Source organism: Phascolarctos cinereus, unplaced genomic scaffold, assembly GCF_003287225.1.
Source record: "Phascolarctos cinereus isolate Bilbo 61053 unplaced genomic scaffold, phaCin_HiC Scaffold_4;HRSCAF=312, whole genome shotgun sequence".
In the NCBI taxonomy this organism is placed as follows: Eukaryota; Metazoa; Chordata; class Mammalia; order Diprotodontia; family Phascolarctidae; genus Phascolarctos; species Phascolarctos cinereus.
Window position 1 is genome coordinate 612,521,856 of NW_027555847.1, and position 72,089 is coordinate 612,593,944.

The 72,089-nt window shown below is 36.3% G+C and overlaps 1 pseudogene; it reads left to right on the forward strand.

The window, feature by feature from the left end:
• The first annotated feature begins 9,282 nt into the window (after positions 1 to 9,282).
• Positions 9,283 to 35,875, forward strand: LOC110193553 (hepatoma-derived growth factor-related protein 2-like; annotated as a pseudogene).
• Positions 35,876 to 72,089: the final 36,214 nt, after the last annotated feature.

The window sequence follows — 72,089 nt, forward strand, 5'->3', positions numbered from 1 at the left end:
TGACTAATATGGAAACAGAATTTACATGATAGAATATGTGTAACCTGTATCAAATTGCCTACTATTTTCTGGAGAGGGGAAAGAAGAGAGGGAGAAAAATTTGGAACTCAAAATCTTGTAAAATGAATGTTAAAATTGTGTTGACATATAACTGAGAAAAAATTTCATATATATATATATATATATATATATATATATATATACATATGTGTGTGTGTATATATATATATTAAAGTGAATTCATTTCATGGGTGCATAGAACTCAGGAATACCTATAGCTGCAGATAATAGGCTTGGTTAGGTCTCTAGTTACTAAAAGTATGTAACTGAGGTTATTTGCATGTTTTCATTCCTAAATTCACATCCCTTAGATGAGTATCCTGATCATTGAATTCCTGAACTAATTCCCCCTACTTAAATCTACAACTTCAACCCATTATTTTGACCTAGACTCTAGGATTTGATGTGCCAGTGCTAATGAAACATGTCAGGGACTTTGAGAATGTATTGGGAATCAGAATATGCAAAATGAGATTCCTTCTTTATGTTTCACATATATTCTTTTAAACCACATGCACATAAGATATGTCTATCTATATCTAGATCTATACCTGTAGTTATCTAGATATATGTAAAAGCTCTTACTTTTCTTAAGGTCCTTTATGTTACCTCAAAGAAAGCAATTTCAATAGAGGAGCAATGGCAGGAATCAGGCTAGTTTAACATCTAACCTATTGAAATTCATAGACTTTCATTGACAGAGTATTAGTCCCATACCTTGTGACCATGTTTCTTCTGTTAAGCTCTTCTGTGGTTAAAATCTGCATCAGTGAAGGTAGTACCTACATGGATGAATTCACTGATCTTAATGTTTTGATTTACTGTGATATAGAGAACACATTTTAACTTAGACCCAACCTTATAGGGGGCAGCTAGGTGTCACAGTGGATAGAGCATTGAGGTTGGAATTAAGAACACCTGAGTTCAAATCTTACCTCAGATAACTTATTAGTTTTTTGACCCTGAGCAAGTCATGTAACCTCAGTTTGCCTTGGTGTCCTCATCTGTAAAATGGGGATAATAATAACACTTATCTCCCAGTATTATTGTAAGCATCAACTGAGATAATTTTAAAACATTTGGCACAGTGTCTGGCACATAGTAAGTACCATATAAATGTTAGCTAGTATTATTGTTGTTATTAGGGGTGATTGTAGCTCTAACTAGCTATGTGGCACAGTAAATACAGCACTGTACCTGGAGTCAGGAAGACATGAGTTCAAATGTAATACTTAAACTAGCTGTGTGTCTTGGCAAAAGTAATTTAACATCTTCTTTTTTCAGCTTCCCCAACTGTACAATGGGGATAAAAATGGTACCTACCTCACAGGGTTGTTGTGAAGATCAAATGAAATAATAATTGTAAAACACTTAGTCCATTTGTTATTGTTCAGTCGTTTCAGTTGTGTCCAACTCTTTGTGACTGCATCTGGGGGTTCCTGGCAAAGATACTGGAGTGATTTGCCATTTCCTTCTCCAGTTCATTTTAGGAACTAAGGCAAACAGGATCAAGTGACTTGTCCAGGGTCACACAGCTGGTAAGTGTCTGAGGCCAGATTTCAGCTCAGAAAGATGAGTCTTCCTGACTCCAGAGCTGGCACTCTATCCACTGTACCACCTAGCTGCCCACTGGCCCATAGTAGTCACTTAACAAATGCCTTTTTACCTTCCCTCAATACACATGAAACTTAATATTTTAAATATGAATCACTCTGATCTCTTCATAATGTAGTATTCCTAGGATGACTTTAAAAAAATTAGACAAGATCTATAAATTCATTTTATGTAGAGAAGTACCCATGAGGAAACATTCTCTCAGTGAAGATTAATACCTTATTTTCAGTTTGCAATCAATCAACAAGGATTTATTGAGTGTTTACTATGTGTCAGTCACTGTGATTATCATTGGGGATATAAAGAAAAAAATGAAATAATCCCTGCTTTCAAGAACCTTGCATTTTATCAGAGAGAGATAGAACTAGTATAAAAAGTCAGCAACAGAGATTTATATGTACGTTCATGTGTAAGTTTAAGGCATTTGATTACAGGTTCCTTTTTTACTGATAGGACGATCCTCTACAAGAATAAAGGACAAACAGCGACCTCTGTGAGTAGAAAAGGAGCTGCCCAATGGGGGCCAGGCTTCCTGTTGGACATCGTGGCTTTCTTTCTTTCTTTCTTTCTTTCTTTCTTTCTTTCTTTCTTTCTTTCTTTCTTTCTTTCTTTCTTTCTTTCTTTCTTTCTTTCCTTCTTTCTTTCTTTCTTTCTTTCTTTCTTTCTTTCTTTCTTTTCTTTCTTTCTTTCTTTCTTTCTTTCTTTCTTTCTTTCTTTCTTTCTTTCTTTCTTTCTTTCTTTCTTTCTTTCTTTCTTTCTTTCTTTCTTTCTTTCTTTCTCCTTCCCTCCCTTCTTCTCTCTCTTCCTTCCTTCCTGTCTCTCTCTCCCTCTCCCTCCCTCCCTCCCTCCCTCCCTCCCTCTCTCTCTCTCTCTCTCTCTCTCTCTCTCTCTCTCTCTCTCTATTCTTTCTTTCTTCTCTCTCCATAGCGGGTAACACACCCTTACCTAAGGGTGCCCTGCCCAAAAGGAATGTAAATTTTAATCTCTAAAACTTTGGTTTTTTGTTTTAGTTTCTTTTTTTAAAGACCACCCTTAACCCTAAATCACTCTGGCTCTCATAGATTGGCCAACAATAGGTCCCAGGCCAAGCCCTACTTGGTCATTTATTGGGCTCTGATTGACTCAGAATGAATGTAAATAACAATTATTTCTGTTTTGGCCAGAAACCCTAAGGGTTTTCCCCTTCTAGATCTATTTGTTTAAAGAGACCATTATTTGTCTCATTTCTTATTAAGCCTTGATCACAGAATGGGTACCCTGCCTTAGTCAACTCTTAAAGACCTTAGCTTAAAAAGGCCAAGGTCCCCACCCTGGGACATCTTCAGTTTTCCTAATCCACATCTGGCCACTAGACCCAAATGGCTCCAGAGGAGAAAGTGAGGCTGATTACTTTGCCCAGCCCTCCCTCACTTAAATCCAATTCACTTCATTTCATGGCATCACCTCCCTGATGTCATAGTCCTCTTCAAGAATGAAGGACAAACAGCAGCAACAGATGGAACCTTATAGAATACATAGTAATGTACATTTTACAAGTTGATTGATCTTTTGTCAGGAAAGGTGAATGTACAGCAAGCCACACCTAAAAACAGTTTAATAACCAAAAACAGATTTATGAGGTGGACTTGAAGTCATCAGAAAGTTTTCTTTCACTGTCGTCTTGTGGTCACATCTATAATTTTTCAGATACCTATTGGCATAAATATGGAAAAATCACTACGAAATTTGAAGATGGCTCAGATTCTTAAGATCTGGCTCACTTGCATTAGCGATACAAATGCTTAGATTCCTTAAGAGTCTGGCCAATATGGCAGATTCTTTAAATCCCACCCATCCCAAATCAATATTTTAATAAACCTTGTCTTTGGCTGAAAAAAAAACTTTTTGACGACAAAGATGTTCATTCTTAATTCCCTGTGTTCATTTAATTTGAAATTTTAAAAATTCGTTACACATAAACTTAACACTGTTAAATGTGATAACTGGCCTATTTTATCTGATTGTTGGATATATTTGATATGTGTCCCTACTGTCATTTTAATCATCTTATCCTCTTTCCCCCTATTCCTCCCACTCAGGAAAATCACTGATTCTGGAGTCAGGAAGCCCTGAATTCAAATCCAAATTAAGATAATTACTAGATATGTGACTGGACAAATTAGTTAACCTCTGTCTCTTAGTTTTCTCAGCTCTAAAATGAAGGTGATAATAGCACCTACCTCCCAAGGTTATTGTAAAGATCAAATCAGATAATTGTAAAGTGCTTAGCACACGTACTCACATATAGTACACACTTAATAAACACTTGTTTCCTTCCCTTCCACCATTCCTGCAATATTACCTCCCCCCCCCAGTTCTCTGATTCTGAGTGTGTTTGAGGAGAAAAACAATGAATTCTGCTTTAAAACTGCTGAGTCTGAGATACCCATGGGACATGCGTTTCAAGATGTTCAAAAGGCAGTTTGTGGTCAGGGACTGGAGCTATACAGAGGCACTAAATACCTCTGGACATCATCTTCATTGAGATGATAATTGATGTAATAAATAATGATGAAATCAAATGTGATAAGAGAAAATAAGATGGCCCCAGATTGATCCATGTGGGGCAGCCACAATTAGCAGGTTAGCTTCACTTAGATGAACATCCAATCAAAAAAACTGAGGAGGAGGTGAGACACATAGAAGAGAAAGTCAATGTGAGAAAAATAAAAAGAGGAGAGAGTATCCCTGATCAACAATCTCAAAACCTGGAGAGAGGGCAAGTAGGATAGGACTGATAAAAATTCATTAGATTTGACAACCTAAAAATCATTGGTAACTTTGGCCAGCGCAGTTTCAATTGAATGATTAGTATAGAAGCCAAATTGCAGAGGATTTAGAAGCAAGATAATGGGAGGAAATGTAGATTGCATTTTCAAGGAGTTTAGCTGAGAAGGTGAGGGGAGATATGAGATGTTTGGATCAAGAAATATTTGTTTGCTTTTTTTTTAAGTTTGGGAGACATGGGATATTTGTAAGCTTCAAGAAGGGGGTTAATAATCACTTATTAAACTCCCACTTATTAAGCCCTTACCTAGGCACTAAGGCAGGACTGGGAATTAAAAAAAAAGGCAAAAGATAAAAGGGGAGACAACATGCAAAAAGAAACAATGTACAAATAAGCTGTATACGGGATAGATAGAAAATAATAGACAGAGGGAATTCACTAGAATTAAAAGGGATTGGGAAAGGCTGCATGTAGAAGGTAGGATTTTATCTGGAATCTGGAAGATAAGTAATGGGAACAGTAGAAGCAGATAATTCCAGACATAGGGAACAGCTAAGGAGAATGCCCAGAGCCAAGAGAGGGAGTTTCTTGTTCAAGAGACAGCAGCAAGGCCAGTGTCCACCCTGTATAGAAGAATGAGTGGTGGTATGTATGTGGTAAGAACTCTAAAAGGGGTGTGTGTGTGTGTGTGTGTGTGTGTGTGTGTGTGTGTGTGTGGAGGGGGAGATTATGAAGGTCTTTAAACACTACACAAAGGATTTTATATTTGATCCTAGAGTTAATAAGGAACTGCTAGAATTTATTGAGAAGTCTGTGCAATAGTCTAGGCTAGAGGAGATGGAGAAAACAAGTTCCTGTACCAGAATGGTGGCAGCATCAAAGTCTAGAAGGAGATATATTCAAGAATTCTTTCAAAATTGAATTCTTTAGGCCTTGGCATCTGATTTGATATGGGGGATGAGTGATAATGAAGATTCAAGGACAACACAGACTGTGAGTCTGGTGGACTGGAAAAATGGTGGCGGCCTCAACAGCAATTAGGAAGTTTAGAAGTGAAGAGCTTTTCAGGGGAAAGATAATCAGTTCATTTTTGGACATGTTGAGGGGTTTTTTTTTGGGGGGGTGTTATTTTATAGTTTAATAATTTTTCCCAATTACATGTAAAAAGAATTTTTCATATTATTTCTTTAAATTTTAAGTTTCAAATTACCTCCTTCCTTCTTTTATTTTCTTTTTTTTTGGTGAGGCAATTGGGGTTAAGTGACTTGCCCAAGGTCACACAGCTAGTATGTTGTTAAGTGTTTGGTCTGAGATCAGATTTGAACTCAGGTCCTTCCGACTTCAGGGCCAGTGCTCTATCCACTGCACCACCTATCTACCTCATCCATCTTTCCTTCCTTCTGCTCCCCCCTCCAGACAATAAGCAATTTGATATAGGTTATAGGTGTGCAATCATGAAAAACATCATGTTGTGAAAGAAAACATAGACGCTCCCCCCCCAAAAAAATACAAACAAGTGAAAAATATTAAGCTTTGATTTGCATTCAGACTCCATCAGTTCTTTCTCAGGAGATAGATAGCATTTTTCATCATGATGGATAAATTGAGTTTGAGATGTATTCAGGACATCAAGCTCAAAACAGTAAATGGTTAGATGTTGAAGGTCAAAGAAAATAGGGATGATAGAGGGAGCACTTTACTGATGGATTTTTATCAGTGGTACATATAGTGGAGTTTGTATTGGCAAAAAGGAGGAAACATGAGTGATGGAGAAGATAGTGGGGGGATATGTCTGAGTAGTGTGAGAGGAAGAAGAAGAAGAAAGATGGAGCTCTCAGTGAAGGTCCTCCATTTTTAAAGTGAAGTATGTGATGAAGTACCCAGCTGAAAGAATGGAGGAGAGAGTGTGTTAAGAAGCTTAATGAGGAACAAAAGATAATAATGAAGCTTCTGTGAATAAGGGAGTGGACTGTTTGGGGATATGTGGAAATATATTTCTACAGTGAGGGACCAGTTGATATTTTATAACATACATTAGCAGTTGATCCAGTCAAAATGCATTTTTGGTTTTCTACAGCTCTGTTCAGCATCTTGTGAATTGGAAAGAAGGAGGGAGATGGTCAGAGTAATCCATACCTATGATAGTAAGTACTTAATAAATATGTATTGAATGAAATAAACTTGAAATTGAAGTATAGATCATTAGAAGCCCATGATAGAGATTAGTTTGATTTTTAGAGAGATAAATATGCTAAGATAGAAGCAAGGAGGAGCTAGGTTCTTGGTGCCTGGAACAGAGGAGAGGTGAGATCAAGGAAATTCTCCAATCAGTCCAATTACTTCACTTGGTTGGCATTTGAGTGGCTTTGAAGAAAGTTTGAATAGCAAAGGAAGGAAAGATTTAGGGCTGAGTCAAAGAGTACAGGGTATGAGAAAGAATACTTATTCAGGTACAGGTTGGACTAGATGGACTCAGTGATTCCTCCTAACCCTGACATTTTGTTATTCTGTGACAATTACTAAAGAGGATTTCAGGAAGAGTCAAAAGACAGAGGTTCAGAATTAGAGGAGTAGAATCTGGAAGAAACATGAGCAATATTTAAATCCAGCCAAATAGACAAATATCAGAATATGCATCTAAAAATTAATTTATAAATAGCCTGCAGCCTCACTGGTGTGGAAAAAATCTCAAACCAACACATATCACAACCCATCTATAACATCACCAATAGGAATACCTAAGGCTCCCACGGTCACCAAAGCTAGAGTCAGGGGGAGGACTTGAATCCAGTCCTTCCCGATCACAATTTTAGTTTTCTTTTCACTATACATAGTGTCTCTCTCCCACACTAGAAAATTTCTTTATTATAAAGAGCTAAATGTAAATATATTATACAATGGTCAGTATGAGGTAGGGGAGAGAAGGGAACAAGTGGATAATTGGAAAGGTGAAAGTTAATTTCAGAGTTATGGTCACTGTAGGAGAAGTTCACCTTAATCTTTTGGGTTCATGGAGGTGGAAATTTACCCAAGCACTGATGGAAATTTACTCAGTATTTCTCTGGTTGGGATGGGGTGTGCTACGCTGAAATGCATTTTGTATAATTAGCAGTATGTTGTTCAGTCATTTCAGTCAAACTCTTCACGACCCTATTTGGGGTTTTCTTGGCAAAGATAACGGAATGGTTTGCCATTTCCTTCTCCAGCTCATTTTACAGATGAGGAAACTAAGGGAAATAGGGTTAAATGACTTGCCCAGTGTCACACAGCTAGCAAATTTCTGAGGCCAGATTTGAACTCAGGACTTCCTGATTCCAGGTCTGGCACTTTATCCACTGTGCCACTTAGCTGCCCCAAGGAAGTTGGAGTACATTTCAAGGTGTCCAAAAGGCATTTGGTAGTGTGGAACCAGAACTACGTAGAGGCAAGACATAGCTTTGAACTTTTTCTGCATAGAGATGATAATTGAAGTAATGAAAGCTGATCATACCAAATGTGATAGGAGAAAATAAGATGACCTGAGACTAATCAATGAAGGACAGCCATAGTTAGCAGGTTAGTGGGCATCATTTGAAAGCACATTCAACCAAGATGACTGAGAAGCAAAGATCAGGCACATAGAATGGAAAACTACTCGGAGCAAAAATTTTATTTTGAACTCTAGTCAGTTGCCCCTAGAATGGGAATTTAAAGACGCAGGATGGTAAAGAGGAAAGAACCCTGAATTTGGAATCAGGAAACAGATTCCACTGGTACTCCCCAAACTTGAAATCTCTTGTCGTACCAAAACCCCACCTTATTTGCACCATCTGTGTCCTCCTTCCTTGACCTCATGCTCATTGATTAGAATGTGTTCCTTCCTCATTTAGGCCTCTTAGAATTCTGCACTTATCTCATAGCTCAATTCAAATGGCACTTTCTCTGGGGAGCCTTTTCTGATTCTCCACATGGGAGGATTTCTCTGTCTTTAAGTTGTTTTGTACATACTTATTATTTTATAAGTTGTATCTATCTAACAAAATGGCAAACTACTTGACCCCAGGGATTGTTTTCCATTTGTTTTAGTCACTTTCTGGTGTAGTAGTTATTTGGTAAATGATTGATGTTGAATGAATGAATCTGAAAATTACTTGCTGTGTGATCATGAATAAATCACTTAACATCTCTGAGCATCTATTCCCTTACCTGCAAAATAAAGATAACATACTTTACTTCTCACTTTAGAGGGCTTTTGTGGAGAACCTGCTGTTTAAAACTTATCATAACTAAGTAAATGTGAGTTGTTGTAAAGTCTGAAAAAGCTGGTGTTCCGAATTACCTCTCAGGTTGCTAATTTCTTGTCCTGAGACTTATACTAGTTAAGTAGAACCAGAAATTTAGATGGGTGATAGAGAGATGGATAGATAGACAGACAGACAGATATGGATGTGGATATATAGAGAAATTAGGGAAGATATCTATCTATCTATCATCTATCTATCTGTCTATATGTATGTATGTATTCCTTTATTCTGCCTTTTGTGAACTTGTTTCCCCCAGGAAAGTTGTCATTGATGTTCTGTTTTAACCCATTACAGTGTTTGTTGTTTTGTTTTGTTTTGTTTCTATTTCTTAATGACAGGAAAAAAAAAATAAAAACAAGCCCTTTGTAATAAATTTCAATATGTTTGAATAACAGCTTATCAGTATATTGACTGCCAAACCAAGTAGGAAAAAAGGATAAATTAAATAAAAAGAATGGTCCATTTATCTTTCTTCCCTTGCTCCTATTGACCTTGAATAAACTAATGGAATCAAACCATAAAAAAGACAAATTAACAAAACATGAATAAATGGAAAACATGAACTGGAATGTTTGCAGAACACTGACAAGATTGCACATGATGACATGTGAGAATGTCTATTTCCAGCCAAAAATAGCTATTGTGGCCTTTAAGGAAAGGAAACAGAACCCAACGGTGGTTGGTTCAGAGATGGTGAACAAAATGAAGCAAGAAATAACTTCTTTCCAAGGTATGGAGAGGAAAGGAAAAAATAGCCACTATCAAAAATGGAAATCAGAAAATGATTTTGGCAAAGTCATTTTAAAATTTTCCATTTCCACAAAGTTCATTAGAGATTCCTGAAAGAGTATGCCCCTCCCTTAGGACTCATTACAATCTAACCAGAAATAGCTAAAAATGCTAAAACTAAAAATGTTTCCTTATGCATATGATGACTGTTTTTTCCCTCAATTTTTATTAAAAGTATTTTTATAAATAATTTTGCAAATATCTATATATTTATATCTATAGGTTCTTCTCTCTCTTCTTCTCTTTTTTCCCTTGATATCAAATAAACCTTCAGGACCATAAAAACAAACCAACAATAACAACTGATATATATGAATAGGGGTGACAATTCCATAAGTATAGAATCATGTTGAAATATTTCATCAAATGCTTATCTCAAAGCCTATGGTATGTGATTGGGAGAAATTTTAAGTCAAAATATTAAATTAGGAATTAATTGAGATCCTCTAATTCTCTCTAAATGGGTCAAATGTTAATGAATAAGAGAGTCATATGTTGAATACAAATGCCCTTAACTGGGCAACATTTGATCACCACAAAGGAGGCAGTTGTAATCTTGTAAGTGTCGTCATAATAGCAGTAATATTAGTAGCACTACTGGTAGTGGGGGTGGTGGTGAGAGTAGCTATGGTAGTAGACTAGTAGCAGTGGTGGTTGTGGTGGTATTAGATGTAGTAATAGTGATAGTGGTAACAACAATAACAATATTAGCACCATTAATAACAATAGGTTTGGCCAGGTCTGTACAACCTGTGGCTAGCCAAAGGATTTCTGGTGATTGGCAAAAAACATAGAGGGTCCTACATTTTTCATGGGCCACCCAGAATTCTTTGACAGGCCGCAGGTTGTGCAGGCCTGGTTAGGTTTACATTTAGGTTTACAAAGTGCCCTTATTTGACCATCATAACAACCCAAAGAGGTAGGTACAGATGAAAATATTGAGGCACAGAAAACCTTAATTGACTTAGTTACACAGGAAGAAAGTGACTAATGCATAATGTGAACTCAGGTCTCTATGACTCCAAATTGAGCACTCAATTCACTGCTCTACCTCTCTAAAAAAGAAAGGTGGTCTGGAGTACCTGCATTCTAATCACAGCTCTGACAATTGCCACTTAAGTAAGTGACCTTGGGAAAGTGAACTTCAGTTGACTTGTTTGAAAGATGAGATCATTGAGATGACTTCTATTGTCCCTTTAAATTTATACTCCCAAATATATTTTTAAAAGAGGTTGTTACCAATAAGACCACATGTTTGTTAATTTGTGTCTAAAGTATAAAAATTTTTTGTTAAAAAACATATTAGTAAATTATTGGCTTTGCTATGAAGAAGCTATTTCTTCCTTAAAAAAAAAATCCTCTTAAGTACAGTATTGAAAGGTAGAAATATAAGGGTTTCTTCTCATTTTTCCCCCAGTAAAGCCATTTTATCAGCTTGTGTCTAGGAAAAGGACTACTTTTTAAAGATTCCACTCCACTTAGGAGTTCTGGTTGTGACAAAGGTTATAGAAACTTTCAAAAGTCAATCATTAGCTTCATAGGCTGGATGGGACTTAGCTCAAAATTGGGACCTATGGGAATTAGAGTTTGTTTGCAATTTGAGAAGCAGCAACCATTTCTATTAAATTTAGAGTATAAAGACAAGAGGAAAATCACTGCAATGTGTTTTATGCTAACCCACCCTCTGTTTTGCTTCTGGAAGAGTAAGGCTTACTTGCTATCATGACTATTAATAGAAAGGTAAAGTTTCCATACATTCCAATCAGATCACCTATTTTTCATCCGATATCTCTTCATAGTTTTTTCTCATTTAATTTTAGTATATATCAGACATGATATTTTGTGCTGTAAGGTTCAAATTTTGGTTTACATGGAACACTTTTATCATTGTTTATTTAATAGGCTTTAGATTATCTCTGAATGTCAGTGTTTCTGTGTATTGTATTTCATTCTGAATTCTGCTCACGGACCTAATTTTCTGTAATAAATTATTGACTGCCTCCAACATTCTTGGGACTATGGCTACAGAGATAAAAATGGAAGTCAAACAGTCCTTGCTTTCAAGTAGCTTACATTCTATAAGAGAAGACAACATGTATACATGAAGGCATATACAAAATAAGAGTTACAATAAAGAATTCTAAAAGTGACTGTGAAGAATTAAAATAAAATAACAACATTATATAATACATAAATATTATGTGATTTGACTCTTTTATTGGATATGCCTTCTTGATTTAAATTTTTTTTTTGTTGCTTCTTTGCTGATGGTGGTTTTTATTTTTCATTTACTATCAATCCAAAAGATGGTCTCTGAAAAATAAAAGAAACAGAAATAACATATTTCTACAGTTTAAGCTGTACTGTAATTTGTTTTCAAGAGTCTTGACTTACAAGAATATCAAGGGAATTAAAGAAAAGAATTTCAAGGGAAGGTGGCCTAACTATTGCTGTATTATAAAGCAGCAATCAAAACTACTTGGTAGTGGCTAAGAAATAGAGTGGTGGATCAATGGAATAGGTTAGGTACAACAGTGGTCAATGACTTCATAATCTACTATTTGCTAAACCCAAAGACTCCAGCTTCTGGGATGAGAACTCACTATTTGACAAAAACTACTGGGAAAACCAGAAAATAGTATGGCAGAAACTAGGCATATACCAACATCTTACACCATATGCCAAGATAAGGTCAAAATGAGTACATAATTTAGACACAATTTAGGGTGATACTATAAGCAAATTAGGAGAGCAAGAAATAGATTACCTGTCAGATTTATGGAGAATATAAGAAGTTATGACCAAACAAAAAATAGAGAATATTATGAAATACAAAATGGATAATTTTGATTACATTAAATTAAAAAGATTTTGCACAAAGCCAATAAAACTAAGATTAGAAGGGAAGCAGAGAGCTGGGAAATAATTTTTCCAGCCAGTGTCTTTGACAAAAGCTCATTTCTAAAATAGAGAACTGAGTCAAATAAGAATATAAGCCACTCCTTAGTTGATAAATGGTCAAAGGATATGAACAGGCAGTTTTCAGATGAAAAAATTAAAGCTATCTATACTCATCTGAAAAAATGGTCTAAATCACTATTGATTAGATAAATGCAAATTAAAACAGCTCTGAGGTACCACATCACACATATCAGATTGGCTAACATGACAAACAGGAAAATAATAAATGTTGGAAAAGACGTGGGAAAATTGGAATGCTAATGCATTACAGGTTGAGTTGTGAACTGATCCAACCATTCTGGGGATCAATTTTCATCTATACCCAAAGGGCTATACAACTACTAAGGCTGCATCCCAAAGAATCATAAAAATGGTAAAAGGGCCTACATGTACAAAAAATTTTACAGCAGCTCTTTTTATGATGGCAAAAAAATGAAAATTGAGGGGATGACCATCAATTAGGAAATGTCTAAACAAGTTGTAGTATATGAATATGATGGACTGCTATTGTTTCACAGGAAATGATGAGCAGGTAGATTTCAGAAAAACCCTGAAAAGACTTACATGAGCTGAAGCTGAGGGAAGTGAGCAGAACCAGGAGAACATTGCTCACAGTAACAGCAACATTGTGAGATGACCAACTTTGATACATTTAGCTCTTCTCAGCAATGCAATGATCTAAGACAATTCCAAAGGGCTCATGATAGAAAATGCTATCCACATTCAGAGAAAAAACTATGGTGTCTGAATGAAGATCAAAACATAATCTTTTCTCTCTTTTTTTTCTTTCTCATTTTTCCATTTTGTTCTGATTCTTTTTTCACAATACAACCAATGTGGAAATATGTCTAATATGATTGTACATGAATAACCTATATCAGATTGCATGCCATCTTGGTGGGGAACAGAAAGGTGGGGAGGAAATTTAGAACTCAAAATCTTATAAAAGTGAATGTTAAAAACTAAAAAGAAAGAGAAGAAAGAGTCTTGACTTAGTTATTTTCATTTCCTTTTTTTCCTTTAGCCATAGAAATACAAGAAACGAACCATGTAGTTGAGTTTCAGGACATAAGATCTATTCCCAGTCATGTGCTGAACTTGTAACATGGGCTTTTGAGTTGATGCTTTTTTCATCTATGACATGGAAAGTGATATAATAGCATGAGATGATTGACCTGGATATTTCAACCAAAAGAAAATAATAACAACCTTTACACAGCATTTTAAGTTTTACAAAGCACCTTTACCATTCATAATAACCCTGTGGGGTACTAATTAATGGTTTGATTTTTTTCCCCCATTTTACAAATGAGAGAACTGAGGCCCAGAGAAGTAGAATCATTTATAAAAGATATACTGATAGGAAGCCAGGTTTTTATCTCAGAATTCCTGATTGAAGCCAAGTCTAGTATTGGTTCTATTATGTCATACTGTTGCTTTTTGAGAGATTGAGAGGTTGTGACCCCTCAAAGACTGGAGTACACAATGGGGTCTTCTGGAATGAATTCACAGACTCAAGCATTCTTTAAGTCAAGGTGGCAAAAATTTATTGTTACACTTTTCAGAAAGCAAGGATTCTTAAGGATCCTGCAATCTTAGAGTGGTACAGTTAAAGTTTATATAGGATAAAATACAATAAAACATGTGCCAAATATATTAACTAGATGATTCAGGGTGGGATTAGGGAGTGTTTAAGGAGTGGTCAGTTCTTAAAAGAACATGCACTTCTTGTACCTACTGCACAGGCGTTTTACCCAGAATTCACTAGGAAAAGCCCACAAGGGGGGCCACATGGAGGTGTGGTTTTAGGCCTGCTATGTCAGTAAGTTAACTAGAGTTCAGGGTAATGGAGAGTTGTCCAGTCTGACACCAATCAGGGTCTTGTTGGACAAGATAGATGTAGGGAGTATACATATGTCTTAAGTCTAGAATACAATTAATGAGGAGTCCAGGATGTAGATAATGAGGTAGGGTGGTAGTATGTCTTTATGACCTAGTGAAACGCCAGTTCAAACTAATAATTCCTTCAGGTGTTGTTTGTAACTGCACCAAAGAGAGAGATAAGGGTCTTGCTGGGGCCCACTCATGAGTAATTGCTAAGCGTGGTATCCTTGGGCTGGGGAGAAACTGTCAGGGATAGCATTTCTGAGGCTAGGGAGAAATTGGGGTCCAAGCACAAGCACCCAAACACAAACACCCAATCACCCCATCAATACCACTTAAAAATTAGAAAACTTTCTTTCTTCTTGGAGTTTCATCATTTTTTAAAAGAATTTCAAAGAATAATTACAACAAATGGTATAAGGGATCTGAGATTTATTTGATAATGTGACTATGCTTTCTGAGTTATTGAAACCATACCATCCAAAGATAAGTTGGAGGAACTGGTGTTGTTCAACCTTGAGAACAAATGGTATACAAGGATAAGATTATTCAACAACCAAATATTTGAAAAATTGATTTGTTGGAGGGTGACTCTAGCTGTTCATTTTTTTCTCAAAGGGAAAAACTAGAATTAATTGGTAGAAATTGCATAGAGGCATTTCTAGGCCTAATGTAAGGGACATAAAATCCTAAAAAGTCCAAAAGTGAAATGGGTTGTCTCATAGGTAGAGGGTTCCCTACCATTGATCATTTTCAAGTAAAGGCTGAAAGATGACCTATCAGGCATTTTATAAAAAGCATTCTCTCTCAGGTGTAGACTAGACTGGGTCATCTCTGAGGTCCCTCAAATCTAGGTTTTTATTTTTTTGTGTATATATTCCCAGTGCATCAAAAAATAACAACAGCAACAACAACAACAACACTATCCTTAACAGTAGTGAATGCTCTTCCTATAGGTTGAGAAATTTATTTTTGTTTACTTATAGGATCAATTAATAGCTGTCATATGTTGAAAAATATATACACATCATATAGATAGATAGATATGTAGATAGATATGCTGTTTCTCTTCCGTTTATGTATCTCTATCTATCTATATTCAGTAAACATACTGTTTCTCAAACTGGAAAATACATTTCAGGTCAAGAATCATGCTTCTGGAGAAATTAAAACTTAAAAGAATAGATTGAAAAATTTAAATCCAAATTAAAGAAATAAACCTTAATTTTAACCAATTATTGCTGTACAATAAATATTTGAAAGGATTTCTAATATAAAAGATGGAACCAAACCATACAGAAAATAGAATATAGTGCTAAAGTCCATTTAGTAACAAATTCAATTCTCCAATGTGAAAGGTCACAAGTTAAGGTATATGATGTTATATTGAACAAATTAACTCTAAATTGGGTTGTAATCATGATGTATGATTCCACATACAACTCCATTGAGATGAAATTAAGTATATGATGAGAATTAATTGCTAGAATTAATAACTCAGATAGATAGATATGAGAAAAATAAAAGATAGCTATAGCATCATCCTTTTAAAAAAAGATTTATTACAAACTTAATGTTAAACATTAATTTAACTGATTAAATGTGGTTTTCAAAGTATTTACATTTCATGAAATTCAAGAAATAAAATATTATGCCTTTTTCATCTGTCTCTTTTAGTATTATTTTTCTGTCCATTTATTCACATTCACTTTTCCTTTTAAGATAGTTATAGTGAGATGTAGTATGGCATTATGGATAGAGTACAGGCCTCAAAGATCAGAAGATCTTATTGTCTGACATCAGTTTTGACATACATTGACTATGTAACCCGGGCAATTTTGGCACCTCTCAGAGGCCCCCACAATAAAACTATAAACTTAAAAATAGTTGCCAGTCTACATTTTGTTAGAGAAACCATCAGGAACTTCTTACACCAATTAAACCACAAGTCTGGATATGTATTTTTTTAATTCTATTTCTTCTTGGTCTTTTTCACTTTGCATGATTTTGCAGGTTCTTTTGACAATTGGTTTATGTTCATCATACCTGTCAACCTTAATTGCATTAGACTTCTGTGGGACTGTGGCATAATGAATCAGGAAGGGCTGGGTTCACATCCCACCTCTGCCACAAATTGGCTTTGCATCCTAGACAGGTCACAAAACTTCTCAATATTCCAAACCAACTCCCTAAGACTGTAGAATAATTGTTGATCTTAATGGGCTGACAGACTCTCCTTATGAAACTCCCCACACTGATGAATACACTCATGAAATCACAGGTCCAAGTGAAAAAAAATGCATTAATACACCACAATGTAGTTAATCACTTCCTATTGCTTTGTATTTCAGTTTCCTCAAGGTTTCTGTTACTTCGCAATTGCAAATGACACTGCTGTCAAAACTGGTAATTTGTTTGTTTCTAAGAGTGCTTTCAAAATGTGTTAACAATAATGGAATTGTCAGATTGAATGTTATGATTATTTTTATAACTTTTACCATGTACATCTAGATTGTTTAAAAAAAAGTTCTATTAATTTGTAATTCAACCAATGATGAGATGAATGAATGTACCTGTTTCTCTCCAATCTTATCAGCATTGCTTTATTACTTTTGTTCATACATGTGAGATCATAATTCAGAGGGTTTTTTAAGCTGTATGTGTTTTATATTCAATAATCAATCAGTAAGGACTGATAAAGTACCTTCCTTTTGTCAAGGCACTATGTTAGGCACTGGGATGCAAATAATAAGAATGAAATAATACTCACAAGGTTACATTCTTATATCAATGAGATATAGAAACATTCTTTCTTATCTTTTTTTTCTATATAGAACATCTGAAAACATCAATAGCTTTTAAGAATCAACAGATATTTCCATAAAGCAAAATATTTTTTCTAAACCTTATTCAGTTTGAAATGTGTCTTATGTATAAGCAAATTCTAACAGAATACAACTGAAGCATAGAGCCAGACAGGAAGTTTTCCTTTAGTTGGCTTGCTCAAGATTGATCCCCAGAGCCAAGTGCTATGGTTAGAGTCTTGATTGCAGGCAAAGTAAAAAGGAAGTAGAATTGCAAAAACTGGCAAAAAAAATGTGATGACCAAAAAAAAAAATTTGTAAAAGGCCACAATGTTTCTTCTGGGGTCATACACGTAGCATATTGAGTTCTGCTGGATTGTTACTAAAATGTTTCAAAGCTCAATATTTATTATTATGGCATTGCAATTTGTTAATTGAAGAAAAAGTTGACAAATTGCATGCAAGAATTTTATCATGGCATTTTAAATATTTTAATGATTTTTATAATGTCCATGAAAGTAGTGTGAACTTTGTTTTATTAGGTTAATTCTCCAAATAGATTCCAATTTTGATGTGTGACTTGATGAGAAACAAAGTTAAATAAATAGCTGAAACTGGGCTTTAGTTCCCTGAGTTTATGTTTTAAAATAATATTTTATTTTTCCCCAGTTATATGTAAATACAATTTTTAAAATTCATTAAAAATTTTTGAGTTCCAAAGTTTTTCTCTCCCTCCCTCAACTCCCTTCTCCCTGAGATGTAAGCGAATTGATATAGGTTAGACATGTTCAATCATGTGAAACATATTACCATATTAGTCATGCTATGAAAGAAGACATAGAGCCAAAGACCAGGGCAGGAAGTGAGAATTGAGAGGGGGGAACCATAAAAAATATAGAAAGTGAAAAAGAGTGTGCTTTGATTTGAATTTATATTCCATCTGTTCTTTCTCTTGAGGTAGATAGCATTTTTCATCACGAATCCTTTGGAATTTCCTTGGATCATTGTTTTACTGAGAAGAGTCAAGTCTATGAAAGTTGATCATCGCACAATGTTGCTGTTACTGTGTATAATGTTCTCCCAGTTCTGCTCACTTCACTTTGTATCAGTTCATTTAAGTATTTCCAGATTTCTTCTGAAATCAGCCTTCCCATCATTTCTTATAGCACAGTAAAATGCCATCATAATCATATACTACATGTTGTTCAGCCATTACCCGATTCAGCCATATCTTATCAATTTCCAATTCTTTGTCACTACAAAAACGACCTGCTATAAATATTTTTGCAGAAATAGATTCTCTCCCCTTCCTTCTTTCTAATCACTTTGGGATACAGACCTAGTAGTAGTATTGCTGGGTCAAAAGCTATGCACATTTTTATAGCCCTTTGGACATAGTTCCAATTTCTCTCTAGAATGGTTGGATCAGTTCACAACTCCACTGAAAGTGCATTAGTGTCCCACTTTCTCCACATCCCCTCCAACATTTACCATTTTCCTTTTCTGTCATATTAGCTGATCTGATAAGTGTGAAGTGGTATCTCAGACTTATTTTATGTGTATTTCTCTAATCAATAGTGATTTAGAGCATTTTTTTCATATGACTAAAGATAGCTTTGATTATTTTATTTGAAAATTGCCTGTTCATATCCTTTGACCATTTATCAACTGGGGATGATTTGTATTCTTATAAATTTGAATCTGTTCTTTATGTATGTGAGAAATGAGGCCTTTATCAGAGACACTTGTTGTAAAATTTTTCCCCTAATTTTCTGCTTTCCTTCTAATCTTGGTTGCATTGGTTTTGTTTGTACAAAAACTTTTTTAACTCAATATAATCAAAATTGTCCATTTTACATCTACTAATGCTTTCTATCTCTTATTTGTTCATAAATTCTTCCCTTTTCCACTGATCTGACAGCTAAACTATTTCTTGCTCTCATGATTTGCTTATTGTATCACTGTTTATATTTAAATCATGTACCCATTTCCCTGAGATTTTCACTAAAATTTATCATAAATGTGAGAAAAGTTACCATTCTGATTCCTGCCATGTACATAATAAGAGCTCATGTTTTTAATAATGTCCTATTACCATTTCCCTTGAAGGTAACACTAAGTTGACAGGAGTATAGCTGTCTTAAAAGCAGCTAGCAGCAAGGTCTTAGCACAAAAAAAAAAAACAACTGAATTTAAAAGTACCTGTCTATTTGATGTTATTTCACAGCATGTTTAGTTTTAAACTTTTTACAAATCCAAGAGACTGCATTTTCTCTTAACTCTGCAAATTCTCTTAACATTGACTGACACTAGAAATGAAGCACATGAATTAAGTTTTAAATAATTATGTTAATCTTTCTCTTTAGTCTCTCAAAATTCCAAATATCTTCTTTCTTACTCTGAAAGCTTTAAATTAATACTTTAATGCTACAACCATGTTTTTAAAGATTTAGAACAAACATTACATTTATACTGTGAACTCCATGAGAGCACAAACTACCATTTGCATTTCTTTGTGTCCCCATAATTTAGCACAGTTCCCAGCACATAGTTGGTATTTAATAAATGTTTGTTGACTGACTAATCTAGCTTTTAAAAAATGCTAAACTAGGGATGTAAAATTCAGTTGTTGCTTCTAATTTTTACATGATCTTGATTTATCAGTTTCCATGTTTTAAAGGAGAATAATAATGTACTAGTAGAAAAAAAGTTCAAAGGCACTTAGAGGCTACCTAGTTCTATAACAGATCAAAGGTTTCTTCTACATTATTCACATGTCTTTTTTTGAAGACTCTCCATGGAGAGAGAACTCACTCCTACCTGAGGCAACCCATTATACTATTGGATAGCTGGCATTATTGGGAAGTTTCCCTCCCCCCACATCCCCAAATTAAGCTAACATCTGTGTCTCTGAAACTGTTTCCCATACTGTCACATGTGGTAATGAAGAATGCTAGTGATTTATCCATATGAAAGTTCTTTACATACTTAAAGATAATTTCAATATTTTCCCTAAGTCATCTCTTATTCAAGCTAAACAATCCCAGTTCCTTTAACTAATTTTTGAATGGGATAAACTTAACAGCCTTCTTCACTGTGGATGCCATCTTTTTGACTGGCTAACTACCTATACCAAGCAGCATCACGTAATGGAAAGAGCGCTGAATTACAATTTAGAAGTCCCTGCTCCACTGACTATTAGTTCTATGTCCTTATGAAAGGTACTACATAAAAGCCATTCTTCATACAAATGGAAGAATTCTACAGCTAGAAAGAACCACAGAAATCTCCTAGTCTAACTACTTAATGTTATGAAGGAGAATATTGAAGGAGAGGTTAAGTTACTTCCCCCAAGATTATAAGGCTTCTATTGGGTGGAACTTCCAGCATCCTAACTTGTAGCATAGAATTCTTTCTACTTTATGTTGTTTCATTCTTTGCATATATAAAATGGGGATCATACTTATTGCCCTACTTTATTAAAGTCCTATTCTAATTTTCACTTTCTAATCTAACTGTTTTATTATTCTTCAAAGTAAGCTGAGGCCTGGAAAGCTTAAGCAATCTGCTCAGTTATGTAAGTAATAAGTGGCAGAGTTTGAATTTGCACCAGGGTCCTCTAGCCTTCAATTCCAGTATTCTTTTCAGTGTTCAACACTCTAGTTCTTCTCTCATCTTTAAACCTTAACACCTTAATGAGCTAAGTACCTGAAACCAGGGATGGAGAAAATGTACAGACTTTTCACTGCCCCCTTAACTGAAGGCACTGTATCCTCTGACAGGGCATCCATTGTCTTCCACCCTTTCCATATGGCTTAAAGAATAGGCAACTAGCTAGGGGGATATGTGACCAGGACCAGATACAACTGTCTGGCACATGAGGAGAATGACAAGTGGCACCCCAGCATTTGACCACTGGGGAGCCACCAGGATACCCCTAAGGGCAGATACAGTATGAGGTAAGGAGTAGGGATCTGATGACATTGGAATGGAACATTCATTTGGATCTTCTATCAATCAACAAATATTTATTGAACATCTACTGTATGTCAGTCACTGTTCTAAGCCCCTGGGAATACAAGTACAAAGAATAAAACCCCTAGTCCTTACATTCTAATGCAGGAGAAAATGAGTGCATAGTCAGAAAATATATCTTCCCTTCTTCTACTACTCCACAATTTGAAGTGAATTCACTCTTAGTCTCCCTTTTTGTTGACACTAGTACATGTACACTGTTAAAAAGGTCTAAATGAAAGAATTGAGCCCTTTAGGTGGCTCCTATGTATGGGAGAATATGGACAAAATTCACATAAGATAAAACAGGTAAGAATGCATTGAAATCTACCCTATTATCATTAGTATAATGTTGCTATTTCCAATACCATATGGGTGAAGAAAGGTAGTTGATAGAAACTTGGCCCCAAGAAAGAACCAGGCTCAGGTCCTGCCTCTGACACATAACAGCTGTTTTATGCTGGCCAAATTGATTAGCCATTCAGTGTTTGAGGCACCTTTCTGAGACTATAACTCAAAGACAAGGTGCCCACCTGCTTTGGCTTATATCAATGAAATCATAGGTCCAGTCCCTATCACATATTGATGAAATAATGGCCCCATTAATGGGAAAATATCCACAATTTCATCTGGATGAGTAACCTCTCCACCAATACAACTCACAACTTTTATACCTTATTAAAAAGTCTCAGTGAATTGTATGTTTAAAAAAAAAAAGATATATCACCTGGTGGTAAGGCTCTGGTAAATGCATCTGGTGGTAAGGCTCTTCAAACTAAGCTAAACTAGTCCTCAATTAGCTTTCTAGCTTAGTTTCATTCTATCTAATACCAAATAGAGCTGTTTATTGAAACTAATAGTTCCATAAAGGATACACACACACACACACATACACACACACACACAGTCAAGGCAAATTTAATTATATGTTTGATATGCCTTAAATCAACAATACGTATTTCAGTTTTTGAATTTTATTGTTATTCTGAACTTAAGAAATAAAACAAATATTTCTATAACATCTATATACTACATATTAAGAGATGATAAAAGAGGTAAGTTGAAATCCAGTCTCAGGCCCCCATCCCCAACATACTCATAGCTGATTTTGCTTGGTGGTAGCATGGTGGTATGAATGATTCCCGGTTTAGATAAAAATGGGTATGAAAAGTAGAAAGCAAGATGACGTATTCACAATTACATATATATATATATATATATATATATTATAATCTTCTACATAACAGAAACAGTACTATTATGATTATTCTTTTTTTTAAAGCTTATTTTCCTATGTAATACATGGGGTTGGTTTTTAGAACAAATGGTATTCCAGAAAAGTAGATGTTTTGAGGAAATCTTAATCCTTTCATGATGAAAGACAAACAAAATAGCATACATACACATGATTAAATGACAAAATGGAATTTTCCTTCAATGATTCAGCAGCCGTTTATTAAAAACATACTGCGTCAGGCATCATTTTTGGCATTAAGGGAAGCAAAGGCCAAAATTCAGTCTCTGATCTCAAGGGGCTTTCATTCTATATTCCTTAAGACTGTGAATACAGGGAACGTGTGTATATTGAGACTATTAAAAAAAGAAGAGTCTCCCCTTAATTGACAAGTAACCTAAACCTTTGACATTAATGGATATGAGTGAGCAATTTTGGTTACCTAATTACTGACTTAATATATACAACTCAACTTTATTCAGGATGTGAGTAACTTCCCATGAACTCCTAAGATGGAACAAGCAAGGTTACTAACATTTACTTTTTTTTTTTTTGCCAAACTTTTGATTCCATTGCTTTCACCAGATATAACAGAGACAGAAAGTCTACATACAGCTGGCACAACAGCCAGGTATGCTACTCTGGTTGGATACTGTATCTTATCAGTTATTTTAAGTCAATGGCAAAGGAGTGTTAGCTAAGAAGCAGCTATGGGAAAGGACAGCTTTTATATTAAGTGTTTCTGTCAACTGAGTAAAAAAATATGACTCATGATGACATTTGGCAGCTGGAAGGAGAGAGAAAGATTATTATTTTTTTCCAAATGAGGACTTGGCAAGGCAAATTTGGTGAGCAAGCCTCCTTTTAAAAAGCTCCTGAGATTAGCAAGGGATGGGTTAGTAGAAGGGTGATAATTAAAAGCTGGAAGAAATAAAGTGAGTAAGGGGTGGGGGCAATGACTCAAAGATGAAAAGGGAAACATGACAGGAGGAAAGTTTCTTTTTCTTTCTTTCTTTTTTTTATTCACTCCCTCAGACCACAAAAAGGAAAGGAAAGCAACTGACAGGCCTGTGGGCTTTTCAGCTGGTGACTCAACAGTGGCATGCTTTAGCAGCAGCTCAGATACAGACAGTTTCCTAGCCAACTAAAGTCCTTTAGTAAACTGGATGGATGTCAGTAGGGAGGAGGGGTTGGCTCTTAACAGCTCCTCATTGCTGAAATAGGAAGGGTGTAGTCTGTTTGCACTCATCCTGTATTTCATCAGGATGTTTTCATTCACTTTTAGAAATGATGGAGTGATTCCCTAATGGGTGTATTTTGCTTCCTAAACAATAAAGATGTCTGTGTTACTGATGCTTAAACAGCAGATTTTCTCCAACCACTTTTTCCACATTACACAGTGAGCATACCTCACATCAAAGCTGGTGACTGTTTTGAATGGACCAGTTTTAGAGTTACCCACCTACAGTGATTTTTCTTTTTTTTGTGGTTCATTTTATTAGTGGTATTAGTATGAATATTACTAGATTTTAAGGGCTTAGCTAGCAAAACGTTTGACTCTTGATAATATCTCTATATGGTATATTATACAACAGTTCTTTTCCTTTATTATTCTTTTTTTTTTTTGGCAAGGAAATTGGGATTAAGTGACTTGCCCAGAGTCACACAACTAGTAAGTGTCAAGTGTCTGAAGTTGGATTTGAACTCAGGTCCTCCTGACTCCAAGGCCACTACTCTCTCCACTGCACACTGCTGCCCCAGTTCTTTTCCTTTAGCAAGTATGAAGATAGAGGCACAGTAAGGTGGATCAAATGCCTCTCCATAGGAAAGAAGTTCCAGAAATCCTTTGCTCGTAACTCCAACAACCCCATTGTTTCCAGAACATCTTTTAAAAGCCCTTGTGATTGTACAACAAAACACGTACAAATAACATTTCAGGAAGATAGAGTGTGTCAGGATATCTCTAATCAATAATTCCCCTACACAACCCAGTTGATATAATCACATGATGTATGGAATAGGTGAAAGAAACACAATGGTGAAGGTTTCAAATGAAGCATAAGAGAGCATTACACTATTTCTTATTCTTTCCAAAAGAGTGAAGAAGTTTTTGAATCAATCTTGATGGAATTAAAATGTAGCTTGAAATTGATAAGTAAAATCATTCATGCCCCTGGTGGCCTTTGAAGAAAGCAAGTTTGCTATTTGGGGCAATAGTCAAGAAAGCTCCATGGAGTGTGATTCCTTGAAGCAGAAAAAAACTGGCTATAAAAGAAATGATAGATAACCCTAACTCCCCAAGTTTTTGAGAGGATGGAAAGATTTCTTTCCTCTTTTTTTAAAGTTTTTTAATACAAATTTATTTATTTTTAGTTTTCAACATTCACTTCCACAAGTTTTTGAGCTCCAAATTTTCACCCCATCTCACCCCTCCCCCTACCCCAAGATAGCATGCATTCTGAACATCCCTTCCCCTAGTCTGTCCTTTCTTCCATCTCTCCCCCCTTCTCTTATCCCTCTCCCTTTCCATTTTCCCACAGGGCAGGATAGACTTCTGTACCCCATTTTCTGTATCTCTCACTTCCCAGTAGCTTGTGAAAACTTTTTTTTTAAACATATGTTTCTAAAACTTTAGGTTTCAAATTTTCTCTCTTCCTCCCTCCCCACCCACCATCATTGAAAAGGCAAGCAACTCAATATAGATTGTACATGTGCAGTTACGCAAAACACTTCCATAGTAGACTCTACTTCCCTTAATCCTATCCTGCCCTCCCATTTATTCTAATCTTTCTTTTGACCCTGTCCCTCCTCAGAAGTATTTACTTCTGATTACCCCCTTTCCCAATCTGCCCTACTCTCTATCATCCCCCTGCTCTCTTGCCCCCTTCTCCCCCTATTTTCCTGTAGGGTAAGACAGATTTCCATACTCAATTGACTGTGTATGTTATTCCCTCTTTAAGCCGAAACCTATGAGAATAAGATTCACTCATTCCCTTTCACCTTCCCTGGTTTCCCCTCCACTGCAAGAGACTTTTCTTTTCTTTTTTTTGTGAGATAATTTACACCATTACCTCTCCCTTTCTTCTTCTCCAAGTATAATCCTCTCTCATTCCTTAATTTTATTCTCCAGATATGACCCCTTAATCTTCAACTCACCCTGTGCCCTCTATCTATCTATATATACGCATAATTTTTTTTTCCTCCAACTACCCTAATACTGACAAAGGTCTCATGAGTTATAAATATCATCTTTCCATGCAGGAATGTAAACAGTTCAATCTTAATAAGTCTCTTATGATTTCTCTTTCCTGTTTACCTCTTCATGTTCCACTTGAGTCCTGTATTTGAAAGTCAAATTTTCTATTCAGCTCTGGTCTTTTCATCAGGAATGCTTGAAAGTCCTCTATTTCACTGAATGACCATTTTTTCCCCTGAAGGATTATACTCAGTTTTGCTGGGTAGGTGATTCTTGGTTGTAATCCTATCTCCTTTGCCCTCTGGAATATTATATTCCATGCCCTGCAGTCCTTTAATGTAGAAGCTGCTAAATCTTGTGTTATCCTGATTGTGTTTCCACAGTACTTGAATTGTTTCCTTCTGGCAGCTTGTAATATTTTCTACTTGACCTGGGAACTCTGGAATTTGGCTATAATATTCCTAGGAGTTTTCCTTTGGGATCTCTTTCAGGAGGAGATCTGTGGATTCTTTCAATTTCTATTTTGCCCTCTGGTTCTAATATATCAGGGCAGTTTTCCTTGATAATTTCTTGAAAGATGATGTCTAGCCTCTTTTTTTGATCATGGCTTTCAGATAGTCCAATAATTTTTAAATTCTCTCTCCTGGATCTATTTTCCAGGTCAGTTGTTTTTCCAATGAGATATTTCACATTGTTTCTATTTTTCATTCTTTTGGATTTTTTACAGTGTCTTGATTTCTCATAAAGTCACTAGCTTCCAATTGCTCTATTCTAATTTTTAAGGAAGTATTTTCTTCAGTAATCTTTTGGACTTCCTTTTCCATTTGGCCAATTTTGCTTTTTAGGGCATTTTTCTCCTCATTGGCTTTTTGGACCTCTTTTGCCATTTGGGTTAGGCTTTTTTTTTAAGGTGTTACTTTCTTCAATATTTTTTGGTGTCTCCTTTAGCAAGCTGTTGACTTGTTTTTCGTGATTTTCTTGCATCACCCTTATTTCTCTTCCCAGTTTTTCCTCTACTTCCCTTACTGGCTTCTCAAAATCCCTTTTGAGCTCTTCCAAGGCCTGGGACTGATTCATATTTTTCTTGGAGGCTTTGGATGTAGGAGCTTTGACTTTGTTGTCTTCTTCTGGTTGTATATTTTGATCTTCTTTTTCACCAAAGTAAGATAATATAGTCTGACTCTTTTTGCACTGCTTGCTCATGATCCCGGCCAATTACTTGAGTTTTAAACTCTTTGTTAAGGTAAGAGTCTGCTTGAATGTGGAGAATGTACTGTCCAAAAGCTTCAGGGGTTTTGTGCAGCTATTTTCAGAGATATTTCTAGGGACCTGTAAATTTTCAGTTCTTCCAGGGTGATATGATAAGGGGCAAAGTGTTTACTCCTTTCCTGGCCTGTGACCACAAGTACTCCTTTCTGTCCTGTAACTGTGAGGAGCGGTTTCCCTGTACAGCCACTACAAGCTCCACCAATGCCAGCGCTCCTCCTTACCCCAGCACCCTGCCCAGAACTGTGACCCAGATCCAAACAGGGGCAAAGCAAGAGATTCCTGCCTCAGCACTGGCAAAGAGATACCTGCAATCTCTCTCTCCATCAGCCACTGGATTTCCCCTCAGTCTATGGGCCAGAAACTTGGGAAACAGCTGCCCCCTCCTTCCCCCCACCAGGGTCAAGCTCTTGGGGACTGGAGCTGAGACCCCGCCTTCATGTCTCAGCAGAGACAGAAACAGACTTTTCCCACTGACCTTCTAAATTATCTTTGTCATTGGTGGATTGAGGAGTCTGGAAACCGCCACAACTGCCCAAGATTCAATCCTCTGAGGCCTGCTCCAGGTTTGCTGCGGCTTGAGCACCCACGCCACCTGCTCTGAGCTCCCAGCCCGGTGCGATACACCTTTCTGATGAACCTTCCAGGTTGTCTTGGGCTGGAAATCCGTTTCACTCTCTTTTTCTGGGTTTTACTGCTTCAGAATTTGTTTGGAGCCATTTTTTTATGACTATTTGGAAGGGTTTGGGGGAGAGCTCAAGCAAGTCACTGCTTTCACTTCTCCATCTTGGATCCGGCCCCCCCCCTCCCCCCTATCCCGTGCATCTCTTTCCTCCTTTTCAAAAGCCAGACTATCTTACCAGCTCAGGTACTACCCAAACAGTTGACAAAATAACTAAGGGAGGAAGCCCTAAAGAGAAACCAGGAGACAGGTGAAAAATATTCCAGATAGAGAAGAGTCATCTGTACATTCGAGAGAAATATCCTAGTAATAATTACCTAGTAGGAATTATCCTAAATAGTCAGTTGCCAAACTATGAAGAAGACTAGTCCCAAGGAGTCCATGTCAGCAAGTTGCCCAGCAGAGATGCTGTGTATAGGTGAAGAGTACCATGTAAAAAGGCTTCCTACCTACTGACTTCCCTTGTAGTGACAGAAACTTGAGCTGCTTGGCCATAACTGTTCTTTACATGGATAGCTTTCTACCAGCATACTCTAGGCATACTCACTGGCACTATGTATACCTGTGGGAAAGTTTGTCCGAGGTTTATGGAGCAAGCTTCCATTATTATTGTTCTTAAAATATCATCTTTGTTTTGGGTTAATTGTGTTTACTGACTGACAGTGAAATAAAATCACATCAGTAGAAATTCATGAACCATATAGTTAGGAATATGGACTCACACAGGACCTTGCGTACCCAACCAGCAAGTGTCAAGTTGGCGAGGCAGCAAGAGGAGTATGTTCTCCTTTTCTCAATCCCTTAGTACACTCCATCCCCTCCCCTCCCCCAACTCCTGATTTACTGAGAAGTTTGCAGCCTGGTAGCACAGTGCCAGACACAAAGTTAGGAAGGCTCATCTTCCTGAGTTGAAATCTGGCCTCAAATACTTGCTATCTATGTGACTGGGGAAGTCACTTCACCCTGTTTGCCTCAGTTTCTCTTCTGTAAAATGAGCTAAAGAAGGAAATGGCAAACCACTACAGTGTTTTTGCAAAGAAAACCCCAAATTGAGTCACAAAGAGTTGGACATGACTGAAACAAATGAACAACAATAAATTGAGTCCATACATATTTCCTTCAATGCATCTTCACACCTCAAAACTTCAATGTTTTGTTTTGTTTTGTTTTGTCTTCATCTTATTTAAAATTCATATTTTCTCTCAGAAGATCAGGAAACCTTATTATAATGTTTACTCGACTGTACACTGCAACTTATCTCCATCTCATCTTCTCTAAGACCTTGATCTACTGATCATCATGTTTCTCAATTTTTTTTAAGATCTCCCCCATTTACTGATTTCTTGCTTACTCAAAGAAAATTCTCCTTAATGCTACTACATTCTCAAGTCATTTTTCTATCCCCTTTATTGCTTAATTTCTGAAAAGAGTAGCCTATATGGTGTGCCTCTAATGTCTCACAACCCATTTCTCAGTCCCCAGGTCAAATCAAGGATGTACTTGTAAATTTTTAACAATAGGCTTTCTGAAGGAGAGAGAGGAGGAAAAAAAAACTGTATTTAAACTAAGTTTAATATGCATTATTAATATCCATTCCACCAATTTGTTAAGTCTAGAAAATCAACAAAATAATAAATTAATCCCTGATTTTAGGGTTTACTAGTTTCTGATGTAAATATTCATGTTGAAAATTTAACATTCACCTCTCAAAAGCTGGTTTGATCTTGATCCAGCTCATGGCTGGGTGGATCGCACTACTTTAATATGCTTTGTCTGGGAAAGATCAGTTTCACTCATATAAAGCAGTCTTTACTATGCCCTTCTTGATATTCTATCCTCCTTATAATTTGGAGACTTTTCATTCTCTTCAAACTTCTCTGCCAAATTGTTTACTCTCTTCACTATCCCCACACCCCACCTCCACTTCCCCTTAAACTGTAATCATTGATTCAGTATTTCTGTCTTTCCCTCCTTTGTTGTCCCTTACTCCCCCACTGTCCTCCCTCATTGAACCTTGGCCATTCTAATAGCTACAATTATAACCTCATAAATATGATTCCCAAGTCTGAATCTGAAACCTTGACCACTCCTCTGTGCTCTAGTTATCCATATAATACACACACACACACATGCACACACACACACATGCACACACACACACACACACATATTCAAGTTATTCACTTGAAATTTAGATTTCTGGCCAATTCCTCAAACTTGATTGGACATGCTGATTTCCCAAATTTCCCATTTTTGTTGATTAAAACCAACGTTCTCCCAGTTATCTAGTTTTCAAAACTTGGAGTCATTTTTAAGTCCTTTCATTTCTTCACTACCCACAAAAAATCAGTGGCCAATCCCTATTAATTCAGTCTCTGAAATACTCCTTGCACCTATTTCCTCCTTTCCATTTCTACTGCCACCAAGAAAATTTGAACTAGCACTGACTCTTCACTGTATTCTTTTATTTTTAATTTTTATTTTTTCTAGGCAATGGGGTTAAGTGACTTACCCAGGGTCACACAGCTAGTAAGCATTATGTGTCTGAGGCTGGATTTGAACTCAGGTCCTCCTGACTTCATGGCCAGTGCTCTATCCACTTTGCCACCTAGCTGCCCCATCTTCTTCACTGTATTGTTATGGTGGTTTCTCAATTGCTCTTATGTCTACTGTTATCTATGGAATATATTCATCACACCCATGTCATTATTAAGGACTAATTTTAATCTAACTACATCCTACATTTCCATTCTCTATTTCATACAATCTATATTCCAGCCATATCAGACTACTTGCTATTCCCCTCTACTCTGCTTTTCTCACCTCCATACCTTTGGATATACTCTTTCACATTTCTGAAATCCTTCCTAATCCCCCACTTCTGCCTACTGTCAACTGGAAGCAATCTCTCATAATTTGAACCTCTTTGTACGTTTATTTATTTTATCTTTTTGACCATTTTCTTGTTTGCATATGGTATGTACTAAGTAAATATTGAATTTGTAAAGTGAATGCATAATTTTCAAATTTTCTGAATGAGAAAGATTAACATTTCAAAGTCAAAGTCAATTCTAGTGATGCATGATACAAAACACTAACTATTAATGACTTAGGTATTTTCTTTTATAATCATAAGATATACCATTAGTCAATATTAATTTACCAGTGGCTTAGAAGACAATTTGGAAGGCTTATTTGTACCAGAATGCTTATGTATTTTAAAGTGGGCATTTTCCCTACCATAAGTTGCTCCATTAGGTAAAATGTACCTTTTTTTAAAAAAAGAAATTTGAGCAATGCAATAAATCATAACATTAAAAGTTGCCAAATTGAAAAAAAGGCCCAGCTGTCCCATTTTTAAGTATGCCTCACTGCAAAGACCTGTGTTTCATTTAAAATTAAGGGGTTTTTTTGTCTCATACAAACTTTGTCAATTTTCATTATGAATGGATTTAAAGTTTTTTTTGACTCTGCTGATCTGAGATCAGTCTCAGGAACAGGTTTAAATAATTAAGAGAGACTCCATAAGCCAGGAGATGCATTGCATAGGGATGAAGAGTATTAGCTACCCCTCATGATATCTGCCAAATCTCAGGTTCACCCCAGGCCTCTCAAATGCTGAAGGCTACAAATGAACCAAAGCATACACAGTGAAAGATCCTCTTGGCAGTCAGTAAAGTTGCATTGAATTAGTTAGGGATTCAAAAATCCCCTTGAATAATTCTATTAGATTTAATTACATAAGCAAAGGATAAGCACCTACTATATTCCAGCACACAAGATACACACACACACACACACACACACACAAATACACACATGCACATACAGAGTATCTACCCTCAAGGAACTTGCATTCTACTGATAACGGAAAAAAAAGTGAAAACAGATATGTAGATACAAAATATATGCAATAAGAAATTATAAAGGAAAAGTACCCCAACATTGTCAAGCCAGAGGATAAAAGAAACATTGAAAGAATCTACCAATCACTTTCTGAAAGAGATCCCAAAATAAAAATTCCCAGGAATATTATAGACAAATTCCAGAGCTCCCAGGTCAAGAGAAAATATTGCAAGCAGACAGAAAGAACCAATTCAACTATCATGGAATCATAGGATCACACAAGATCTAGAAGCTTCCTCATTAAAGGAGGGGAGGTCTTATAATATGCTATTCTAGAAGGCAAAGGAGCTAGGATTACAACCAAGTATAATCTTAGCAGAAAAACTGATTACAATCCTTCAAAGGTAAAAAATAAGCATTTAAGGAAACAGGAAACTTCCAAGCATTCCTGATGAAAAGACCAGAGCTGAATAGAAAATTTGACATTTAAACACAAGAAGAGAATGTGAACCATCTCATAAGAAAAATAACTGATCTGGATAAATAATATAAGAACAGTCAGACTACTTGAAAATTATGATTAAAAAAGAATATTGATACCATATTATAAGAAACTATCAGGGCAGCTAGGGGGTGCAGTGGATAGAGCACTGGCCCTAAAGTCAGGAGGATCTGAGCTCAAATCCAGCCTCAAACACACAACACTCACTAGCTGTGTGACTCTGGGGCAAGTCACTTAACCCCAATTGCCACACACACACACACACACACACACACACACACACACACACACGAGCTATGAAGGAAAATTGCTTTGGAGTTCTAGAACAAGAAGGTAAAGCAGAAATAGAAAAAAAAACAATCCACTTATCACCACCTGAAAGAAATCCCAGTAGGAAAACATAGCCAAGTTTCATAGTTCCCAGGTAAAGGAAAAAATATTGCAAGAAACAAGGGAAAAAACTGAAATATCATGGAACTATAATAAGGATTACACAAGACCTAGCAGCTGCTATGTTGAAGGACCACAGGTCTTAAAAAACTATATTTCATAGAGCAAAAGAACTAGGGTTATGACCAAGGGAAACTTACCCAGCAAAGTTGAATATAAGCTTGAATGAAAATAAATGGACATTTAGCTAGCTGAAAGACTTTCAGGTATTTGTGACAAAAACAGCAGAACTTAATGGAAAATTCAACATATAAGAACAATTTGGAACTAAGGTGAAAGGGATATAGAACAATGTATACCCCTTGATCCAGCAGTACCACTACTAGGTCTGTACCCAAAAGAAATCAAAGGAAAAAAGACCTTTATGTACAAAAATATTTATAGCAGCTCTTTTTGTGGTGGCAAGGAATTGGAAATTGAAGGGATGATCCTCGGTTCAGAATGGCTAAGCAGGTTGTGGTATATGATTGGGATGGAGTACTATTGTGTTATAAGAAAATATAAGGAGATGGCTTCAGAAAAAACATAGGAAGAACTGCATGAGGTACTTCAAAGAGAAGTGAGAAAAACCAAGAGATCGTTGTGTACAATAACAGCAATGTTGTGATGATTATCAACTCTAATAGACTTGGCTACTTTGATCAATACAGTGATCTAAAACAATTCCAAAACACTCATGATGAAAAAATGCCATCCACTTCTAGAGAAAAACTGATGAACTCTGAGTGTAAGTGGAAGTATACTTTTCTCACTTTCTTTTTCCTTTTCTTTTTGCAATCTGGCTGAAATGGAATAATGTTTTGCTTGATTTTACATGTATAATTAATATATTATTTGTCTTCTCAGTGAGTGCTGAATGAGTTGGGGATGGAGAGAATCTAGAACTCAAAATTTAAAAAGAAAAGAATGTTAAATAATAATCTAGAAATATAAGTGAAAAGTATTTTTTGGGGGGTAGGGACACAGCAGGGCACTAAGAATTGAGGGAATCAGAAGAGGAATTATGTGGGAAGTGCTATTTAATCTGAGTCTTAAAGAAATTTAAGAATTTAAGTTTTATAGATAAGGACCAAAAGAAATCTGGATACAAGAAATAGTCTGCACAAAGCACAGAGACAAGTGATAGAATGCCATATGTGGAAAACAAGAAATGAGCCAGTTTGGCTGAAATATCTGCTGGGTGAGAGGTAGTAAGGTAAAATCAGTCTGGAAAGATAAATTCAAGCCAGATTGTGTGGAGGTTTAAAGGCCAAACAGCTAAATTTGTGTTTTATTCTATAGGCACAAGGAAGCTTACTTAAGCAGGGAGTACCATGGTCAGACCTGTAGTCTCAGGAAAAAAAAATTAATTTAGCAGGTGTTTGAAAGATGAATTAGATAAGAGAGAGGCTAGATGCAGAGAGACCAATTAGGAGATTATTATACTGCCTAGCATATAGTAGACATTTCATAAATTATTGCTTATTGATCAAGTGAGCAAAAAGGAGGAGTATTTAAGAGATGCTATGATGGAAGAACTAACAAGACATGGTAACTTGTTGAATGGGGGTGGAGGCAAAAAAGAAATGAAGTGGAAAAGATGTCTTTGGGGTTATCAGTTCCTCCTCTTATTGAAAAAATGGTGTTGCCCTTGAGAGATAGTTAAGTTAGAAGAAAAGTAGGTTTAGAAGAAAAGATAATGTGTTCTCTTCGGACAAATAGAGTTTGAAATGTCTATGTGACATCCAGATGAAGATGTGCAGCTGGTAATTGGTAAGGTGGGACTAAAACTTTTGAAAGAGACAAAGAATGGAAATGTAAATTTGGAGAAATCATCTACATGGATATGATAGTTGAACCTATGAGATCTGATAAGATACCTTAGACATGGTAGAAAGAGAAAAGACCCAGGTTACAATCCTAGACAGAGGTGTTATATGGAAAATGACCTTATAAAGAAGAGTAAGAAGTATTGATAGGAAAACTAGAAGAGAGTGTTACCATGAAAACCCAGGGAGGATAGTATACAAGACAAAATCTTGTTAATATTGTCAAATGAAGCAGAGAGGTTAAGACAGACGACTGAGAAAGGATATTGGATTTAGGGTTAAAGAGATGTATGGATACATTGGAGGGGGCAAATCTTGTTGATTTGTGAGGGGTGGGGAGGATTAATAGTAAATTAAATCCCGATTTCAAAGGCCTGAGATGGGGGAAGGGAGGAGGAACTAGAGACAACAGTTAAATACAACTTCCCTTCCCTCTCTCCTACCAGGACTTTGCCTAGGAAAAGAGACAGATAAGGCAAACACATTAAAGGTGTGAAAAGATCAATTAAAGTTGTTTTTTTTTTAAATAGAGTGGACATGTGGGCATGCATATACAAGACAGAACAAGGCAATCAGTAAGGAAATTAATGTCTATTAACACCACAATCACTGCATCTAAAATCGGGAGCTGGAAGAGAAACAGAAGCAGGAGCAGTAGCTACGCTGACAGCAGGAACAAGAGGAGGAAAAGGAGTGGAAGAAAGAAAGGGCTGAGAGGAAGGAGATGCACCTCAAGAGCAACAGCAATAAGGCTCAGATCAAAGAAGATGGGCCCATCAAGAACAAGGGCAAGAAAGTTTGTGGCTGAGTTCCTTGGTCCTCTGATTCCGAGCCAGAGCAAGAGAAGGAGGTGAAGAATCCAGTGAAGAACCCATCATCTCAATTCTTAGAACCATCAAAGAAACCGAACCAGAAGGAGAAAAGAAACGGCCCAGAGAAGTCCCTGAGCCAAGTCTGTGAAAGTGGTGCAAGCCAGGAAGAAGTCAGAGGTGCTTCCAGAGTAGAGGATTAAAAAGAAGAGATGTCTGTGGACCAGAGACTGCACTAGTTACACAGTGAGATCAAGTTTAGATTGAAGGTTGACAGCACAGATGTAAAAAGATGCCTCGCTGCTATGTAGGAGCTGGGGAGCCTGCAGGTGACCTCTGAGACTCTCCAGAAGAACACAGATGTGGTGGACATGCTAAAAAAGATTCTCCATTATAAAGCCAAGCAGGAAGTGATGGAGAAAGCACCAGAAGGCTCAAATCAAGAGTCCTGGGACCAAAGGCTGAAGCAAACCAGAAAGCTAACAAACTTGCTTTGGAGAAGGTCAAAACAAAGATGGAGAAGAGTGAAGATAAATTGGCAGGAGGAGAGGCCCCCAAGGAGAAGACAGAGGAGGAGCCTAATGCTGATCCCTCAGCTCCAGTGAATGATGAGTCCACAACCCAGAAGGGGGAGAGTGTTGAGGATGAAGAACAAGAACAAGGACAGAACGAGGGAGAGAGGTGGAGTCTGAAGACCTGCACAATGATAGCATTCAAGAGGATCCAGAACTGGACAGGCCAGGGAATACCCAGCAGGAAAGAGGGTTTGGATATACTTGGAGCCCTTTGTTGAGGAGAGCTGAGGTCCTGGAATATGTTGCTCCCAGCCTCTGCCTGGCCCTAGGATTGAGCCCCTTTACTAAGTTACATGGTAAATCACATATATGGGTCTTGCTCTCCTCTTAACCAAAGACTCCATTAAAGCTGAGAACTTTTGGGAGATGCTGTGCTCTTCAGTTGTATTTGTTCCCTTGTTTGTTTGTTTTCCCTCACCTAACTTCTGTGATTTCAAAACAACATGGAATGAATATAAAGGGTTTTTAATGAAAAAAATTCATTTTTATTGGCTTGGTTTTCTCATGTTGTTGGCTTCAGTAGAGACTGAAGCTGAGAGCTTAGCCAGTCTGCTGCAGGACAGAAGTGACAGTGGCCCCATTAGCTTTGAACCAGCAGTGCTTCCAACCCAGAGCTAGGCAGAGGTGACTGAAATGGAGACAAGAGCCTGTCATCTGATGGCCTGAGACTATTGGGCTCAGATTCCCTGGCTCTGCTCAGTGCTGGAAAAGTTCATCTTTGCAAAAAAGAAGAAAGAAAATAAAAACTTCAAGTTTATGGCTCAAGAAAAAAGTATCATGGTTTACAGCAGGGTTTCTTGCTCTAGTATCTATGGAATCCAATACAGCCATAAAGAAATTTCAGGTGGTCCATAAACTTAGAAAGGAAATATACACACAAACACACACATACACATATGTATATACATACATACATACATACATGTATATACACACATATATACATATACACATACACATACACATACACATACATATACATATACATATACATATACACATACACATACACATACACATACACATACACGTACGTATACGTATACGTATACGTATACATACATCCTTATTTACCTACCAGGCTCTAACTGAAATTTAGCATATCCTTCAATTATGAATGTAGGCCACAAAAAATTATTCTAAAAAAAGGGTTCCCAGGCTTCCAAACAGAGAGAAAGGGGGGAAAGGGTGCACTAAGAATGTCTTGTTTAGTTGAATGGGCACTAGATTTCTGGGGTCTGTTACCTATTTCAAATCTTGACCCCATTACTTATTACTCTTGTGACATTAGGTAAATAACTTTGCTTCTCTGGGCCTCAGTTTTCCTAAATGTAAAATGATGGGCTAGGACTAAAGATATCAAGAGTCATTTTCAGTTCTAAATCCTATTAACTTTATGTTCATTTATTTATTGTCTTTCTTCTCATAATACATTCAGAGCCAAAAGAATTTTGGGTATAGATATAAAAATTGGTTAAAAAGAAAAAGAAATGTTACTGAATCAAAACCACAGTGGAATTCATGACACCTTTCACACAGGATGATTCATGTTTCAGTCATCTGGAAATACCCAAACAAAAAGACAGATTTTAGACTATGCCCTGAAGATCAACAATAACAGCAACAACAACAACGTTAATTTTTCCTGGATTGGAAAGAGAACAAAACTCCTAATCTAATGACCTCCAAAAAATAGCAAATAAATCACTCCATCCACATTTCTATTTCATCACACTGTTAATGATGAGTAAAATAGTTCATTAAAAATATGCATTATGCTTTAAAACAACTTACAGTCAGTGTGTTTTAGTATATAAAGGGATAGAAGTTAGGAAGACTTGGATTTAAATTCTGTCTCTAACACATTCTGGCTGTGTGTACATGGCTAAGTTATTTAACTTCTCAGAGTCCTAGGAAAGGCTTTAAAATTGTAAATTATGAAGAAGTTGTAGATCTACATCAGTGAAAGGAGGTTCCACCCTGGGAATTTCCCAAATGCATGAAATCACAGTTACTAGAATAAATAAATAATAAATAATATGACGTAGATAAAAATAACATTATATTTCTTTTATTTGGTCCCATTTTTGTAATGCCTTTTTCATGTTGGAGACTTTACAAATACGAATGAATTATTTTTTAACTAAAAGAAGATAATTTGAATTTGTTTGCAATGAGCTTGCCCATATATGTATACACATATACGCATATATCAATTCACTTGATCCTCACAACAATACTGGGGTAGGGGACAGGAAGTATGGATACTAGTTTTCTCCCTTTACAGATAAGGGAACTGAGGTTTCAAATGTTGAGTGACTTATCCCAGGTGATAATTCCAGTAAGTGGTATAATTAAATCTTGAACCACTAAGCTTGAACCACCCAAGACTTGGTCAGACAGAAAGAGCAACAAAGCTCTTCACACCACTTGGCTGAGCCAGGAGTCCCACAAGAAGCCATCCAAGTGAGATGGACAATGACACGACTTTACAATTTGGCCTGCCGCTATGTTACCCATACCTTTAGGCACTGCATCTGACATGCTGGTGCAGCATTCTGAGGCTTCCTGTCTGACCTAGCGCTTTACCCTTAGAGTTTCGGGATCTTTCCATATGCTCTCCCTAAACTCTTTTATGGACTTGTTGCTGCTTTTGTTCAGTCATTTCATTTGTGTCTCATTCTTCATGAATGACTCCCTTTGGGGTTTTCTTAGCAAAGATATTACAGTGGTTTACCATTTCCTTCTCCAGCTCATTTGACAGATAAGGAAACTGAGGCAGAGTCAAGTGACTTGCCCAAGGTCACACAGCTAGTAAGTAATTTGGAGTTAAGATAAGTCTTTCTGACTTCAGGCCCAGCATTCTATCCACTGCTCTACCTGGCTGCCCTTTCTTTTATGTGCAGCCACCTACAATTAGAGAATGACTCACTTGAGAGCAAAGACTCTCATTTTTCCCTTATTTTATCCCTAATGTGTGGCGTGTAGCAAACAGATTATGTCATGCAAATAATTCTAAACTTAGAGTCAAAAAGACCTGAGTTCAAATTCACTGTCTGTGTGACCCTGGCCAAGTCACTTTTAACCACCCTTAGCCTCAGTTTCCTCATCTGTGAATAGAGACAATAATAGTGCTTACTTCACTCAGAATTTCTGAGATAAATATTAAGCACCTTGTAAAAGTTAAAGTAATATCTATATAAATGGTAGGCATTATGAAGCACTTAATTCCTTTTTGGTTCACCCATGCTGAATTCAATGCTCCTAATATTACATAAAGCCTTCTCACAATGCAATCTTCACATACATAAATAACCTGAAAATAGCTTGAGAAAGGTATTGGCTGCTAGGCAGAGCTGCCTCTGTAAGCATTCACAAGATCTGGAATGTTGGCCGTGACAAAACAATAATAAAAACTTGGGCAAAGTTGATTAAACTTTGAGTCAGAACATTTGGAACTGAGACCCATCTCTGACATGGACTAACTGGGCAAATATGGTCATATCATGTAACTGCTTGGAACTTCAGTTTCTTCATATATCAGGTGGCACCAATAATTCTTGCTTATTTATCTCATAAGGTCATGAGAAAAGTGCTTGGTAAACTCTACAGTGTTATGTAAATGAATGCTATTGTCAGTAATGAGACTTACCCAGAATTGTGAAAATATACCATATATATATATATATATATATATATATATATATATTGCATATCAATAATCGCAAAAAGTAGAAATCTCCACACATATAAAACATCACAAATTTTGACTAACTGAAGAAGAGTATTTTTTTAAATGTCTAAATTGGAGGATGATTTTTGAAGACAATTTTTCTTTTATTTTAAGATCTTTCATTAGTCAGTCAATAAATATTTAAGTACTTCATTTGTGCCAAGCACTATGCTAAGAGATGGGGATACAAAGAAACACCAAAGGCAGTTCCTGCCTCAAAGAACTCACAATCTAATGGGGAGACAACATGAAAGAATTTTGTGCAAACAAGCTATGGGGGATAAATTTTAAATAATCAACAGATAAAAGACACTAGAGTTGAGGGGGACTGGAAAAAGCTACCTACAGAACATTTGATTTTAGCTGAGATGTCAAGGAAGCCTGGAAAGCAAGGAGGTGGAAATGAAAGGAGAGAATGTTCTACACATGAGGTACAATCAGTGAAATCGCTCAGTGAGGAGATAGTATGTCTTATGAAAGGCATGAAGCAAGGAGGCCAATGTAACTGGGATGGCAGAGTATGTGGAGGAGGTGGGGAATAAGGTGTATTAATCCGAACTAAGGTGTTACTATTACTTACAGCATCTATACAGGAGGCAGCATACTATGGATAGAGAACTGGCCTTAGAATCAAAAAGACCTGTATTCAAGTGCTGCCTTTGACATAATTTTTGCTATGTCACCCAGGCCTAGTCACCTAATAGTCACCTAATCTCTCTATCTACTAGGTAGGCAGCTAGAGGGTACAGTGGATAAAGCACAGCACCTCAAGCCAGGAAAACCTAAGTTTGAATCTGGTCTGAGACATCACTAGCTGTGTGGCTCTGGACAAGTCACTCAACCTCTTTGTGCCTCAGTTTTCTCATCTATAAAATGAGGATAATAATAATACTTACCTCACAGGGTTGTTGTAAGGACAGATTGAATTAACAAATGGAAAGCACTTTTTAAACTTTAAAGAGCCCTATAAATGCTAGCTATTATTATGATCAAGATTATAATTTTAATAGTGCCCTGCCTTGTAAAAAATATCGTTTTAATTTCCATTCATGTTTTATTTAAATGACAACCAAATTATATTTTAATTCTTAATATTTTACATAAATATAAATCACCGAATAGCAAGGAGACTGATGTGAATTGTTATCATTCCCAGTTAGAAGCATAAACATGAATCAATGTCAGTCAGATAGCATTTATAAAGCATACGTACGTATGCTTACATAAGCATGTACATAAGCATGTGTGTACATATGAGTGTGAGCATGTGTGTGTGTGTGTGTGTGTGTGTTGTGTGTGTGTGTGTGTGTGTGTTCAGACATGTCCAACTCTTCATGATCCCATTTGGGGTTTTCTTGACAAAGATAGAGTGGTTTGTCATTTCTTCCTCCAACTCATTTTACAGATGAGGAACTGAAACAGAGATAAGTGACTTGCCCAGGGTCACACAGCTGATAATTGTCTGAGGCCAGATTTGAACTTGTAAAGAAGAGTCTTCCTGATTCTAGCCAGGGCTGGCACTCTACCCAGTTCACTACACAGCTGTACTGCATTAAGTCCCTACTATGTACCAAGCACTGAATTAAGCTCTGAAGGATCATGAGATAAAGGAAATCTAGTCACATTTTGCTCTGAGTAAAGGGAATTGGTTCAGGGGGGAAGTGCACTCACAGTGGACTAAAAGAGTTAGAAAGACAGTTGCTGTCTTGAATTCAATGTAATCAGAAAGAAGTTGAGGCCTTGTCTGTCTTACCGACCCATTTAAACAGTGTTCTGCCTTATGGAACTTTATATTTGCTTAGTTGTACTTTCTTGCTAGGTTGTGGGACAAAGTGACCTCCTACTCTCTCACTCTTTCTTTATTGCCTGGAATGGCATTGCTATCCTCAGTGTTATCCCATGATTTATTTAAAACTTGTTTACTTCCCCTGTGTAACAAAATGCTTTTTGTCTCCAGATAAAGTTAGATTCTGATTGGATTTGCTTAAAAGAAGTTTAGAATGGATGAAAAAAGAAAGTCAAAAGGAACCTGTTATCAAATTGCCTTAAACTTAAACATGAACCTATATAAATCTCTGTTGCTGACTTTTCATACTAGTTCTATCTCTCTCTGATAGTGTAAGGTTCTTGAAAGCAGGGATCATTTTGTTTTTGTCTTTATATCCCCAATGACAATCACAGTGACTGACACACAGTAAATACTTAATAAATACTTGTTGAAATTGATTGGTAAGCTGAAAATAAGGTGCTAATCTTCACTGGTAAAGAGTGTTTACTCATAGGTACTTTTCTACATAAAATAAATTCACAGGTCTTGTCCAACTTTTTTTAAAATTTTTATTTATTTATTTATTTTGCTGGGGTTAAATGACTTGCCCACACAACTACTGAGTGTTATGTGTCTGAGGCTAGATTTGAACTCAGGTCCCCCTGACTCCAAAGCCAGTGCCCACCTAGCTGCCGCTCTTGTCCAATTTTTTTAAAGTCATCATAAGAGTACTATATTAATGACGAAATCAGAGTGATTCATATTTAAGTTTCATGTGTGTTGAGGGAAGGTAAAAAGCATTTATTAAGTGACTACTATGGGCTAAGTGGGCAGCTAGGTGTCACAGTAGATAGAGTACCAGGTCTGGAGTCAGTAAGACTTATCTTTCTAAGTTGAAATCTGGCCTCAGGTACTTACCAGCTGTGTGCCCCTGGACAAGTCACCTGACCCTGTTTGCTTCAATTCCTCATCTGTAAAACGTGCTGGAGAAAGAAATGGCAAATCTCTCCAGTATCTTTGCCAAGAAAATCCCAAATGCAGTCACAAAGAGTTGGACAGGACTGAAAGAACTGAACAATAACAAATGGGCTAAGTGCTTGACAAATATTATTTCATTCGGTCTTCACAACAACCCTATGAGGTAGGTACCATTTTTATCTCCATTGTAGAATTGAAGAAACTGAAGAAGGAAGATGCTAAATTACTTTTGCCAGGTCACATAGCTAGTAAGTATCTGAGGCCACATTTGAACTCATGTCTTCCTAACTATATGCATGGTGCTCTTTTTCCACATAGCTGGTTAGAGCTACAATCACTTCTAATAACAATAATAATAAGAGCTAACATTTATATGGCACTTACTATGCGCCAGGCACTGTGCTAAATGCGCTAAAATTATCTTACTGCTCACGGCAACCTTGGTAGGTTAGTGCTGGTAATATCCCAACTTTACAGATGAGGAAACTGAGGCAAATAGAGGTGAAGTGACTTGCCCAAGGTCACAAAACTAATAAGTGTCTGAGCTAGGATTTGAACTCAGGTCTTAGTGCTCTATCCACCGTGACACCTAGCTGCCCTAGAAGCTTGGGTCTATGTTATTTAAGAATACTTAGAAGGAATGTTTTCTTTATATCAAAGTAGATCAAAACATTAAGATCAGTGAATTCATCCATGTAGGTATTACCTTCACTGATGCAGATTTTAACCACAGAGGAGCATAACAGAAGAAACATGGCTACAAGGGGTGAGACTAATAGTCTGTCAATGAGAGTCTATGAATTTTGATAAGTTAGATGTTGAACTAGCCTGATTCCTGCCATCACCCCTATATTGAAATTGCTTTCTTTGAAGTAGCATAAAGGTCTTGAGCTGTAAGAAAAGTCAGAGCTTATGCTCAACTGATATAACTTGTCTGCCCAAAGTTGTCACCATCTCTCAAAATAAGGCATCATGCTGTAGTGGAGTATAGTTTGGCAATTTGCATTATCCATCAAAAAACAAATCTTTTAAATGGATCTACACTTCAATTCATTTTCAGTTCTATTAGTATAAATGATGAGCTAGTGCAAATTTATTACTTTCATTACATTTGTTAATTCTATAGTTTTGTCTGTCCAGGACATGTGCATGGCAGATTCCCCCAACCTGACTCCTTTGTTTCTACCCACAGGGTGCTGAATGAGGATAGAGAATGTCATGCAACTGTGCAGAATAGATTCACTCCCTCACTGCTGCTTCGTAATGATTTTTATTCTTTCTTAATCCTTCTCAAGCCTGACATACTACCTTTCCTTCCAACTTTTCAATGAAAGGCAATAACTCATACTTTGCTGAGGAAAAACGGTAATTTACCTCAAGCTCCCTCTTTTCCCCTCTTCATTTCTAATTCATATGGCCTCTCCTGTTACCCTCAATCTAATACCCCTCCCAGCTATTCTAGAAGATTGCTCCCACAATAATCTTCACCTCATGTCTCATTCTAAAATTCACTTTATAAATACTGGCTTCTTTCCAGCTTCCTATAAATAGGACTTGGTCTCCCCAATGCTTATGGCATCTATTTTCAATAACCTTTTCTACAGAAACTTTTATTGATCTTATGAAAAAAAATTAGAATCTCGAATAACAGTTATTTAACTTCTACTCAATGGGAAATCAATGATGAATAAATAAGTTTTAACTTTGGTCAATGAGAAGACAACATAGGTAAATAATTGGGTTACAAAAAGAAGCAGAAAAAAATGTGCATACTAAAAAGTGTTAATATCCATATATAAAGAAACACAGGTTTTTTTTGTATTTATCTTTCATCAAAATGTGAGACACAGGAGAATCGTAGAGAACTCAAACTCCTTTTGGAGGATATAGAAAGGACTGAGGCTAGAGGAATTATGATCCCTCAACTTATTTACATGTAAATGTTTTTTTTCTAGAATTTGAGGGGTTAAACTCACAAAGGGATAAATCAAATAATTGTGCAAAGACTATGAAATTATTAAATAGAATTATTATTTTCCAAAATAACAGAAGTTAGATTTTAAAAATTATATTTCAAAAAGAAAAGATGAATCACTAAGCACCAGGCCTATACTCTGTAGGTAGGTCAATACCTGCCACTACATACTTTTGCTACAAATGGAAGCTGATTGATTCATAGATGAGATGAAAAATAACTGTAGAAGAAAACATAAAAGAAAGGTAGGAAAGTATTATTCCAAAAGGTTTTTTAAACTTATATAGAATTGCACAAGTGCTATTTTAAAAGAAATCAACAGAGAGAAAGCATATACTGTAGTGATCAGAAACATTATATAACATAACCTATATAGGTCAGTGTTCTATATCAAAATTCAAAATTCAGTAAAGGGATATATAGTTTTATAGTGATATTTGTTAAAAAAAAAAAAGGTGACATTAGATGTCCTATTACTTTCTATGAGTAAGAATACAAGCAGAAAGTTCTTCCCAGGAAGGAAAAGAAGAAAAACTTCCCTCTGTTCTCCTCCTAGATTCTTAAAAGCAGAGGACTTAGTTATCCCCAGCTGCCTTCCAGAATTGTTCAGCCCTGAGTGCGGTCATATTCAGAGCTCAAAGCTGTCAGGAAAAACAAATAAAAGGCTCTTTTCTTGGTGAGGTACACAGCCAGGGCATATAAAAACATCAGGGTTGCCCAACCTGTTAGGGGAAGCACAGTTTCCTTGTATTTCAACCACTTGTTTAAGTTTTTGTAAATGTATGTTGAACGCAGTGCCCTATACTAAGGAATTATAAGCTAAAAGTAATAATAATAATAATACATATTTTTAAAAACACTGTTTAGGAAATTCTGTCAAAAGCCAGCTAATCGTAATTGCATATGTAGAACTTTCAATCCCACAGAAATATGTTGCAAACATTCTGCCAACATGGGCTGTATCTGCCAAGTCTTGTATAATATTGTCTTCCCTGAATATTTTGAATTAGAAATGCCTATAATAACCATATACAGCGAGATCTCATTAATCTGATAACATTTCATTCAAATTAGGGTATAATTTGGAGCAACTGGTATTCTTCTGTTGATTAGAAAGTGTTGCCTGTGAAAAATTATTCATTTATTCTGAAACATAATTTTAAGTGGAAACTAAAGTCAAGATCTGTCAGGTAAAACTAAGTGTCACAAAGTAGATGTTGGGAAATGTCACAGTATCAGCTGAAAATATTATGTTGTGTTTCTCCATTTGAATGCAAAAAAAGACCCTATTTGTACACAGCCATAAACTAGACCATAACAGAGATAACACAGTCATCGGTTTTAATCTGTCTATTAAAAGCAGCGTAACCCATTGATAATCTGCATGAGTTTTTAAGATGATTAGCATGCTAACATGATCAATCTATATCATTCAGCCAGAGTCCAGGCTATGCAAAATAAAAAGGAGAACTTATATCATTATTTTTATGGTAAGTGAAATATGACAGTGAAATATCAAGATATCACCATACTTTTACAGTTTGAAATCAATAGAGATAGGAGATAAGGACTGGATCTTTCATTTTGTTTCTGCAGGACATGTTCCCTACCATTGAAAGTTGGCAGCTTTGAAAAAGATCCACATGTACAAACATATTTATAACAGCTCTTTCTGGGGTGGCAAAGAATTGGAAATTGAGGGGATGCCCATCAATTGGTGAGTGGCTGAACAAGTTGTGGTATGTGAATGTAATGGAATATTATTGCGGTATAAGAAATGATGAGCAGGAATATTTCAGAAAAAAAAAACCTGGAAAGACTTATATGAACTAATGCTGAGTGAAATGAGAAGAGCCAGGAGAACATTGTATACAGCAACAGCAACATTGTGTGGTGACCAACTTTGATAGATTTAGCTCTTCTCAGTAATACAAGGATCTAAGATATCTCTAAAAGACTCAAGATTCACATCTACACTCAGAGAAAGAACTGTGGCATCTGAATGCAGCTAGAAACATACTATTTGCTCTTTTTTTTCCTTCTGTTTTGTTCTATTTCTTCTTTCTCGTGGTTCCTCTTATTGGTTCTAATTCTTCTTTACAACATGAATAATGTGAAAATATGTTTAGTAGGAATGTATGTGTGCAGCCTATATCAGACTGCATGCTGTCTTGGGGAGGGAGGAGGAGAAAACTTAAAACTCAGAAGCTTATGGAAGTGAATGTTGAAAACTAAAAACAAATTAATTTAAAAATATAAAAAAAATTGGTAGCCAAAAAAAAAAGTTGGAAGCTGGCAGCTTCTCTGTCACTCTGAGAGAATTGCCTAGAGAACCAAGATGTTAAGTGACACAGCCAGTCAGTAGGACTTGAACCCAGGTTTTCCCGGGTCTGTAGTCAGCCCTCTCTATCCATTAAGTAGAATATCCTCTATCATTAAGTAGAATAGAAGAAGTTTGAATTGAATTGAAGAAAACTTCTATGTGAAACTATACCATGTTTTGGAATGCTTCTGTGGACATCTGGAACAATATTGCATCATGGAATCTAATTTACATAGTTACCATATAAGGAAAGAGGAAAAAGAAGAGGGGGAGAAGGAAGACAGAATAAGGAGATGTAGGAAAACTGACACCAAATGTTCCTCAAATAGCAGGAAAAAACAAAAACTTACAAGATTGCCTTCAGGAGATAACATAGCTAAAACAAAACAAAACAAAAATAAAATCATTCTATGTTGAGGTGTCAGATGAGCTTTCTTGGAATGCTCTAGGCACTAATATTAACACAGACTAAGATTTAATTAATTTGTTTTTGGAAAGCACATCACACTGATTTCTAAACAAGATAGAGCTGTAGGTTCTAAAAATATTCAGCAAAACCTTTTGTTTGAAAATCTATCTAGTTCTAACTTTAAAAAAAAAAATAGGTTGCTAAAAGAAGCCTTGGAAGAGAGACACAACTGGAAGGGACCCTAGAGGGCATGCAGTCTAGACCAGTTTGTTTATTCTATGGATAGAGTGCCGGACCTTGCTTGATACAGGAAATTGTTGTTGTTCAATCATTTCAGTCCTGCCCTACTCTTCTTGACACCATTTGGGATTTTCTTGGCAAAGATACTGGCGTGGTTTGCCATTTCCCTCTCCAGCTCATTTTACAGATGAGAAAACTGAAGCAAATAGGGTTAAATGACTTCTTCAGGGTCACACAGCTAGTAAACAACTGAGACCGAATTTGAACTCAGGTCTTCCTGACTCCAGACCCAATGCTCTATCCCTTATGCCAACTAGCTAGCCAGAAATAGGAAAACCTGAGCTCAAATCCACCCTATGTTGCTCACTAGCTGTGTGACCCTGGGCAAGTCACTTAAACTCTGTCTTTGTTTTTTCATCTGTAAAACGATAATAGTATGTACCTCTCAGGATTTTTTGTGAGGATAAATGAGACAATATTTTTAGAGTGCTTTGCAAACCTTAAAGTGGTGCTGTTCACATGTAAATATAAAGTCTATTACAAATGTAAACTCTGTTATTATGCCCCCTCCTCCCCCAAAATGTTAAGTCCTAATGGAAAGCCCTTTGGTGATAAGCCTCTAGTACTTTGTTCTCAGGCAACAGATAAACAAATCTATCATTGGACCTATAAATTAAGGTTTTCTTGTTATTTTTAATTTCATTTTTGCTCTTTCCCAGCCTGCTAAGACTTAGTAGAGTTTGGCCACTGCTAATATAACCTTCAAGAACCCAGGGTTACATCCATGCCAGGATAATGCATCAGAGAGGGAGGGCAGTGACTGTGAGAAGATAAATGAAAATAGACAGCAGCATTTGTCAGGATTGTTGTGGATGAAATCCATGCGGGGGCTTGGACTAGAAACTCTCTGAATTCTTTAACTCTATGTCTGCCCAGAAAGGCAAACTGTCTCCTGACTGGTGTTGACACTAGAGGATGATTTAAGAGAAGATTCTATTCTATGGAATAGAATAGCTGGCAGCTCAGGGATTCAGGCTAAAGTTGGGTTCAAGCTCTGATAATAATAGTAATAGCTCACATTTCTATAACAATTTGTGCTGTACAAAAAGCACTTTGAAAGTCCTGACTCCAATCTACCTTCCAAATTTTGTTTCATACCACACAGTCTTTCACACATTGTTCCAGACAAACTGGCAGGTCTTTCGTGTGTGTGCGTGTGTGTGTGTGTGTGGTGTGTGTGTGTGTGTGTGTGTGTGTGTGTGTGTATGGGGGGGAAGAGAGAGAGAGAGAAAGAAAGAGAGTGTGAGAGAGAGAGAGAAGCTGAAGATTACAGATTACACTATTTAGGTAGAAAGGCTGAGTGATTGGGAGTGAGTGATTGGGGGGATGGTAGTACCCTTGAAAATAATAGGAGACTTAAGAAGAAGGAAGGGTTTTTTGGGGAAATATAATGAATTCAATTTTGGATACATTGAGTTTAAGATGTCTGAAATACCCAGTTTTAGGTAGCTCATTAGAAGCTGGAGATGTGAGACTGGAGAGTTGTAGAAAGGTTAGAGCTAGACAAGTAAATCTGAGAGTCATTGTGATAGAGGTGATAATTGAAACCATGGGAAGTGATGATATTTCCAAATGAAACAATAGAAAGAAGGAATGAAAGAAAAAAAATTAAGAAACAATTAATTTGACTCAAGAGCAAAACTCTGCTTTAAAAATCTTCTTCCAATAAGGTACCTCAACTTTGTTAAGTCACTACAGGATCCTTTGATCAATGCAAGCTAAGAGAGAGTTTCCAGTGGTCTGATTATTAACATTGAACAGAAAATGACATCTAGGGACATATGCACACTAAAAGTGTTTCATGCTGTTGAAACACTAAGTCCGTGAGTTCAGAGAAGTTCAGAAAACTGGGATTATATGACTGAATTTAAAACATTGGGAAGTGGGGAAGAGGTTATAATAGCTTTCCTATTGAAGAGCAATTTCATCTATTCAATTGTGCCGGTGTGTAGAGAATACTTCAGTAGCAGAACAAAGGATAGAAATTATAAAAAAAAAAGAAACTAAGGCTTTCTTTGGGGGCGAGGGGAGGGAGGCTGGGGAGGAGAACAAAACAAAACAGAAACAAAAACAAAAACACTTCTTAATAATGAGAGCTATCCAAAAATGCAGCAGGTTAGTTCAGGCACTAATATTTTTTCCCTCCTTCAAAGCCTTCAAGTAGAGGCTGGATATCACTTGTTATGTATAGTAAGGACAAGTATGAACTGGATTAAATGGTCTCCGAGAACCATTCTGATCATAAAACTATAGGATTCTCTAATATCTTAAAAGAGTCCAAATTCTGAAGTTGATATTAGCAAAGGACATGTTTATTGAAGTAAATCCACAAATATCCTCAACAATATCTATGGTTAATCAAAATAAATTAACATGAGTATTTAATAAATCTATGAACAATATTTTGAGAACAAAGATCTAGAAGGGATCTGAGGATTCATCTAGTCTCAACCATATCTGAATAAGAATCCCTCTTCAATAACTACAATCACTTTGTTTAAACAACCTAAGAAAATGTAAACCATAACCCTCTGGGGTAACCCATTATACTTTTGGATAGTTCTGTTGACAGATCTTTTGTGTATTTGTTTTGTTGTTATTTATTTGTGTTTGTTTGGTCTTTTCTTTTTTAATGCACTGAGCCAAAACCTGCTTTAAAAATTTCTACTCACTGCTCCAAATTCTGCAATCAAGCAGAATTAATCTAATCTCACTTCTATGGGATAGTTCTTCTCTGATGGTAAAGCATCTAGTTGATGGGGAGTCCATTGAGATAGTTTATTAGTACTTAATTCTTGGACAGACACTGGAAATGGACAATGGTCTTGGCTAAGAATTGAAGAGGAAAAGCAATATGGAATCAATTGCATTGTGGAAACTATGAAGAGCTTTCAATGATCTTAAGCTGGTCCCTCACCAAAAAGTACATGCATGCATACACAATAGCATTCACATACATACATATATAAGTGTATACATATACACATATATGTATATATGCATATGTGCATATAATTAATACTAATTTGTTGTGAATCATAGAACACCACAATTTGTGAAGAAGAAAAATTATATATGACCTAGAGGGCAATGGAAAGACACATGATGGGAATTACTAGGGCATAATATATTATAAATGATGATTCATGTACAAAACATGTTTTAAAGACATTATCTGGGAGATAAATTTTCAGAAAAAAATTAGTGTCATATTGAAAGAATCAGGATCAGCAAGTAGAGAACCTTAATGGTGAATTAATATTCACAATATGATAAAAGATCTTGAAGGAGGCTTCTAAAATGTTAGTTTAATCACCTGGGTAGTATTTATAGCAAGACACAGAAACGCATATACATAGGACGAAAATGTGGATAGGTTCCAACCTGTACACTTGGAGACTGACCTTCCATTGATGAAACCTCAGATCCATTAAAGTTTTGAAAGAGTATTTCTTCTTTCCTTCAAAGGACTTTTCTCTTTGCTTGTTTGTTTTTACTACTATTTTATTGCAATTGTTCTTTAGAAATTCATTTGCATTTCCCGGGTGTTTACACATCCTCAATTTTCCAATGGGATTATTGATGCTCTGACATTTCTTGAGATCAGCACAAAATCTTTTTTAATCCCTAATTTCTCATTCCCTCTACCTTTTCTCATTATTTCTTAAGAACATGTTTTACTCATGACCTAAAGCAGTGAGCAGTGAGGTGGAACAGTAAATAGAACACAGGGACTGAAGTTAGGAAAATCTGAGGTGAAATTTGACTTCAGACACTAAATAGCTGTGTGACCCTAGGCAAGTCACCTAACCTCTATTTGTTTCCTTAACTGTAAAACAGGGATAATATTACCACCTCCCTCCTAGAACTGTTGTGAAGAGCAAATAAGTTGATATTTATGAAGTGTTATTATAGTGCCTGTCACATATTAGGCATTTAGCAATTGCTTGTTCCTTTTCCCTTTCTCCTAATCAATTGGTGCAATACATCAAAAGATATTAATCCCATTGACCAGTGTGGAACACACAATCTCAAAAGTGTAAAGGACATCTTTGTTCATCTAGCCCAGGGTACATGGGCAAAATGTCTCTACTATGTCCCCAGTGGTTGGTCACTCAGCCTTTATTTGAAGGTACCTAGTGATGGGGAACTCACTTCCAGGGTGAATCAGCTAGGTGTCACAGTGAGTAAAGCATTACACCTGGAATCAGAAATATCTGAGTTCAAACCAAACTTCAGACACTTAAGTAGCTGTGTGATCCTTGGTAAAGCATTTGACTATTGCCTATCTTTGTTTTCTTATCTGTAAAATGGGCATAAAATATAATCTGCCTTCCAGAATTGTTGTGAAAAAAATTACATAATATTTGAAAAGTGATTTACGATGATCATGATGTTATAATGACAACCACATGAGGTAATCCACTTCACATATAGACAACTCTAATCATTAGTAATGTTTCCTATGCAATGATCCCAAGTCTGCTTCCCTATAACTTCTGCCTCTTGTTTTTGTTCTTTTTCCTGGGGCCAAATAGAGCTAGTAGAATCCCTGTTCTACACTGAGATCTGTGTAATTTTGAACAATTTAAATTTCATCCACTGATTAATTCTTTGATTTGGACACTAATTGAATACCTGCTAGGTGCAAGTTTCTGTGATAATTGCTTTCAGAGATAAGGTTGGAAAAAAATAGATAATTCTTGCCCCAATGATTTTACTTTCTAGTAGGAAGGACAACAAATGAGCAAAAGTCATAGTTAGATAATACAGAATGTGATGAGACCTATAAGAAAGTTACAAAGAAAATGTCAGAAGAAGAAAATATCACTTTCATAAGGAGGTAGCATGTGAACTAGATCTTAAGGACAAGTAGAATTTCTGCATGTAAAGATGAGAGAGAGGGCATTTCAGGGTCAAATACATCACAGACAAAGGTGACACACCACAGACTGTATTTGGAGAGCAGATTAGTTGTAATCAAATATTCCAATGTTCCCATAAATTTGAGTCAAGATCCTTACTAAAATCCATCCACAGAGATTTGGAATATGCAAATGTTGTCCAATTCTTCTTCTAAACTATAAATTCACTTCATATAAACTATAAATTCACAGAGGGCCTAATACAAAATGGTAGAACTATCATCAGCTTGAATACCCACCAGTGATATTTAAAAATTGGGCCTTTATTTCAGGAAGAAGTTTGAAATTATTAAAAGAAAGTTTAATTTCCTCCTACTGCTCATTTATTGGCCAAGTTTATTCTCAGTTTTCATTTTCTGTCAAAAATATTGTAGAGAGATAGATTATCAGATAGCTAGATGACAGAATAAATACATATAGATCTATGTTGACCAGTACTCAAATCTGGAATTTGCATGATTCTCTTCACTGAATAAGAAAATGTTCCTTGATGATTTATGCCCACATGAAGTGAGAAGTTAGCTAAAGGCTGGAAAAGAGAGTTCTTCTTTGTTCTGTTGTCTTGCTTTGAGAGAAGATACATGGAGTTCAAAGATCCAGGAGGAGATGCCTGGAGGACCTCCTTCTTCTTGGAAGAAGCCAACCAATAGAGAATCTGGCACCTTGGGAATGTCTTTATTTCAAGAGTCAGCTCATATAATCTTTCTGTTGACCTGAGATATCTTAATCCCAGTGGGAAAGTTCGTTGACTCTGTGTATGGTCTAATATATTGTAATCCACATAACTTTCATTTTTATTGATTTATATTCTGTTAATTCTGATGCAATCAATTGGATAAATGGGTACATATGATATTCGCTGTGTGATGGCCTTTGTTTAACTTGCATTTGGTGAGAAGTGAGTCAAACTTTCAGTTTTAACTTGGGGCATCCATTCGCCATTAATGGAACACGACCAGGAAGACTGGTACAAATATTTAAAATACGTATTTCCCTAAAACTTGAAATTTTTCAACAATGAAGATAATATAATGTGTAATTTTTATCTGGAACCACTCTGAGGAAAAAAATAGAGTTAGTCTAGTATCTCCAATCTCCTGTTTCTCTCCTGGTAGGAATTGAAGTAGCCCTTACAGGAAAATAGGTAAGATTTTAGACAGACAGATATAGACAGACAGATAGATAGATTGATAGATAGATAGATAGATAGATATGTGTTCATACCTGGAAATATACATAACCCTATGACTTTTATATGGACAAGATACATATACCTCTACAAATTGGGAATATAGGGGTTTATACAGGTATATACATTAATACACATATGCTTATACATATACATATATGCACATACATGTAAACATTCATTGATGTATATAATATCTTGTATTTGTGTATATATGCATCTGTGCATTTGTATACACTGAAAGACAAGTTCAACAGGATGTTCATACAATTGTTTTTCTTAGTTTTGACAACAAGCATTCTTCACCTACTTTTTTGAGTGATTAGGAATCCCATTTTGGAGAATGCAGAATTCTAGTGATGCAATTTAAATAATGTCATCCAAAAAAGAAAGAAGCAAATAAAATACGGAGGATACCAATAGCAAGGAAAAAAAATCTCAGCCTGAACTTCTAACAAACTTTTTTTTTGACAAAATAAAGTGACTAAGAAAATAACTGTAGGTATGTCCCATTTACCTATTTTCCCTTCTGTCAGTCAATAACCATATATGATGTTCTTTTTATGTACCAGACATCCATGCAATAATGTTTATGAGAGTGATCCGCAAGTGGGACAAGGGGATTTTTGACAGCGGTATTAGAAGGAAACAAATTGATAGAAACGTTATTGTGTTTTTTCCCTTTTTTTAAACTTCATATGTTTCTCTTTAGCTCACATACATTGTGTTATGCATCAGCAATCTTATATTACACCTGGCTCCTTTCCATCTTCTATCTGCCAACATTTATTTTGAAATCTGTGCGCCTTCCCCGTAACCTATATGCCACCCCAAATGTATTTCCATAAAAAAATTAAAAATTACAGGAGCTAATGTTTTCCTCATGTAATACTCTATTTTTATTTGTGATGAAAGAAATCATTAGAAAACAGCTAATCAATTTAAAAGCTTTTAAAAATAAAAATACTAAGCCCCTTATGTTTTTTATTAACAAAGTTTTATTGAAAAAGTAAGAAAGCTTTGTTTTACTACTGTATTTCCTGGTAGAGGCAGGATAGCTTGTGTCTTTAACAAATGGAGACATTTAAATTGTAATCACAGCAGTGACTGAATGCCTAATTTCTTTAATGAATGAGAAGAATGATAGGTATAATTAAATACCTCAGAAATCTTAGCTACCATTGCTTTGAGTGTAACTCTAAAAAATAAAACAATGCTGGTCAGGCTTTTATTATACTTTTGGAACATAGGTTACTGTAATCGTTTTTCTTTTTTCCCCAAAAGTTCCTTTGTAAAAGGATAGGAAAGAAATGTGACTAGTTGTATAGATTTACTCATTTTAAGGACCTTAAGAAACTATTAAGTGTTATTATATGTATAAATTAGATTATCTATAAAATACTAAATTTCTTGGCAAAGTCAATGGAAAATCAACATAGGCCTGACTATGTCAGTCTTTGTCAGAAAAACCTTCAGTGGATCTTTATTGCCTGTAAGACTAAGTCCATTTTTTTCCTGTGTGTCTTATAAACCCCTTCATAATCTGACTGCAACACATCTTTCTGGGTATAGAAGCTTAGGTCCTAGATCTAGAACTAATAGTGACCTCAAAGGTTCAAATCCTACTTATTTCACAATATTCCCCTAATGAGCTATTTTCCTTCCAATCTGACCTACCCATAAACAGTGCTGCATTTTGACTCTCTCTGACTTTCTACTGGCTGCCTCCTTGTACCAGAACTACTCTTGCTTCTCATTTCTGTAGCATGAAAAATCTTTTTTCAAGGTTCTGGTAAATTTCCACTTCCTGAACTAGATTTTTGCTAATTCTCTTAGGGGGACCTTAAATCTATCTCCACCTCTACTTCCAGGCCAAAAGAAAAACAAAGAATTTCTTTGCATTAAATTCATATATATATCATATTTACATATCCATGCTAAATGTTGATCTCCTCCCCCAATTCCAACTCCTATGTAGAATACAAATTCCTTGAAGGCAAGTACTGTTTGCACTGTAGGTAGCACCAGTATAATACCTGGCACATGATATTCAATGAACAAACTGTTGCTTTTTGAGTGAAGGCTGTGTCAAACTTATGAATGGATTCTATTTCAGAATATATCTATAAATCAATTGTCAATATTGTGAAAACAGCCTTGCCTAGAACCTTTGCCTGATGATCTTAGAAGCATCTCTTAAACATTTTTCTTTTTCAGAATCCCTTCTCTGACTCCATTTCTGAACCTGGTGATTCTTTAAAGGATATAGGGTTTATATCTTTGGTTTTAAAATGGCCTTTATGACTCCAAATGAAGAAGGGTAGGGCTGGGAGAGTTGTGAAGGAGGTAAGAATTTGGGGGATTTTTATATGTCTTTAAAAAAACAATTTTTCTGTTTATAAGTTAATGGATTGTCATATGATCACTTGCTGGTTTATAACTGTTTTTTTTTAAGAAATCTAAGCAAATTATTTTATATTATAACATTAGGATTTACTTACTGATGTTAAATGTGAATAATGACAGACTTCTGAATTGTTATCAAAACTTTAACTTTTAAAAAATCATCTTGCTAAATGTATTTATATAAAATGTAAATATTTGCTGGGTTAACGTTTTTTAAGTAATATTCTATCTTCATATGCAATGATTGCATTCACTAGAAGACAGATAAAAAAATTAAAAACTTTTAAAAATACCAACTTATATTTTATAACAAAACAACAAATAGAAAAAAATAGAAGGCTTTTATTTGGCTGAAATCTTTGAACTCATAAGTTCGGGAGACCATGCAATCCTGGTAAATAAGTATTCTTTTGATAAAATTCATTTTTATTTAATACAGAGTCTTACTCTCCTTGTTCTTTACCCATGCCAGTGCCTCAGTCCTACCTCCTACCTCGTAAATTGCCAGCCTGAACACATAGCTCTTATCTAAACCTTTCATGTCAGGGTCTCCCATTGACTTCAAATAGCAAAGCCTTTTTTCCCTCCTCACATATCTATCTCCACCAACTCTTTGGTGCCAGTGGCCAAGTTGTATTTTTAATCATTTTATTAATGTTAGACTCCATTTCATTGACATGTAGGGGAATTTCTAAATTATTTTATGATACTAGAAATATATCAAATCCAAGTTCCCTCACCAAGGCTTGGAAATTGCTTGTTCTATTAAAAGTTACATGTTATATCAACTTTTGTTGTGATAGCATTTGACAGTGTTACTGTTCAATGCTTTCTAGTCAGAAACCTCTTCGAGAGGCAAAAGAAAAAAAAGAAGAAAGAAAGAAAGAAAGAAAGAAAGAAAGAAAGAAAGAAAGAAAGAAAGAAAGAAAGAAAGAAAGAAAGAAAGAAAGAAAGAAAGAAAGAAAGAAAGAAAGAAAGAAAGAAAGAAAGAAAGAAAGAAATCTGCCTCACCAAGAAATCCTGCTTCACCATGTTTGGTTTGCCCCAAACCAAAATGAAAACCATTCTTTTCCAGGAGGTCTATTTCCTTCACAGACCTGGCTATGTGCAAAAAAAAGAATGACCAAGATTGGTGAGGAGACTCAAAACCAAATATCAGCATAAGTTAATGGAATATATGATATTTAGCTTGGTGAAGAAAAGACTTAGGGAGGTTAATGCAAATATTTTAAAGATTACAAGAATGATTAGATTTGTTCTGGTTTTCACAGAGACTAGAATTATAGCCCCACTATGTGGAAATTACAGGCATCTAAACTCAATATCAGAAGAAATTCCTTGACAAATAGGTCCCAAAATGAAATGGATTTTTTTTTGAGAAAAAAGCAACTCTACTTCATTTTACTGCTTCCTCCCACCTTATCAACACTCCCAGAATGCCATTCTATCAACAGTCAAAGATGTCATGCCACGGCTGTTCTTTATCTTTATTATAATACTATTGGCGTACAGAACATATTAGCATAATCCTGCTCAGTATCTGTACAAGATTTATGGTATAGGTTCCTCTGTTGTCCTGGTATTGGTTTTACCAAAATTATTTATCAAATATTTCTCATTCAGCACATGGTTATACTGATTGAATCTTCTTTGGTTTGGCAGTCCTCTAGATTTCCAGAGTAGAGCTCCCATTCTCCTTACCCACAACCCAACCTTGTGAATTCCCTGGCTTCCTTAAGGACTAGTGTCAAATCTCATCTTCTGCAGGAGGCCTTTCTCTTTCTCCCCTAAATTTATTGCTTTTCTTCTGAGACAGAGGTTCCTAAACTTATTTGGTCTACTGCTTCCTTTTAAAAAAAATTTCTCAGTGCCCCCTTGAAAATCTATTTTCCTTAATCCTTTAACATTTTTTTAAATTTGCATCATTTTAAAAAAATAGAAAATATTCTGTTTCAAAAAATAGAAAATATTTTTAAATGATACATCTTAAATTTAATAATTTATTATAAATTTTGGGGTTTTTTTCCTGCATTGAGATTTTAATGATACAATATTGTGTCATGTGACCATATGGCATCATGTTGTAAACCTGCATATATTCCTGCTGATGCATGCTGGACTTCCCAACAATGTGACAAGCTCACCTGCCACGACTTACTTGTTAAGCCATTGGCTGACTTGACCACTGATGGGTTATAACTTGGAATTTTGTGTTTTTATTTGGAAAGTAGTGTAATCGCTGTTACTTTAAGTCTGTTACACAACAGATGAAACCTGTAAGAATGGTTTTTCAAAATTTTCTTTTCTTCTTTCCTTATGCTTCCACCAACCCCTTATCTTTATGCCATGCCCCCCCAAGTGCACATAGGGCTACTACTGCCCCCCCTAGATTGTTCCAGTGTCCCGCCCCTTGCCATAGAGGAACCTATGCTCTGAGATTACCTTCCATTTACACTGTAAAAATCTTTAGTCTGAATAGTTGTTGTTTGTATGTTTTCTTCTCCATTACATTGGTCAATTTTAGAGCAAAGGGATGATGAAGATGATGATGATGACGATGGTGGTGGTGGTGGTGGTGGCAGTGCAATGGTGATGATGGTGATGATGATGATGACAATGATGATGAATGATATTTGTCTTTCTTTTTACTCCCAGAGCTTATCAAAGTGCCTGGCACATAATAACCACTTAATGAATGCTTGTTTACCACCTGAACTGGTTTGCATCTCATCTCCTTGGATTCATTCCCACTGAAATCTATTTATCTTGAGATGAAATACTTGTAGACTACAAGGCTTAAGAGTTCCAAAGATAAACCAAACCTCTGAAGAGAATGTTATAAATCTATAAAAGTTATTGGTCCTAGATGAACTAATATCCAATTCCCACTTTTTCCTTGCTTCTGATTTCTATATCTCTTACAAATTCATCCCTAAGTTCTCATCATACAAATCTATGAGATTCTTGATAATGTCTTTATATTAATTTTCCATAGAGAATCTGTACAATATACTATATAATACTTTTTGATACTTTTCTTTTTTTTTTTTCCTGGAAATCTGTGTAGCATTTGGGCCTTATTTTCATTACATGAGCATTCCTCCTATTTTTATGAATATAAATTTCCATGGTTTTGTCTTTTATAGATGTTCTTTTATTTAGCTAGGATTTATTCATCGTTGTTGTTCTTCAGTCATTTTTTCATTCTTCATGACCTCATTAATGGGCTGTCACCTGCCTTCACATTCTCTGCAATTCTTGTCTATGACTTTTTACAAATCTTCTATATAAGATGTGTGCAATACATTTAAAACTATCCTTTACTTTTTAAAAATGAATCATGGATACACATACAATATCTTTCCCTGTTGCTATGTGGCTGGCCCATATTTCATAGTTCTGTGAATAGTTGATTGTATATTATGCTTTACTTCTTGCATGTCTATATTAGAATACTGGTCTCAGAGTTAAATTTCTCTGACATAAAGTTAATTGGGATCATTGAAAATATAGCCCCTTTTCTCAAATGTGATCCAGTCTATTCACCTCATCAGATCTTCACTTAAATGCAGTGCCTGCAATGCTAACTCAATGAGCTATCCATCAGATTTCATCTCCTGATCTGGTTTAATATTCATCCTTTACTCCACTGAGAGTTTTTCCCCCTTCTTTATATGGATTCCTAGGACAATGTCCTCCGAAAAACCTTAAATCTTATTGGCAAGACCTTTCTTGCCCCAAGGATTTAAGCCATCAGCAGAGGGTTGTTAACAAATAGAAGCATCTAGGAAATGTCAGCATCCTCATGGACATCATCTGCACAGGATTTTCTTCATGACAATGGTGAGGGCCTTTGAGAAGGAGATATCTCTCCATTTTCTTCATTGTTTGATACCCATAATCAAAGGATCGTTTAATGGAGTTGTCTCTGAGACAGAGGCAAACAGAGAGAGAAAGAGAGAATTATTAAGCATTTATTATGTTGAAGGCACCATGCTAACTACTGATAATTTACATATAAGAAGATATATAAGACTAGCTTCATCTCTCAAAAACCTTACATTCTAATAGGTGAAGACAAAACACAAAGAGGAGCTGGTTAGCACTAGGGAAGGGGGCTGAGAGTGAGTTGATCCGGCTGTAAAGTTAACAGGATTTCTGGGGCTCCTTAAGACTGGTTGATCTTGGTCAGAGACTCACCAATATGGAAAGTAGGCTCCAGCACAGAGTAATTCCAAGCTGGGCATGTCTACTAAGGCATAGTTTGGAGAGTGAATTAAGCAAGAAGTAATTAAATCTATTAAGCCCATTTCTATGTCCTTAACATATGTATGGGAAATATTTGGTTGAAATCCTCTTGAAATTTTCTCATATGTCCTTTAACTTCACTAAATCAAAAGCTGTTTATCCATAAACAATAAATATAGTCCACAAACCATAAAGCCAGTAAATTTGCTATTCTCTTTACTTATCAAATTTTGTGACTGTAATGATACAAATTAATGTAGAAAATTTACAAAAAGACGCTTGGTTCATCCTCACTATTTTATAAAGTGCACCACGGTGCATGGAATATTGTTATAAAGAATTTGTTGAAGAACACATGGTGCTCATGAATAGGGTGACCATATCAACTTCTGTCAAAAAAAAAAATCAATGCTTCCTTATTGCCATTAGAATAAAATAGAAAATCTTCTGTTTGGTTTTCAAAGTCCTTCATAATTTGGCTCCATTATCCTTTTCCAATCTTACTTTGCATTACTTTCCTTCAGGCACTTTATGTTCCAGCCAAAATAGCCTACTTCTTGTTCCTTGTATAACAAAATGAAACTATCATCTTCTTGATTTTTTGCAGGCTATTTTCCATGCCTGGAATGTTCTATCACCTTACTTCCAACTCTTGGGAGCCCTAGCTCCCTTCAAAGTTCAGCTGAAATATCAAGTAACTTAAAAGTCCTTTTCTGATCTCCCTGCTATTAATATCCCCCATTACTTTGCATTTAGTTGTACATATTCTGTATTGATTTGTATGTATACATGCCTTTTTCCTAAGTCACAAAGCAGACAGTCCCCTGGGCCTAGAATCAGGAAAAGCTGAATTTAAATCTGGCCACAGATACTTACTAGCTGGGTGACCCTGAACAAGTCACTTAACTGCTGTTTGCCTCAGTTTCCTCATCTGTAAAATGGCAATAATAATACTACCTACCCCCCAGGATTGTTCTAATGATCAGATGAAATATTTATCGTAAAGACGTTAGGACAGTGCACATAGTAAGCAGTTTATAAATTTTATTTACTTATTTTTATTTTTCCTCTGATAAAACATAAGTTCCTTGAGAAGAATTATTTTATTTTTGTCTTTATATTCCATATGTCTAGTTAGTATATAGAAGATCGTAATTAATGTTCATTGATCAGTTCATTGCTTATTGCTATTGTCTGCTTTGTAACATTTTGTTACCTTTGAGACAGGCAGCTTGATATAGTGCATAAAGAGATGGTTTCATAGTCAGGTAGACCTGAGTTGATATTGTGCTACTGACACACATTGTCTGTGTGACCTGAATAATTCTCTTAACCTCTAGACAACTTTCAGCCTCTAAGCTTCTGAACAGGTGCAAGCTTCATTAGGGGAGGAATATCCTAACTAGGAATTGCCTGCATCAGTGAAATCAGAGACACACATGCATACACACACACATTCATATGTGTGTTTAGACAGATAAATAGATGAAAAAGATAGAGATAGTCAGATAGATAGATTGATATTATTTTCAATCTTTTCTATTCTTTTGAATCCTTCCCCCTTTTTGAGTTTCTTGGACAGTGATCCATGAAATTCATTTAAATTGGTGAAATTCTTAATAATTCATGTCAGAGATAAAGTGTAGACATCATTGCTCTAGTAGTATAGAACAATATGTTTCGTTTTAGGTTTAGCATTTCTCTACTCAACAACTGTTCATACTACAGCTAGGTGGCACAATGAATTTAGTGCTGGGCCTAGAATTGGGAAGACCTAAGTTCAAATCACATCTCAGACACATACTAAGTGTGTGACCCTGGGAAAGTCACTTCAACTGTGTCTCAGTTTCTTTATTTTTAAAATGGAGATAATAATAGCATCTATCTCCCAGAGTTGTAAGGATCAAATGAGATAATAATAGAAGGTGCTTAGCATTTTACTGACACAAAGTAAGCACTATATAAATGTTAGCTATTGTTTATTATTATGTTTATTATCATATTTATTATGATTAATATTGTTACTGTTATTATTATTATTATTATTACACTACCCTCCTCCTGCCCGATACCCTTTCTCTCCTGTCTTGCCCCTTTTCAAAATTACCCATAATTAGAATTCTCTACCCCTGTTAGGTTTTTAGACCTGATTCTGGAATCAGAAAGCTGATTAAAGGCTTCCTGCCTGTGACCTGGGAGACAGTTGTCAATCAGTCTTGCCTGAAAAATCCTCTGACACTGCCTATAGTCTAATTTGTAATCATATCTTGACCCAGAACTGCCTGATAGATAGAGTCAAGATAGACCCAGGGAAAGCGTGGAAATTCCAAGTGTCCTTGCTGGGAACAGTCATTCACAAGACCAACATGGTTGGATTCCTTCTTCTTGCTATGGCTTAAAGTCCATTGTTTCTAAAGTTTTCTGGTGATATCTCATGATATATCTCTTCCCTTGACATTCCTAGTCCTGCTTTGGAGATATCAGTCTCATATCTGGTATAGAGGACCAGTGGGCTATTCAGATATAATTCTCTTGCTCTTCCTGTCTCCCCCTCCTAGAGTGCCTCAGTTTCAACTAGATGGCCTTCATATAAATGCATTAAATAAAAGGATCGATTGTTTTCACCATACTTGACTCATTCTTCTTCAAAGTATCTTTAAATCATAATAAATATACTCAGATGTAGTCAATCTGTTGATATGCTACAAAGGAATACACATATTTATTTTAGGGGAAGGTTTCTACTAGGGTATGAAAAGGGGAAGGAACTGAGTTATTGGGTAACAACAGATATATTGAAAATGAAAGCATCCAACACAACTTTCTTTTAATGTACAAAAAAATCTGCATAAAAGTGGAAGAGATACACATTTAGAATAGTTTGGCTTCAATTTTGTTAAATCATACATATAAATGTAAATATGTATATACACATGTATGCATGCCTATTTAAAAAATTACATAAGAAATCCAGTTTCTTGTATAAGCCCCTTTCATGCTGAAATGTTTTGGTTTTTGATGATTAAGTTCACCATAATTTTTTTTTTAATCCTGATAATGGATTTCAACAGTTACATTATCAAAATTCATATTACATACAGCTTGAGAACCTTTCTGGAAACTGGTGATCTACAGTTCAAACTTTGAGAAATGCTGACAGACAATATAAATTAATTATCCCTACTGTGCCTATGCTTCAAAAACCATTGACTTGTTCTTCATATGTCACTTCTCAGAAGTCTTCTGAATTCTGTTTGCATTTCCCTTTCCAGTGATTGTAAAATATAGTTGGGGCCATGGCTGTGCCCTATCGGGTCTTGGCTTCCCCTGTCCCTTTGGGTGTGGAGGGCAGGAGTGTATATCTGGAAGCCAGTTCCTATATAAAAGGTGGAAAACTAAGTGCTAAAGAAGACTGAAATCTTATGCATAACCATTAGAAAATAAGACTAAATACCAAGAGACAGGCAGAGGGCAAACTCCAAGAAGGCAGATAGATTAGGATTGGATCAAGTATAAACAGGGATTCCATCCACCACTAGATCAAAGACATTAGAAGTAAGAGACTGAAGGAGTGGTTTTCCACTGGGCTTCACGCAGCACCATGCTCCCTGCCCTCTCCCTTATCAACTTAATGGCCTCTTCCTGCTTTCTAAGTCTGCCCTAACACTGGCATTGCTAAAATACAATAGGCCTGTCCCAGGATAAGTAACAAACCCTTGGAAGAACAGAAAACCTGCAGAATCCAAGATCTAACACCACTAAAACAGCACAAAGAAAAATTGTGAAACTTTACACAGTGCCTCCTCACCCCAAAGTGAACAGAGTGTAGCTGTGGCATAAAGTTTAGAGTGAAGAAATAGGCGAGCAAAATGAGCAAAATAATGCGAAAATAGCTACAAGCAAAGCTTCAAAAAATAGTTATTGGATCTGAGGGCAGAGAGAATTCCTAGAAAAGTTAAATAAAGAAGTAAGAGTAGTTAGAGGAAAATTTGAGAAAAAAATGAGAGTGATGCAAGAAAATTATGAAAAGAAAATTAACAGCTTGGTAAAAGAGGTATAAAAAATATTAAACCATATATTATATATTTATGTAAATATATATATATAATATATAATGAAAACACCTTAAAAAACAGAATTAGTCAAATGATAAAAGAGGCAATGAAATTCAGTGAAGAAAAGAACTCCTTAAAAAGCAGAATTGGCCAAAAGGAAAAAAAAGGTACAAAAAAATTAAAATTGGGCAACTAGAATCTAATGACTTCCTGAGTCAAAGTTATCTATAGTCAGATAAAGAAAAATTCTCCAAATCACTAATGATTAGAGAAATGCAAATTAAAACAGCTCTGAGATACCGCCTCACACCTATAAGAAATGACCTGGAAGGAATGAGGGAAAATGAGTACACTAATGAATTTTTGATGGAATTGTGAACTGGTAAAACTATTCTAGAAAACAATCTGTAACTATGCCCAAAGGGCTATAGAACTGTGAACTTTTGATCCAGCAATACTACTACAAGGTCTATACCCCAAAGAGATCAAAGAAAAAGGAAAAAGGTTTTCTATATACAAATATATACGTATGTGTGTGTGTGTGTGTGTGTGTGTGTATGTACATTATATATATACATATATATATATTAGCTCTTTTTTGTGGCAGCAAAGATTTGGAAATTAAGGGAATTCTTATCAATTGGGGAGCGACTGAACAAGTTGTGCATATGATGGAGATGGAGTACCATTGTGTTTAAGAAATGATGAAGGGAGTGATTTCAGAAAAAAACAAAACAAAACATGGCAAGACATATACGAACTGATGCAAAGTGAAGAGAAGAAGGAGAACTAGGAGATCATTGCGCATAGGAATAGTAATATTGTCATGATGATCAACTGTGGAAGACTTGGCTACTCACATGAATACCCAAGACAGTTCCAAAAGAATCATGATGAAAAAATGATATCCACTTTCAGAGAGAGAACTGATGAACTCTGAGTGCAAACTGAAGTTTTTTTTCTTGCTTTATTTTATTGTGATATGGATAATATGGAAATACGTTTCGCATTATTTAACATGTATAATTCCTATACTGTTTGCCTTTTCATTGGGTAGGGAAGGCTAAGAGAGGGAGAGAATCTTGAACTCAAAATTTTAAATGAAAAGAATGTCAGAAATAACATTTAAAAAAGAGTCTATTAATCCTAAAAAACAATAGAACCCCCTTTCTAGAAAAAAAAACCATTAGGGTAGTTGATTGAAATGAGGTACTTAAAAGAATAATAATTATATTTACAATATGTACCTATAGGGCAGCTAAGTGTTATAGAGGATATCAAAACCTGAAGGGGTTTGAGAAGGAAATAAACATTTATTTAGTGCCTCTTATGTACCAAGCACTGGACTAAGTGCTTTACAAATATTTGTTCCTCAGAGAGAATGTCTGTGTTTATTATCTCCATTTTGGAGTAGAGGAAACTAAGTTAGATAGAGCTTAAGTACATAAACCAGGGTCACACAGCTCATAAGGGTCTGAGGATGGATTTGAATTCAGGCCTTCTTGACTACAAACCCAGTGTTATAACTGCTGCACAACCTAGCTGTTCCTGAGACTTGAGTTCTAATTCTGTCTCAGATACTTACTGGCTATATGATGCTGAGCAAGTCATATAACTTGTCAGCCTCAGTTTCCTCACCTAGAAAATGAAGAAATAAGATCAACAATTTCATAGGGTTATTGTGAGGATCAACTAAAATTCTTTCTTTCTATCTATCTATCTACCTAGATATATAGCTACATAAAGATATAGTGCTTTGCAAACTTTAATTTGCTATTAATCTTTCCATTTTTTTTTCTGAAGCCATAGCCATTTCCCAGTCACGATGATATGATCTCAAACTACAGAGTTCTTCTCTTCATTATTGCACTCTGTTGCATTTGGTAAGTTCCCTAATTTTAATTCTATTTCCAAATGAATTCTCCAATATTCCATTTTAAGACAATTTCCCACACATTCTGAACTTCTCAGAAACCATTTAGCTGTTCCGTATCCTTTGATCCTAGCTCACAGTGCTATGTTTAAGCCCTTCCTGTTTCCTTTGGAGAGAAAGGCTGCTGGGCAAACTTGCCAATAAAGTAGGCAGGGAGCCAACAGAAGATGCAAAAAGCATCTTCCACTAGAATGAAACTTCATACAGAGGTAATGACAGTGGAGGGCAGCCTGCCTCTTTCTGCCATAAGTCCACATTCGTGAGATTTCAGAGAGGAGATTCTAATCGGACATTATCTGCTTTGTGACTTTGGACAAAAATCCTGGGATGGCTAAACTTGTCTCAAAAGATTGAGGCTGAATATGTAGAGAATTAAGTCAAATGCATAAGAATACAAGTCATTCCTCAATTGATAAATGGTCAAAGGATGTGAACGGGCAGTGCTCATATGAAGAAATTAAAGCCATCTATAGTCATATGAAAAAATGCTCTAAATCACTATTGATTAGAGAAATGTAAATCAAAACAACCCTGAGGTACCACATCATACCTATCATATTGGCCAACATGACAAAACAGGAAAATGATAAATGTTGGAGAAGATGTGGGAAAATTGGAACACTAATACATTGTTGGTGGAGTTGTGAAATGATCCAACCATTTTGGAGAGAATTTGGAACTATGCCCAAAGGGCTATAAAAATGTGCATACCCTTTGACCCAGCAATAGCACTTCTAGGGCTATATCTCAGAGAGATCATACAAATGGGAAAAGGACCCACAGTGCAAAAATATTTATAGCAGCTCTTTTTGTGGTGGCAAAGAATTGGAAATTGAGGGGATGTCCATCAATCGGGGGATGGCTGAACAACTTGTGGTATATGAATATAATGGAATACTATTGTGCTATAATAAACGATGAACAGGCTGACTTCAGAAAAACCTGGAAAGACACTTGTATGGTCTGATGCTGAGTGAAGTGAGCAGAACCAGGAAAACGTTGTACACAATAACAGCCACGTTGTGTGATGCCTAATGTTGATAAACTTAAGCCTTCTCAGAAATACAAGGATCTACGACTGAAATGGAAATTGGAAATTCCCCTTTAAATTAATAAGATCACTCAAATAAATAGGTTCAGTTCAAATCTCGGTCATGACCGTTCCATATCTCCTGAGTGTTCTTGGCCTAGCATTCCAGGAACTAGCCATTCCTAGGTCACGTTGACATGGAGGGTTGGCTCCTCTCCTTGTGAGACGTGATGTTATCAAAAAACAAAATACCAAGCCTCAGGCGGATGGGAGCGTGGCTAAGGTCAGATGTGTATTGGACAAACCATGAATAGCGCAAGCATCAAAAAGGGCTTCTTGGCCCCAAGCCTTCTTTGTTTAGAACAATATAAAAACACTGCGTCCTGTAAGCCCGCTGAGCCTCACCCGCGGGAAGGACGCTTCGCCCGGGAAAATCTTTACACAATTCAAGTTTGTACAGGCTGCAACGGGGCTCCCAGCCGTTGATTGACTTTGGAGGTTCCCTTGAATTGGTGATGTATTCTCTTCCATTACCGACTCTCTTGATCGGTGCTATATTATTGATTGTTCTTATTATTTATGCTTTCTATGCAAATTCAAACTATCTGTGCTTTGCTTCTTCTAAATAAATTATCTATTTCCTATTATTTTCTGGTGCATTGGAGAGTGTCATTTATAGGAGCGAATCCGAACCTCACTAAATCCTATTAATACAAAATTGGCGTCACGAACAGGATTCGCTGTATAAATGCCTTTCTTTAAGAGAAATGTTGAGCCCCGGGCTCCGGTAGAGGTCCCCGGTTGGGAGGACCCTCCGTTTTCCTCGCTCGCAAAAACCTGGTCACAGTGTACAGGACCTAGTGAGGATTGGGGGTGTTGGGGGTTCTCGTTTGGGGTGCGACGGATGGGCCGGTTGCCAGCAGGGATAATGGGGGGATACGACCAGTACATCATTTCCCTCCCTTTTGGGTTGTTTGCAGCCAGACAGCCAAAGGCTGCAGCAGGACTCTGAAAAGTTGCCTTCATTCTCCCCCTCTCCCTCCCCAGGTAACAGCAGCTTCAAAGCAGTGCGTGGATGGGAGAGGGAAAGAGAGAAGAATACTTTATTACTTAGGTTATATGGTTGGTAGAGGGCAAGTTGGGAAGGATTGTTGAAGTGTTAGGTCAGAATTAGAAAGGAATGAGATATGTACAGGTTTTAAGGGGATTTTAAATCATTAGAAAGAAAGGCAAGGAAGTTTAAGCATGTAGGAGAGAGGAGTGTGTGTAGAAAATTTGAAGGGTGAGTAAAAGGAAAGTGCATGCTGTAATCGCCGCAGCAAATATGAATTGGGACCCTGATACTTGGGAAGGTGATATTTGGGATGAAGATGATGATAGGTGGGGGGAAGTAATAGAGGAAGATTTCCGGATGTAAGGGGGGAAGCTCGGCCGATAGATAGGAGAAAAGCCGAAAAGGAGGGAGCTAACCCACCCCGGGTGACTGAAATCACGGAAGATTACTCCCAAAGAGAAATTACTGATTTGCTTAGTAGGTTTTCACAGCGATCAGGAGAGCCTGCAATCTCCTGGCTTGTAAGATTAAGTGATGGGGGAGCTGGAGGAGTGTGGCTAGACCCCAAGGATTGTCTAAAATTTTTGAGTTTGACCTCTATATTTTAATACAGGCAGAGAATAAAGAGGTGGTAGAGAAAAGATTAACTCAACTAATAGAACATATGAAGGAGAAGGGATGGGAGATTAATCCTGATAAAATTCAAGGTCCAGCTCAAAGTGTGAAGTTTTTAGGAATAATTTGGAATAAGGGTCATAGAGAAATCCTCCCCAAGGCCAAGCAAAAAATATTAGATTTTTCACCTCCTAGGGACAAAAGAGAAGCTCAAAAGTTCGTTGGGTTGTTTGGTTTCTGGAGAATCACATTCCTCATTTAGGTCAGATTTTGAAGCCATTGTATAAAGTTACCCGGAAAAAGTATGCATTTGAATGGGGGGAAACAGAATCGAAAGCCTTTGAGGAAGCCAAAATAGCTATTCAAACTGCCCTGGATCTTTGGCCTGTACAGCCAGGGCCGATGGAATTGCAAGTTACAGTTTTGCATGGATATGCTGATTGGAGTTTATGGCAAAAACAACAGGGCAGGAATGTTCCTTTAGGATTTTGGTCGCGGAAACTGCCACCTGCTGGCCAAAATTATACTCCTTTTGAACAACAATTATTGGCTGCATATTGGGCCCTGGTAGAGACAGAACATTTAACTTTAAACCATGAAGTTGTATTGAGGCCAGCCATACCCATTATGAGTTGGATTATGGGGACCCCCGCCTCACATAAAATAGGACATGCCCAAGAATCATCAATTATTAAATGGAAATGGTATTTGCAAAATAGAGTCAAGACAGGCAGATCGGGTATTTCCACCTTGCATGAAAAGGTATTAGAATTACCAAAACATTCAAATGATATTGATATACCACCAAAGTCTTATGATCAATCACCTGTTTCTTGGAATAATGGATATGATTCTCTAACCCCCGAGCAGAAGAAGCATGCTTGGTTTACTGATGGCTCGGCTAAATATATAGGATCTAAGCGATGTTGGAAAGCTGTAGCCTATAACCCTTCATGCAATACTATTTTGGAAAGCTCTGGTGAAGGCCAGAGTAGCCAATGGGCCGAATTAGTGGCTGTCTATCAAGTAATTCAAAAGGAACAAGGTGGCCAATGTCATATATATATATATATACTGATTCCTGGGCCGTAGCCAATGGCCTAGCAGTTTGGATGCCAATTTGGAAGAAACACGAATGGAAAATTAGAGACAAAGATGTGTGGGGAAAAGAATTATGGGAACAAATATGGGAATGGTGTCAATGTACTAATGTATCTGTATTTCATGTAGATGCCCATGTGAATCAAGATTCTGTGGAACGTGAGTATAATGCCCGTGCTGATGAATTATCCAAACTTCAAGGAAAAGCTTTAAAGGTCACCCCCAGAGAGGAAAATGAAACACAATTAGGAAAATGGGTCCATATCACCGCAGGACATCTTGGCGCTCTTGCATCTTACAGGTGGGCATTAGACAGAGGGATTAACATACCTCTGGATCTATTTAAGCAAATAGTACAAAACTGCATACAATGTCAATTATTTGCTCATCGGCCTGTGCCGAAGAAAATCACTGGAGAATTGGCTAGAGGGTCTTTACCTGCTCAAATTTGGCAAATAGACTATATTGGACCATTACCTGTTAGTCAGGGGTGTCAATATGCCTGCACTTGTGTGGACACCTACTCTGGGGTATTAGTTGCCTGCCCCTATAAACGGCTACCCAGAAAAACACTTGTAAAACCCTAGATATTATTTCTCTTTATTATGGGACCCCCCTACAAATACAGAGTGATAATGGTACTAAAGTTTGGATAAAGAAGCATCAATCTGATAGACCAAGGCCAGCTGAGCTCATAGCACAAGGAAACACTAATACTGCCATAGTAGTATACCCTGGTGATGATAAATGGTATCATGTCCCACTAACCCAAATGTTTTTACGATATTAAGTGTTTTACAGTGTTTGCCTGCTATACGCTAACTATGGCATGAACTCCAGGTATTCCAGTGGGAATCCTCAGCAAGGACCGCGTACTGATTCCATCTACGGTGAAAACAACACCCACATCATGAATTGGTCATACCCATTCAACGTAGAAGTTTGGGACGCCCCTTTATTTCCCCTAATGAGAATCAATTTAACTAGTTTTAATCTAACTGTACTGCAGCAAACGGTACCAATATATCCTGTACCCTTACAAGTTGGCCACCTAGTCCATATTTTCCTAAAAGGTTAAGATCTGTAACATATAATTGGACACAAGTAAACTCCACCTACACTGTCTCACTATCACAAGCGGACGACAGAAAATATTTTTATTGTCGTAACACCTCCAATGGGCTGTATGAAGAATATCTAAACCAATTAGTATGGGTTGTACCTGTGACTCCGAAACCTCCTGGAATAATTCGTGTCCCCGCTCATGTACTAACACCTCTATCTTGCAACACAAAATAGTGTTTCATTATAATGTAACTTTTCCCTCTTTAGAAAGTTGTGTCAGGAAAAAAAGAGCTTGGTATGATACATTACTTGGTGGTGCAGGAACTGGTTTGGGTATAGTTAATTCTATAGACCTTGAGACCTTGGCTAGCAGACTGCGCAGTGCTGGACAAGATGTTTCTCAAGCTTTGACTGTGAATGCCCAATGGTTACCCACAACGATCCTGCCACACCAAAATACATTACAATATCAAGGCCAATTTTTACAAGTCTTTAATAATAGCATCCTCGTTAATTTACACCTTATGAAAAACATTGGTGTTTTATTTAATTGGACTAAATGTTCCTTGCAAAACTTATATACCCTCATACAGAAGGAAAATGCCCAAAGATTACTACAGGAAGGTAACTCTCACATATGGAACGATATACTTGACTTGTCAGATGTATGGAAAAAGCAAAAACCTGAGAATGCTAGATGCACTCCACTTTGGTGCGCTGGAACTATTATACTCTACCAAGTTAAAACTTGGACTGTTATGTGTCAATTTCATGTAATACCTTTTGTCTTACATAAATACTTTGCTTTACCTTATATCTATGGAAACTATATAGATTGGTATAATGTAACTCATACTCTGTCTGATTGTGTTGTAACTAATGGAGGGATTGTTTGTGGGATGATGACTCGGCAGATGGAACCCTGCCTTCTCTCACATTCATCCAATTTGTGTGATCTAACTTTATACCCAGTGAGTAACTTTTCTATGATATATGAAGTATCTACTCAATATGTTTGTATAGCCTCTAATAATCACTCTGACCTTCTATCTGTAGATGTTACTACTGTCCATTTTCTGGTTGCTTATCCAATGTATCTTTCCTACGCTGGCAAGGAAATGATTTTTACTTTCCACCAGACACTAACCTAGTTAAAAATTTTGCTTGGGTACCCCAATCTTTGCCTCTACCTCATGTGTCTCTATCTCTATATCCCCTTATGAACATCTTGAATCAGTCGACTGAAATCAAAAAGTTATTAGAGTCCAACCAACGCGCGTTAAATGAACATCGAATACAGACTCTTATAGCCGCAGGAAGACTAGTCGAAGCTTCTCATTTAGTGATCTCAGATACTAATCATCATTGGTATGATTTTCTTTTTAAATCTCCTACTGCTACTATGTATTTTAATTCCTTAGCTACCCCCATACTACTA